We start from the raw sequence: 71721 nt of genomic DNA on the forward strand, positions 1-71721 counted from the left end.
AACCAGCTGCTTGGTGATAGCTCATACAGGACATTCATGATATTTTTGTTTTATAATTTGGTGTATTTATTTATTTTTCTAGTGCTGTCTAGAAAGGTGCCATGCCCTCCAGAAGGCCTCCGCATGGAGCTGTGCTCAGAACATGAAAGATATGGGCAGTTTCTTCAGACAGAGCTGGGCTCACTTTGTCAGGGAAGGCTGATCATCTCTAAGAGCTGGACTTTAAGTCTGGGCTTGCAGAGGAAGCAGGAAGTCATCTTGGATGTGCTTCATTTTTCCCAGAACAGTCTCCTGACCCTGCACAGCTTTGTCCATGGAGAGGAGGAGCTGGAAGGCGACAGCTCTGTTCTGAGGGACCTGGGCACTAAGATAAAGAACGATTGTAAACAAACTGCACTAACTTTAAAGCAGAAGCTGGTGAATCTTGGCGGTTTCACTGGTAAAATAGGTATTGCGATAAAGATAACGTACTTGGGTCATAGGGCAGTGTCTCTATATGATTCAAGCTCGATAATAAGTTACCCCAGAAAGTATCGTCTGACAACTGAGACAGTAAGGGACCTAGAGAAGTCACTTGATGAAATCTTAGGACCAGTGTACCAAGGTTAAACTGTAGTGATCAGTTTGCCTCTGAACTTTTAAACACATAGAATTAGATACTTTACTTTTCGAGGATTGTCCTAACTCATGTTTGAGACTGCCTGTCATAGAAAATGGACTTTGGTTCCATGATAGTTCACGTTTTGTAGGTGATAATATTCTCTCATTCTGTTAAAATATGGAAAATACGTCTTTGGATAACTAAACAAAAATAGAAATGAAATTCTGGGAAAGGGATTGGCCATTGAAGAAGGCAATGGTAAAATAGTGCTTTAAAAATGTGTCCCTAAGCCAAGGGATGTGATTGATGCTTTGAATTCCAGTTCTTAGAATAAGGCTGGTCATCTTAGTCTACACGGAGAGTTCCAGGACTGCAAGGGGTGTGAAGAAAGACCAGGCCTCAAAATAAATACTTAAGAAAATAATCAAAAGGCCAAAAATTGTCCCAATCTGCATAGCCATTCTTCTTGTTGAGGAAATGCATGGGGACTCTAATCATGGAAGACACTCTCCCTAGAGAAGATTGTGAAGGAAATGATGAAGAAGGCATTGTAGTGCAACATTTGGTCACAGTGTTGCTGCTCAGCTGTGTGTGCTATTGCTGTTAAATCTGCGGTTTGTGTGTCACAACCCTAAGAAGGACTTTTCACAGGTCCCAAATCACAGAGCCAAGGCGCAGGGTTTGCAGAAAGTAAATGAACACTGCTCACAGCAGCAAATAGTAAATATGGAGGTTTCCGGAAAGATCAAATATGCGTATAAAAATACAATTGTACATTGCGTCTTAAGAAAACAGTGTATCTGTTGATGTAAGGCTTCAAAAGGCCAACAAGTGTCAGGAATGAGGACATGCAAGTACTCTCTATGGGACTATAGCATGTGCCTCAGTTTCTCTTTATAACATTGTTCCCTTTTGAAGTCTTGATAATATGGTTTTAAGAAATCGATATTGTTCTTTTACGGTTCGAAGTACATTTGTTTTATATTCGAATTGTAGTATTGTCTGTGCTGTACATTAACACCTGTGAAGGTGTTTACAGCATTGAGTTTATATGCGAGTATTGTGCGTTTGAAATGTTGATGTTTCCTTCATAAAGGAAGTAATGTCCTTGTTGTACATCTTCAATTGTGAAGGATACAATTTCTCAACATTTGGCCCCTAGGGGTGATTATATATGCCGTGGTGCCTGTTGTGACTTCTGATGCTGCTCATCAAAGGGCAGGTTGACCATGATGAGAATTTGTATGACCGGGCTATGGGCTGGGTGCTCAGAGAAGCCAGTTATTCTAAGCCATGTTTTCTGTTTTCATCTATTTCTTAATCAATGCAATTTATTTTAAAAATCTAATTCATTTGTCATCTAATATTTTCTTAGATCTGTGTCTTTCTAAATGCAATTCTGCACGCATCTTTCTTTGATAAAGCTTCACTGTTATATCTGGGAAGTTATACTTACCAAAACTGGATGCCATCAAAATGTTCTGCCATTTTTTATGTTTCTAAAATAAATAATCATTTGAAAACATCACCAATGCCTTGTTATTCTCATTATTTTCCAGAATAATATTTCTAACCTGATGTTTTAGATGTTTTGATTACTTGGGGTTGTGGTTTTCAGAACTGTGCCTCAGAGCTTTGAAGGCCAAGGAAGTCAGAGGAGATGTTAGCAGGGCAGCAGGAGCACTGCCCTTGAGACAGCCAGCCCCAGGAACTGGCCTAGAAGACACCTTACCACTCTGCCACCACCTACAAACAGCCCTGAGTCTGAGCTCTATTGGAGACACTTGGAAAAGGAGGTAAGATCAAGGGTCAGTTCATGAGAGTATGTCAAGGGACAACACGGTTGTCTTGGAGACTGATGTACTGTCAAGTTTGTGGGAACTTATGGGAGGTTCTTTAGCAGAGAATTTAGTGAAAGCAGCTATCTTTCACTAAACCTCTGAGAGACAGGATGGGAGCTGGCTAATCTAGGAAACCAGGAAGCAGGAAACTGTGTAGAGGAGGCTGTACTGGTGTGGGGAGGAGAGGTGCCCTGGGAAAGGGTAATGGAGTAGTAGTGCTGACATGCTTGACTGAAGGGTCAGGGTGTCAGGCACATTAGAAAACCATCAACAAATGAATGAAGTATGGGGGACAGTGAGATGGCCCAGTGGGCGAAGGTCTCTGCTATGTCGCCCAAGGACCTGAGCTCCAATCCCAGGGATCAGTGCTGGAAAGAGAGGACTGACTCCTGTAAGCTGTTGTCTGACCCCACGTGGAGCTGTGGTCCATGATCACCCTCCACACATCTACACACATACATACATACATACATACATTTATGCATTCCTAATTTTTCAAAAGGTCCATTTTAGGATCTGGAGCGATGTCTCAGCAGTTAAAAGCACGGCTGCTCTTGCAGAGAACCCGAGTTCTATTGCCAGCACCCACATGGTAGCTCAGAACCATCTCTACCTCCAGTTCTGGGGGATCTGTTATACTCTTCTGTCTTGAGAGAGACTAAGGCAGGGTGTGGTCATATACACGCAGCAAACACTCATACACCTAGTGTCAAAATAAGTAAACCTATTTTGGTCTTCTTAAGATATTTCTCTAGATTGATTTTGACCTTGAACTTATCTGAAGCCCTGAAATTCTATTTCTAAAAAGAAAAATAATCCATTTTAAGTTGAATATAAGGAAGACTTCACACTAACTGGTACATAATGTATTAAATTGACCTAAATCTGACTGTTTTCCTAAAAGAAATCAGGGGTTATTTATGGTTGTTAGTGTAATGGATTTGCTGCAAGTCTCCAGGACTGCTGGGGACCAGAAAGCAGCCTGTCCCAGAGACCACATGGCAGGGAAGGTGGATGGTCCCTGGCAGCAACAAAGGGATAGGCAGGGGGTGGGAGACACAGAGATAGACACACCCTACAGAATGGAACTGGGATTTTATTTTTTATTATGGAGGGGAAGAAAAAAGGGAGAAGGAGAGAGAGAGACAGACAGACAGACAGACAGACAGACAGAGAATGCCTCTCAAAGAGAGGGGAGGGGGGCCAGAGGCTGAGGCTACAAGCAGGAAGGGAGTGGGCGTGGCTTGTCTCTTAAAGAGACAGAGCATTTCAGTTAGAGTCCCAGGTCTGATGCAAATTGTAAAATTAACTTTTGAGGTTGTCTGCAATGCCATCTACTTGCAATGAAAAATAACAATGCTGAAAACAGCCTGGTATTGGCATAGAAACAGACAGGAGGACCAAAGGAAACAAATAAAAGACACAGATATCAATCCACATACCTACAAACATCAATCTTTGACAAGAAAGGAAACAATATAAAATGGAAAAAGAAAGCATATTCAACAAATGGTGCTGGCATAACTGGATATCAACATGTAGAAGAATGAAAATAGAACCATATTTATCACCATGCACAAAACTCAAGTCCAGATGTTTCAAAGACCTCAAAGTAAAACCAACCACACTAAACCTCATAGAAGAGAAAGTGGGAAGAACACAATGGCACAGGAGACCCCTTCCTAAGTATAACCCCAGTAGCACAGACACTGAGAGAAACAATTAGTAAATGGACCTCCTGAAACTGAGAACCTTACGTGAAACAAAGGACATGGTCAACAAGACATACAGGCAGCCTACAGAATGGGAAAAGATCTTCACCAATTCCACATCGGATAGAGTTTGATCTCCAAAATATACAAAGAACTCAAGAAATTGGTCATCAAAAGAATAAATAATCCAATAAAAAAAATGGAGTACAGACCTAAACAGAGAACTCTCAACAGAGGAATCTAAAATGGCTGAAAGACACTTGAGGAAATGCTCAACATTCACTTAAGGAAATGCTCTGATCGTTATTCATCAGAGAAATGCAAATCAAAACAACTCTGAGATTCCATCTTATACCTGTCAGAATGGCCAAGATTAAAAACACTGGCAGCTTATGTTGGAGAGGATGTGGGGCAAAGGGAACACTCCTCCATTGCTGGTGGGAGTGCAAATTGATGCAGCTGCTTTGGAAATTAGTAGGGCAACTTCTCAGAAAACTAGGAAACAACCTACCTGAAGACCAAGCAATACCACTTTTGGGTATATACCCAAAGGATACTCAATCAAACCACAAAGACATATGCTCAACTATGTTCATGGTAAGCATTATTTGTCATAGCCAGAACATGGAAACACCTAAATGCCCCTCAATCAAGGAATGAAAAAGGAAAATGTGGTCCATTTACATAATCTATACTATACAGCAGAAAAAAACAATGACATCTTGAAATTTTTGGGCAAATGGATGGATCTAGAAAACATCATACTGAGTGAGATAACCCATACCCAGAAAGACAAATATCATATGGACTCACTTATAAGTGGCTTTTAGATATAAAGCAAATAAAAACTAACATACATTCACAATCCCAGAAAACCTAGACAACAAGCGGACCCTAAGAGAAACATGCATGGATCTAATCTACACGGAAAGTAGAAAAGGACAAGATCTCTTGAGTAAATTGGGAGTGTATGGATTATGGGAGACGGTAGAAGGGGAGAGGGAAGAAAGGGAGGGGAGTGAAGAAAAGTATTATAGCTCAATAAAAAATAATAAAGAAAAAAAGAAAAGCAGCAACGAAAACAAAGAAACAGAAGTGAGCACACTGATAGAATATTCATGTATTGATCATGCGTTTGTTGGAAGAGCACTTACAATCAGGAGATAGGAGGCTGATGAAGGAAGCTGAGCTGGGGAGACAATGGAAGCAGACCCCGGTGTCTTCAGTCTCTGGTTGCCTGGTGCTGCTCTGGCCTCACCTGATGCTTTCCCATTGCAAAACCTGACACACCAGCACCCATCTCTCTATCCCCCTCAGACTATAGGGCTGTGTACTGTCTAATCAGTATGGCTAAAGGGAAGGCAGCTTAAGAAAAAGATGTAAATGGGAAAAGAGGAGAAAAAAATGAAAGAGCAAACAGCACAGGCAAGGATTCCTGGAAGAAATGGTCAGAGACCAAAAAGGAGCTCAAGAGGGAAGAGAGGGTGGAAGGGCTTTTCTTGCACATGGGGAAGGTACAAGTAGAGAGGCCATGACTATAGATCATAAAGATGGTGAAATTACAAGACGGTGACTTCTTCCTCATCCTCCTGACCTGAGACAAAAGCCTGGCAGCTTCAAAGAAAGGCCTATTGGGTTTTTCCTCCTGCCAGGAGGACCCCACCACCACCTATGGACCAGTCCAACAAGACCAAAGCCAGACCAGAATGTGTTTTCCTCAGACTTACGGATCTATCAGCTGCACTGTCTTCGTTCAAACTGAACAGTCATAAAATGGGGGTGGAAGACCCTTAAGAGCCCCCAGACATCAAGGAGAGAAAGGACCTCAGCTTCCTGAGGCCCCCTCTGCTCTGCTCAGCGTCTTTTCTGTCTGTCTGTCTTACTCTGTATGTATGCTTCCCTACCCCTACTAAAAGCCTTCTACAGGCAGACTCTGTTGCTGTGGTCTGTTGTGTCTGAGATTTCACTCCACCACCCTCCCTGCTGTGCTCCATAGTTTTCCTGCCTTTAGTTCTTTAACTGGCAGAGAAAGCAAATCCCAGAAGGCCCCTCACCTGCAATACAAGTAGAGGCGCTCAGGGTGAACTGGCCATGGGGAGAGGGATCTGTGCCTCAGGTAGGAGACAGAAGCAGTTGAGACTTCAAGGCTCCTGGTGCCATATTAAATGTGTTTTCCTTTGCGAAGTGACAGGAACTTTTGGGACCTGAGGTAGGTGGCTACGGTTTGCCTCTTGAGCATCACTCAGACTTCCACTTCATAAAGGCCTGATCCATGGAGAGCGTACACCAGTAGCATAGTGGAGAGGCAAGCTTCTGGACCAGAGGCTGACCACTGCTTTGTCAACAAGCAGAGGCGGTAAAAAAAAAAAAAAATAATTTAGGACATGGTCCAGGCTGGCCTTGAACTTTCAAGAGCTGGATGCCAGGTGTCTGCCGCCTGCCCTGACTGATTTCTGTTAGCCATCTGTTGAGTCCGTCGCTGAGTAGTTTTCTGCTGCAAAGCCATGCTGTACAGTTTGCACTGTGAAAAGCTCACCGTGTTTGTGACGTCGAGGACTTGGTGAAAGATGATAGAAGGTCATGGGCAACAAATGAGAGGCTGCTGCAGTGCATATCAACCTGCCTGTTTCCCTCATAGCCAGAAGGAGCGGCTCCCAGCAGACTCCTCTCCTGTGCCATTTGCCCGGGTTCATCCTCCGTGTACTCAGACAAAACGTTTGGGCACAGGTGCTTTATGGCGTGCCCTGGTGTGGTTGGTGCTTTTACTGTTTTGAGACAGGCTCTCATTGTGTGTTCCCTGGTGGCCTGGAACTCTGGGTCCAAGTGATCATCATGTCTTTGCCTACCAAGTAGCTTGAATTCTAAAGACTTGTGCCCCTTTGTTTTTTTAATGAACTTTATCCCCGAGGTGTAGATATTGCTGGATTTTGTATCTTTTCTTTCTTTTTTACTTTTCCTCCCCAAGATCAGATTCATCTGTGTAACCTTCAGTGTCCTGGAACTCACTCCATAGACCAGACTGACCTAGAACTCACAGAAATCAGCTTGCTTCTGCCTTCTGAGTGCTGGAATTAGAGGCATGTGCCACCCCGCCCCCCCCCCCCAGGCTTTGTATTTCTTTTCCGACACAATGGTGTCTTCATAGCCATCCAGGAGAACAGGACCTGTCTAACTCATTCTGAAACTGAACTGGGTGTGACTTAACTAGTTTCACAGTAAGACGATAACAGCTCCTAGAATTTGACAACTTGGTTTGTTTTTTGTTCTTTCCTCTCATTTTAATATGAAGAATGAATAGGGCCAAACAGATTGCTCAGTGGATAAAGATTCTTAGAGTTGGACCTGATAAACTGAATTTGATGACTGAGGTCAGATTATTGAATAAGGAAAAAAAAAACACATGAAAAAATGTTGAAAATCCCAGCTCTTGGGAAATTGAAGCAGGATTCCCACAAATTCAAGACCAGCCTGCTGAACTATATAGTAAGCAAGCTCCATGCCAGCCTGAGCTACAGAGTGAGACTCTGTTTAAAAAAAATGTACTTTATTTAACACACACACACACACACACACACACCATGTGAAGAGCCTAGAAAATGGTTTGGAAGTTAAGAGCGCTTGCTGCTTTTCCAGAGAACCAGAATTCAGGTTCTGACGCCATTCTTAGCTTTTCTAGGTGTGCATGCACATGACTCACGCACACAGACACCATTTAGGTGTTCTTTGCAACGAACACTTGCAGGTAAAGACACATGGACAAAAGTGTTCACTAAGTGATTCACTGTGTCACACTACAGCTTCTGGCCTCCATGATGAGATTTTTCCTTTTTCTTTCTTTCTTTATTCTCTTAAAATTTATTTTATTCTATTTTGGGGTGGAGATGGCAAGGGCAGAGGGCAGATACAAAGGGACAGAGAAATGAATGGGATCAAGATGCATGGTCTGAAGGACACAAGGAAAATATATATTGGGAGGAAGGAGAAGAGAAGTAGCAAGAGATATAGAAATCTGAGGGGGAAGATATAAACTTAACTAAGTGTAATAACTCTTGCCTATAATTCCAGCACTTGGGAGGCTGAGGCAGGAATACCAATTATGACTTCTAGGCCAGGCTGGGCTACATATGTGAATTCAGTCTTGTCTGTGCTAGAGAAAGTGTCCTAAAAACAAACAGACCAACAGAAACCAAAGCCAACCAGAGCTGGGACTGAAGCTTACTCGGCAGAGTGATGGCAGAACCCTGCTTCATCTTCAGCACTGTGTAAACTGGGGTCACACCTGTGACCTCAGCCCTCGGGAAGAAGAGGCAAGAAGTTGGGACGTTCAAGGCCAGCCTCAGCTACGTGGGACTGTGTCTCATAACCACAAATAAGATCTTGGAGAGGGATGACTCAGTCCGTAAAGCACATTGCAAGCATGAGAATCTGAGCTTGAGCCCCAGCGCTCACGTAGAACTGGGCATGATAGTGTAAGCTTGTAGTCACGGTGCTGGGGAGGTCGAGACAGAAGAATCCGTGGGGCTCCCCAGCTAGACAGCTTGGCCCAACTAGTAAGCTTCAGGCAGATGAGCATTTCATCTCTCAAAAGAGCGGGGCAGCATTTCTAAGGATGATTCTAAGGTTTGTCCTCTCATTTCGACACATAGGCACACACACGCTGAAGGTCATCCTGGGATATGTACGTAGTTCAGCACTAGCCTGGGGTACATGTAATATATATGTATATGTGGAATAGTCTGTACATGGAGGAGGGGAACATCCGGCAGTTGGAATGGTTTCACGCTCTTGGGAAAGACGCAGGACAACACAGGACCCCACCATTCGCTGTATCAGCTGCTCCAGTCCCCAGTTCTGCTTTCTCACTGAAATCTGTCTAAGCAGGTCAGACTCTACTCAGAGCGGTGTCCCTGTGAGTGTGATCATTTCGTCCTCAGGTCCTTAATTAAAACCACATGCAGCTCCTTGGTAAAATAGTGCCTAGCCAGGAAATAGAGGCAGGAAGGTTGGGAGTTCCATGTGATCCTCAGCTACACAGCAAGTTGGAGGCCAGCCTGGGCTACACACATAAAATCCAGTCTCAAAAAATTAAAAATTAAATAAGACATAGCCAGGCCTGGTGATTCACACTTGTATTGCCAACTCCTCTGGGAGGCTGAGGCAAGAGAATTGAAAGATCTTGGTCCACTCAGAGAGTTCCAGGTTCTGGGTAACTGGTGAGAACCTACCTTTCAAAATAAAAGTTACCTTTACAAAAGGGCTTAGTTATATCTCAGTGGCATAGCACTTGCTGGTGAGGACCTTGGTCCAAATCACAGTATCAGGAAAGAAAAGGCTTAATATCAGATCTCCTTTAGGAATCCTGAATGTTCCAAACTCATTTCAATGCTATATTCTGCTGTCCTGAAACCCTTCAGGAATGGCTTATTAGAAGGATTTTGGGGATGCTTAAGGCTGGGTTCCCTTTACCAGGCTGTTGATAACGATGTGTAGCGATAGGCTAAGTCATTTAATCATAAGCCTGGGAGAGCAGATGCCCTGTGTAAGCTCGCTGACAGCCAGTGAGCATGAAGAAAGCTGGGAGGGCAGCAGAGGAGCTGGAACGTGGATGCTGTGGGCTCCAGCTCTTTGGAGACTGTGTCTCGGCTTTCACTGAAGAAGGCAGTAAGGTCATTCACAACACTCGGAGGCAAGGACTTTGTCTTCATTTGCTGGGTTGGACAGATAACCCATTTTATGGAAGTACAAAGTGAATCGCAGAGGCTTCTGTCTGTGTCAGGTGCAGGGCATGAGGGTAGCTCAGTCGACCCAGAGCTTCCTTCACTGTCCTGGCATATATTTGATTATAAAGTCTCCGTGAAGATACGAGTGTGAGGGCTTCAGGAGGCAGCCTGTAATGATTTGCAAGAAGGAGATGGTGGTGCAGAAGACAGGAGCGGGTGCTGTCCATCAGAATGAGCGTAGCCCAGCTGATCCCAGTCTTTCTGTATATGTGTCCCTGAGTCTGTCCCTCTCTCATTCCCGCATCACCCAGTTAGGCCAGTCCTTGAAGCCATGAAGAGTGTGGCATACACCTGGTTTAAATATTTTAAACAATCCAGTTCCACCCTTACTGTGTTTGAGTTTATGGCCTATCAGATTTTGTATGCATTTTCTGAATGCCCATATTATGAACGTTACACAGTTTTGTTTAGAGGTATTCTGCCTACATGTACGTATGTGCACCATGTGTGTGCCTGATGCCTAAAGAGATCAGAAGAGGGTGTTGGAACCCTTGGAACTGGAGTTACAGTTGTGGGCAACCATGTGGGTGCTAAGAATCAAATCCAGGTCCTTTGGAAGAGCAACAAGTACTCTGAACCACTGAGCATCTTTTTGGCACCTGCACAACTTTTAAATGGGATTTTCCTGTGTAAAGTTGGCTGCTTAGAACTTATTTTATAGACCGGGCTGCCCTTGAATGTGTGTCAGTCCTCCTGCCTTAGCCTCCAGCCTTAGCCTCCAAGTGCTGGATTTCAGGCATGTACTAGAGTCTATTGTTTTGTTTTGCCTTGTTATTTTTGAGATAATGCATCATGGAGCCCAGGCTGGTCTTGAATTCTTGATCCTCCTGCTTCTACATCCAAAGTCCAGGAGTGCAGGTGTGCTCCACAATGCCTCGTTGCACAAGGTATTTGGTGGGGAAGGCTTGATGACTTTTTTCTCAAGCTAAGGCTTGACACATAGGTTCTCAGGAAAATTGTATGGAATAGATAAATGACCAATAAATATAAATGTCAGTGTAGTAAGTAAGAGATACAGATTCTAGTTCTGCTTTCTCTGAATGACCTTAGGAGAATCACAGTCCTCTCTAAGCTTCAGATTCAACATCTGAAACTGGAAGAGACTCGTTCTGTGTTCTGTCTTCCTTCGGGAGCGCTGGGAAGAGCAGATTGGGTAATGTGTATAAAACTGATACTCTGTGTGTGTATACACATACATACATACACATAGATATATAGTTTTGTTTGCTTTTCTTTGAGACAGAGTTCTTCTGTGCAGCCCTGGGTGTCCTGGAACTCACTGTAGATCAGGCTGGCCTCATATTCATATATCCACCTGCCTCTGCCTCCCTGGTACTAGGATTAAAGGCATGTTCCACCACTCGGTGATACCTCCTATTTTTTTGATACAAGACAACTGTGGAGTCAGTTCTCTCCTTCCACCACGAAGGATCTGGGATCACCAGGCTTTCGGGCAAGTGTTTAATCCGCTGACTCATTTTCACGGCTCTGGTCTCAGACCCTCTTTGTAGCTGAGGATCACCTGACACCTCTCATCCTCCTGCTTCCACCTCTTGAATATGGAGGTTACAAGCTTATGTCACCAATTTATAGCCAATCATATTCATGGAAGAAGTTCAATCATTTGCTGCTATGAGGTTATCTTTAATTTTGCTCTAAGCTATTTAGCTCTCTTCAAGTCTTTGTTTGTTTGTTTGTTTGTTTTGAGACAAGATCTCCTATGTAACTTTGGGTGTCCTGGAACTCACTGTGTAGTCCAGACTAGCCTTGTACTTATAGAGATCCACCTGCCTCTGCCTCCCAAGTGCTGGGATTAAAGGCACCTGACCAAGTCTATTTCTTTTAATGTTCAGTTGAAATGATGCTGCTGATAGGAGCAAAACTCTAAAAATATTAATCCATCATCTACTATTAGAATAATCAGGATTATAGAAGTATTAATATAAGAACTGGAGAGGTGGCTCGATGATTAAAAGCACTGGCTGCTCTTCCAGAGGACACAGGTACAAGTCCCAGAACCCACATGATATGATGGCTCACAGTCATTTGTAAATCCAGTTTCAGGGATCTTACACACCATCTGATCTCCATTGGCAACAGGCATGAACTTGGCGCACATACATATGTGCAGGTAAAACCCATATTCATAAAATTAGAAAATACCAACCTAGCCCCAAGAGGACAAATAAGTTCACTTGACTGAGTACCCTGATAAGAAACAGTCTGTTGCTAGGTTGCAGGTACTGTTCTTAATTACTATTGTAACCTGTGCAGTTGATACAGATCAAAAGGAATAGCAGGTGTGTGTGTGTGTGTGTTGGTGATATTGCTGAGGATCAAACCCCTTTAATGCACCATCTTTGAGACCAATTCTCAGTGCTATAAATCTATAAAAATGGACACCTCGTTTGTTTAGTGCACAGGGAACGACTGTCGTATGGCTTATTTTGTTTGTTTTTGAGCAGTCTTACTGTGGTGCCAGACTGAGCCTTTGAACTAGATCCAGTGGGAGCCTTGTCTGCTCATGTTAGTGAGTGTTTGGGTGTCTTAGGGAAAGTGCCCATTTATCACTTTCCACTATCCCAAAGCTGAGTCTAACCTGGCTTGGCAATCTGGATTAATCAGTCTGGTGAATCAGCCCTGTGGTGACAGCTCAGACACCAAAAGGCACTATTTATAATCATGTCAGGAAACTCAAACATAAGGGGAAAGAAAGTTGCTCTGCCAAATCTTTAAACTGGGTTGAAGCACAGCAGATCCTAAACGCTGCTGTATCTGAGAGTTACTCAGGGTGGACACATGTTATAATGCTAAGGATCTTACAATTAGGAGGAACCTTCCTAAAGAAACATGCTTAACTAGCCGGGTGGCGAGTGGTAGTCCACACCTTTAATCTCAGCACTCAGGAGGCAGAGGCAGGAGGATCTCTGAGTTACAGGCCAGTCTGGTATATAGAGTACTCTTAAGGCCAACCAGAGCTACACATAGAAACCTTGTTTCAAAAAAAAAAACAAAAAAAATACAAAACAAACAAAAAAGGGGAATGTAAAGTTTACAGTATTAGATACAAACCTTGGCCAAGGTCCATGGGTCTTGAAGTATTAGTAACACACAATAAATCCACCTCTGCTTATAGAGCTTGTTCTTAAATTTTATCTTTATGTGTAGGTGGCTGCTTGTCTGTGTGTACACCATATGTGTACCCAAGGGGGCCAGAGGGCATTGTAACCCATGGGACTGGAGTTACAATGTAGTTGTGAGCCACCTTGTGTGGGTGTTAAGAACTGCTCTTAACTCTTAACCACCTCTCTAGCCCCCTTAGGGAACTTATTAAAAGTTTAAGAATAAGATAAGCATGTGTGTGTACATGTACATGCCCCAGTGTACTTGTGTGTGTGTGTGTGTGAGCACGTGTGTATGTGTACATGTCCTGCCCCAGTGTACTTGTGTGTATGTGTGTACATGTGCTTGCCCCAGTGTACTTGTGTGTGTGTGTGTGAGCACAAGTGTGTGTGTACATGTCCTGCCCCCAGTGTACTTGTGTGTGTGTGTGTGTGTGTGTGTGTGTGTGTGTGTGTGTGTGTACATGTCCTGCCCCAGTGTACTTGTGAACCTTCTTCGGTTTTCTCCTTCAACCCTGTGGGGTCTAAGGACAGTACCTAGGTCCTCAGGCTTGGTGGCAAACACCTTTCCCCGCTGAGCCATCTCACTTGCCCGCCCTGAGCGCTGGACTATTTGAATACCTCGCTCGAGGATGGACCCCAGGGTCTTGCACACATCCCACAGTCCTGAAGTTTAGAGGACAAATCCATTACTGTGGCATCCCTAAAGCTGACGAACGGCAACACCATTAAGAGTCCTAGGGAAAGAGACTGTACCATTTAAAAGGTAAAAGAACAAGAGGCAACTCCGAGGGTTTAAAATTCTTTCCTTGGTCACTTCTTCATGCCAGCTTCAGAGAGCACTACCATGAAGAGGCAAAACTTTCCAGATCATTCTTAGTCAGTCGAACAGTTTGTTAAACCAGGAAGTCTTGCTCAATTCTCTCTCTCTCTCTCTCTCTCTCTCTCTCTCTCTCTCTCTCTCTCTCTCTTAGCTTGGAGTTTCATTTGTTCAGCTGACATTTATCCCAATGACACACTTTCTGTTAAAATATAGATCAATGTTTTGTAAAATTTGCTACTTCTATAATTTGTTACCAATAGTTACTAATTCAAAAGTGAGTGGGCAAATTCTTGAAGAAGCTGCCCCCTAATGGTAATGAGGGGCCCCATTGTTCCTGTTGACCTATCTTAGAATCTTCCTGACTTAGCTTCCATCCAATAATTTGTTTCCCGGGGTGTGGCCATCTACCCTTTTCACTTTTTGCCCTCTGGCATCAAAATTCTCTTCTGCCCATGATGTTCTCTGCACCTATCCCGGCCTTCATCACGGGCTTGTATAAGGACTGGGAAAAGAACTCCGGGTCCTCTGAATTCTTGCACTAGGTTAGAACTCACCCTGTTCTTGTCAAATGGGTCTCCTGTCATCGCCACTGCACCTACGCCCAATGGTTGTATTGTGTTGGGAATTCTTCCAGTCGCCATGAATAGACAATGTGCACTGCCATGAAAGTCTTGCTGTGAAGTGGCAGAACTAGATAAATCTGTTTGCTTCACCTCAAAAGACTTGGGGCAACCCCAGGAAAGGTTGGAAGGCAATCTAACAAGTCAGGACTCACTGGCGCTTAACTCTTGAAGACAGCATGAGATTGCTGTCCTTTGTACACGGCCTTGTCCACCAAACTTTCTTTACTAACATTTCTCTTCAATATCCAGGACCCATCATCAACAGCTCCTTTCAGGTAGGCTGGGGAGCTAAGCAAAGGGCTGGGGATGGATTAGCTGCATTGGTTAGCCTGAACTAACCTGAAGGCAGTGGATGGGCTTGATTGTTGTAGAATATTACTGTAAGATGTGTTACATTTGTTTATGCTGTGGAACATTCGCTTAATAACGCAAAGGTGAATTGCATTCTTTTATGCTGCATTTCTTTAACTCTGTGAAGCTGTGTTTCTGTGCCTGTCTGAAACACCTGATGGCCTAGTAAAGAGCTGAACCGCCAATAGCAAGGCAGGAGCAAGGATAGGCGGGGCCGGCAGGCAGAGAGAATAAATAGAAGGAGAACTCTGGGAGACAAAAAAGAGCAAGAGAACACAGTGGGGCCTGTCATCCAGCCATCCAGCCATCCGGCCATCCGGCCATCCGGCCATCCGGCCATCCGGCCACCCGGCCACCCGGCCACCTAGCCACCCAGCCACCCACGGAGTAATAGTGAAGGTAACAAATACAGAAGTAAGACAAGTAAAACCCCAGAGGCAAAAGTTAGATGAGATAATTTAAAGTTAAGAAAAGCTGGCAAGAAACAAGCCAAGTTAAGGCCGGACATTTATAATTAAGAATAAGCCTCCGTGTGTGATTTATTTAGGAGCAGGGTGGTGGACCCCCCGAAAAGACCAAAAACAACCATCGATATATGATCAGACCGACCGACCTCATTAGTAACAGGATTAGCAATACTACAATCCATCCAGGCTGGGCCCCGCCCGCCCGCACGCGGTGGGGCTCCATCCCACGCAGACTCTGGGCTGGGCAGCCGGGTCCTCCCCTCAGCTCCACGGCCTCCAAGTCCCCTCCCTCTGGGCTCCGCATGGAGGGCTCTGGGGTTCGGGGCTGGCTGGCCGAGACCCCGGAACCCGGGAGGAGTGCCGCCCGGAGCCCTTCGGGAGGACCCGCGGTGTCCGCCCGCTGCTGGCTGCCACTCGCCGGGCTGAGTCTTGGCTTCCGACCACGGGCTCCGAGAGGGACAAGAGCACGTGGGAGGCGGGTGCTGAGGGCCGGGTCTGGTGGCTTGGAAAGTCTTGTTCCTCTCTTGTGGAGAGAGGTGTGGGGCGCAGAGGCGCAGGCTGCTGTGCCTCTCACTGTGCCTTTGTATGGGGAGAGCCCAGGCCGGGCAGGTGCTGCTGTCCCCTTGTCAGTTCCTGCTTACAGGATTTGAGGGTTTCTATGAGGGAAGGAAGTAGGAAAAGCTACTCGCCAGCTCTCAACTCTCCCCTTGGCGTTCCTCTGGATGGTTTGGGGCAGCTGTTGGAGATAGGACAGAAGGTGATAGGAAGCTAAAGATTGCAGAGGAAAATGGGCGTGGAGATTCTGCCCGCGTCTGGGCCGGTATTATTTTGGAACTGAGTATCCGGCAAGTGAACACTTGGAATCAGCTTTAAAACTCGGGGGTTCTATGTAGGCTTTGTGGGTTTTTCTAAAAGCATACAGGCGTATATGTGTTCAGGGGAAATAATTTTAGATGGATGTGTTGGGAGATTTATGACAAATCAAGAGACTTCAGAATTTCCTGATTCCATGTCTGCATAAAGTGTTTCAGAAACTTTCCAGTGTGCGGAATAAATCTCATGACCTGGCCTTTGCTCTCAGAAGCTGATCTCTCTTGACTTTTCTGTTTCATTTTCCCCCTCTAATCCTACAGTTGATGCTTGGAAATATGCTTTCCTTCGTTACATAGTTGACTCTCTTAGGGGGTGGGAATACTCTAATTTGTTGTTTCATGAATGAGGATGCCCTTGACATCTGTCTTGGATTTCTGTACCCATTTGACAAACACCTGTTGGGAAAGCATCGCTGTCTAAGAGTAGGGTCCGTTTTAGCAGTGCAGGTAGTAGGTGCCTGCTTGCTGCAAAGGAGCAAGTCTCTTCCCACTTCTTTGGCTTCTGCTTTATTTCTAAATACTACTTGAGCTTTAACAGGAGTGTTGGTGTGACCCCAGTAATAATTATCAAAACCTGTGGATCAGTGAAAGATGTCAATAGTAAAATACTAATTTCCGAAGCTGCCTGTGTTTATTAGTGTTGTAGAGGCTTTGCTTATGTTTTAGTAAAGTTGTATAGAAATACATCAGAGATAAGATTAAATTGGATTTTGAGATTTTGCTGTTGCAGTGGTGTTGGTAGGTTTTGTTTGGTTTGGTTTGGTTTTTGTTTGGTTTTCTCGAGACAGGGTTTCTCTGTGTAAGGACGAGTTAATCAGCCCAGCTGATTAACTGTAAAGATGGAATATACAGAGTCTGGATTCTATATATTTTTTCTTTGAATTTTTTGACTGCAGAGAGACATTTTGGGGGTTGCTAAGCTAAATCAACATATATATTTTAAAGGTATCTTAACTTCAAAATTTGAGTCTAAGGCTATGTTGCTTTGAAAAAGAGGTTCTGATTTTATTTCCACAGAAAATGAGAATCTGTGGATTCCTTCCAGACTAATGTGGTTTGATGGAACAAGGTCCCCTGAAAGGTCTCCATAAACTCTAAAAATACTTTGCCCAACAAACAACAGGAAGCAATTTGGAGAAAACTATACCCAAATTCTCAAAATGATTATTTATAAATGTTTGTTTTTGTTTCAAGGAGGCCACTTGGTCATTCTGGCCACTCAGCAGCACAGACCCCCGAAATAATCATATAGAAATTGTATTAATTAAATCACCATTTGACCTTTTAGCTCTAGATTCTTACTGACTAACTTTTACATAATAGTTTAACCCATCTCCATTAATCTGTGCATCACCACGAGGTAGTGACCTACCAGCAAAGTTTCAGCACATCTGTCTCTGGCAGAGGTTCCATGGCTTCTCCTTACTCCGTCTTTCTTTCTCCCAGCATTCAGTTTAGTTTTCCTCACCTATCTAAGTTCTGCCCTATCAACAGGCCAAGGCAGTTACTTTATTAACCAATGGCATTCTCAGCATATAGAGGGGAATCCCACATCACGTTTTCATTTAAAGGGGGTTGATTTTAAGTGATTAATGATCACAGTCAATTTTTTAAAAAAGAGGATATGATAATAGAGATGAATATTTTGCATTGGTATGGATGTTGGTCTATTGATAAATTTTTTTTGAAAGTAATTTTATTAAATTATAAAAGTTTCCATGTCCGCCCCTCTTCCCAGCACCCTCCCACTCCCCCCACTCCCTCTCCTCCTCCCTCTTCGTCCCTTAGGGCAGTCAGGGTTTCCTGCCCTGTGGGAAGTTCAAGTTCCTCCCCCCTCCCTCCAGGTCCAGGAAGGTGAGTATCCAAACAGACTGGATCCCCAAAATCCAGTATATGCAGAGGAAACAAGTCCCAGTGTCATAGTCAATGGCTTTTCAGAAAGACTTCGGGCCAGCCACATTCAGAGAATCCGGCCAAATTCTGAGAATCTGGTTAGATCACGTCCTCGTTCAGTCCCAGTCCAACTGGCCTTGGTAAACTCTCATTAGATCCGTCCCCTTGTATCAGTGGGTGATAGCATCCCTCGCAGTCCTGAAATCCTTTTTCATGTTCTTCCTCCTTCTGCTCCTCATTTGGACCTTGGGGGGCTCAGTCCAGTGCTCCAATGTGAGTCTCCGTCTGTATCGCCATCCATCGTCGGATGAAGGTTCCCTCTGATCTTGCCTTTCTTGCTCATGTTCTCTTTCCTTCTGCTCCTCATTTGGACCTTGGGGGGCTCAGTCCGGTGCTCCAATGTGGGTCTCTGTCTGTATTGATACAAATTTAAGGTCAACTTTCCAAGCCACCAGACTCGGCCCTCAGCACCCGCCTCCCACATGCTCTTGTCCCTCCCATTGGCAGCCCAGGGTCAGAAGCCAAAAGGGGTTGCAACCCACAGGTGAGAACCATTGCCAGACTTAAGTGACCATGTAACCACTAGACACGAAGGCAGAGTTGGGTGGCCAAGAGAGTAAAGACAGTCACGATTTTTTTCCTTCCTCCCTCTCCCTCCCTCTCCCTACCCTAGCATTGTCCTTAAATATGAATTAGCCCCTTTATATTTTAAGTAAATAATTTTATTCTACCAGTGAGAGCTATTTCTTCCAGCTTTTCTACCCTTATCATGGCTGAAGGAAAAATGGAGGTTACATGGACCCTCCAATGCTTATGACACTTTAAAAGTATAATTGTGGGGGGAGAATGTCTTTGTTAGGTTTCCTAAGATCAGATAGTATATATTTCAGATGTAAACCCTAAAATTTTGTAAACTTTACCTTAGGATATAGATTAAGAGAAATGACTTTGTTACTTGGTTAAGGTGGATTTTGACTCATAAAATTAGATTGTTTTCAGAAATTTAATAATAGAATTTCTGTATGTTGGGCTGACCTTGTTTGCGAATAGTTTACTACATTGGATTCTAGAAACAATGCAAAGATGAGTCAAAGCGTGGAGGTCACTGTAGGTCATGAGTGGGACAACACTATGTACCATAAAGGAGGCAGAGATACTGCTGTTAAGGTTCCTTTCTTGTCTTGTTTTTAGGCCCTCCAAGTGGGCCTTGGGGGGATAAGATTGGATCTTCTATTGTGCTCAAACTGCAGGCTTCTCAACTCTTCCCTGGAGGGGCAGCGGTAAGAAATCATTTGTTTTTTTTTTTTTGTTTTTTTTTTTGCTTGTTAAATTTTTGTGTATGTGATGTGTGATATGTATATATGTGTGTGTTCATATCTATATGGGCATATATGAGTGCAGAGTGGAGGCCCAGGTGTCAAAGGCCTTCCTTCACCACTCTCTATTTACTCTTTAATTTTTCTCATATTTTAGGAATATAATTTACATTCTATGTACAGATACTAAACTGAGATCTGGAATGATACTAGGATTTGATTTGGAGAAACTCTGGAAGACACATTTTGGCAGTGATAGGGGTAGTTTTCATATCTCAGAGTAGGCTAGAAGCATCCTCAGAGGCAGGCTTGTTAGATGAAATTAGACTTCATGCAGATGAATTAGACTTCAGCAGTGCCTAGGGAGTGACCTGGATCACTCTGATCTAGGAAAAGCCTTGATCTCAGGTCCTCAGATGTCTGCCTGCTGTTCATTTCTAAGGGTGCAGAGATAGGATCAGTAGCCACCTTTATCCCAAGCATGCTAAGGGATAAAGAAATATCGAGAAATGATTTATCCTTGCCAGTTCTTTAGATTGTCATGTGACTTTTTAAACTAATAATTAAAAGAACTACCCCTCCCCTTTTATGCACTCGCACATGGGGAGGGGAGGGCCCCACACACAGGGAGCAAACATGATAAAACCTTTTGAAATAGGAATGACTATTGTCTTGAGACTGAATACTGTAGATTTGAACCCTTTTTCCTCCAACTGTCCAGAGGATTGCCATATCTTTTCCAGACCTGCTGGGTCAAATAGTTTAAAAGGTTGAATTTGTTCTTGTTTGAATGGAGAGGCTGTAGTGTTCCCCTTGGAGCTGAATACAGAGACATTTAGGGACCATGGAATCATGACTCTGCAGAGACCAATAAAACCTCCTCTTCCATTTCCAGAGGCTCATACAGGATGAATTATGGTTAAGAGCACTGACTGCTCTTCCAGAATTATTTAATTCTGGAAGAATTTAATTCCCAGCAACACACAGTGGCTCACAACCATCTGAAATGAGATCTCTCATCTTCTGGACTGCGGGAATACATGCAGACAGAACCCTAAATACAATATATATATTTATTTAAAGTTTGAATTATTTCTCAGACCTCTGGCCCCAAAGCAGGCCTGAAAACATTGGAGGTCTTTTGCCTGTGTGTTGTGGTGAGAAATCTGTCATGCTTCTCCCTCTCCTTTTTCCTTTTCCTCTACTCCCACCCCACCTTAATCCTTGTCTTTTTGTAGCTAGATCTCTACCCACTCTCCTTGACTTTTTGAGTCTAAGGACCCGAAATGTTAGCCCATGCTATAGCTGAATACTGTTATCTCCATGGACTGATCAAGCTTTTATATTATTCTTCTACCCCAGCCAATCTGCCTTCAATCTTTGGTAAATACAGTAGCTTTAAAAGAAGGTATCATAGAGCCAAGTGTGTGGAACATTTCTGTAATCCCTGCACTGAGGATGCAAAGGCTGGAGGATTGCAAGTTCAAGACCAGTCTCCACTACAGTCAAGTATCAGACCAGTGTAGACTACACATCCTTTTTGAGAGTGGGCAGAAAATTGACATTAGCTCCCATAGGTGATCTCAGGTCATTATTGTCTATTGTAGGTCTTCGTGTGGATTGGCAAGAAAATGATTTTTCGAAACGCATCTTAAATGTTCCACAGGATCTGTATGAGAAAGGCTATGTGAAGGATGTGGATGATGGACTGGGGGTAAGTACTGACTCTAGGGGTGGGCAATTCTAGATACAAATATGGGGACTTGGGGTCTGATTCATGACATACACCCTTGCTAGCATGAGGGTTGTAAGGCCAGGACAAGTGTGGAGTGGGGAAGTGACCTTAAACAGTTTAGTTTTGAAGGGGACTGGTCACCTGCAGAGGATTTCTTGGGTGTTAATTGAGTTTTTTAAGGAGATACTGGTTTTTCCTCTCTGCCAGCTGTTAGTATGTGAGGGATGCCAGAAGCACTGTCACTTTCCCCTTGTGGATCAAGACAGAGAGGTGAGGCACGTAGATGTCAGCCCATCAGCTTTATTGTTGTAGAGGTATTTGCGCAAATGGCTTATGAGTATAGCAGCAGTGAGATTTATGGGATGAACGGGGAATTAGCTAGGCTCCTCCCTCACTCTCTCAACTGGCAGTGCTAAATAACCAGACTTCCCTCCACAGAGACAGCTTTTATCCTTCAACTTATTATATGACTGAGAACTCAGAAAGAGCATGTGTTCAGTGCTGTGAGCTGCTTTCAGAGGAAAAGGCTGAGCAAGTATGGCCCGATTTCTCTTTCCAAATTGGCCAGTCAGATAACTTTTCCCTGGCCTGGCCTCTTCAGAGGGTTTTCTTTTGCAGACATGACACACCGCAAGGTACTTTTCTCATCATAAACTCTAGGTCTGTGTGTTGTCTAATAATGTGACTGGAAGGGAGGACGGTTCAGGGAGAAGAGTCAATGAGAAAGATGGGGAGAGAAACAGCAGACAACCGAGGCACAGATTGGTGAAAGAAATGCCTACTGCCTGAAATGGAGCTCAAGTGGGAGATGCTGGCACTTTCTTTACACATGAACAGAGGTGGTTGATGTAATACCCAGGGTGAGAGGGATCCGTGCCCCAGGTAGGTGGCAGGAGCAGTTGAGACTTCAGCTCCACTGTTGATCACTGAGTAGAGTCAGAACTAATGATCTTGTCTCAAATTCCAAAGAGAAAGTCTTCCAACTTCCCAAGCTAAATGTGTTCTAATTGCTAATCCCCCTTCCTGACCCTGGCCTGCTAGACACTAAGATCTTGGCCCATTCCTCTGAGGTAATTCTCTTCACTTGCTTGTCTTCCACGTGCCAGGACTGAGGCTCTGCAGCGAACACAGCACAGCAGAATCTCTCCACTCTGAGTGCACACACATATGAGCACACGGCTCCCTGTCTGAGGACTGGGATGAATTTGCATGTGTACTGTATCTTCTCCTGCTTCTCTTCACAGAAGTGAGTGACAGGAAGCTTTCTGATGTACTTCTCTATTTCACTCTCTAGAAAAAGAAAAGTTCTCTTCTCTGCTTTAAAACCAACTATTTGCTTTTCTTTTTCATCTAAACCAATGAACAAATATCCTCCGTCAGTGTTGGCAAATCCTGACACAGCTTTATCGAGAATTTCTTTAACTCGCATTATGAAGTTATCTGTGTTGTATGATTTATATTCAACATTCTTGGATTCACTAAAGGAGAATTTTTCCATTTCTGTGAGTTCTGTCTGGTAAAAAAAAAGCCGCAGCCAGCTCTTGCATATGCAGTTCTTCTTGCACGTGGAGCTCTTCTTGCCCCTGGAGTTCTTTTTGTCCGCGGATGCAGAGGTCTCCTCGCACATCTTCCCCAGGCCTTTTGTCAGACAACATTGTTTTTATTGGAGATCTTAATCCAGGATCCTCCAAGTCTTTGAAGAATTGCAGGGCATTTCACAAGTCCATTTGAACACAGGAGGCCCCATTTCTCATGTACAAATTGGTTGCAATGGTGGTAGGCTTCAAACCAGAGTTACTCAGACTGCATGATTTCACAGAGATAAAAATGCAGCATCCTTCCTGTTTGAAGTGTAGATGGTTCTGTGCAAGTGGCAGAATACCCTTGAAAGAGGTCTCCAAATCTTCTCCTATTCCATGTTGGTTGTAATTATAGTCTTGACTTTCAATATGAGCCCTGACCTTACCTCCTTGGGAATTCAGCAGAGCACACACAGTCATTAAAATGTTTCTATGCTGTTGTTTCCTGCAACGATTCTACGTTTCCTCCATACCTTTTTGAATTTTTGCTCTTAATTTTCATCCAAACCAGTGAACAGATATCTTCCATCAGTGTTGGCAAATGCAGACACTGTACAAGGGAGAATATCTTTAGCTCATTGCAACAACTTGTTTCAAATAATTTACACACAACATTTTTGGATTCCGTAAAGGAGAATGCACCATTACTTTGGTTTAAAAGAAAAATCATCAACCAGCTCTTGCCCGTGGAGGAGTTGTTCTTGCCCATAGAGGAGTTGTTTTTGCCCGTGGAGGAGTTGTTCTTCCTGCCCGTGGAGGAGATGTTCTTCCTGCCCGTGGAGGAGATGTTCTTCCTGCCCGTGGAGGAGATGTTCTTCCTGCCTGTGGAGTCCTTCTTGCACATCTTCACTGGGCCTTTTGTCAAGCTACCTTGTTTTTATTCGAGATTTTATTCCGAGGTTGTCTATGTCTTTGAGGAATTGCAGAGTGGTACACAAGTCCATTTGAATACAAGAGGCTCCTTTTCTCAAGTATAGATTGGTTTAATGGTTGCAGGCTACAAATCAGAGACATCCGGACTGCACGATTTCAAAGAGAGGAAAAAGGTCCTTTCTGCTTGACATCCTGGTGGTTCTGAACAAGCAGCAGAAATGCCATGAAAAGAGGTCTCTAAATCTTCTATTCCATGGTATAGTCTTGATTTTCAATATGAGCCTGACCACACACAATCAAGAATTAAGCAGAGGACACACAACTCATAAAATACTTGAAATCTGTTGTATCATATGAGAAGCCTGCATTTCCTCCCTTGCTTCCTATCCATGAGCCAGCTCATGTTCATGGAGTTCTTCGTGCTCGTGGAGTTGTAGTTCCTGCCCACGGAGTTGTCGTTCCTGCTCCAGGAGACTTTCATGCACAACAGTTCTTTATATCTTTGAAGAATTGCAGCACAGTGCACAATTTGAACACAGGAGGCCCCTTTTCTCAAGGACAAATTGGCTTAATGGTTGCAGGATGCAAACCAGAGATATCCAGACTACATGATTTCACACAGATGAAAAAAGTCCTTTCTACTAGTCGTACTGGTGGTTCTGAACAAGCAGCAGAATGGCCTTGAAAGAGGTCCCCAAGTCTTCTCCTATTTTGTGCTTGGGGAGACTATACTCTTGATTTTCCTTTATGAGCCTTGACTACACCCCCTCAAGAATTCAGAGCACACACAACTCTTAAAATGCTTTTATTCTGTTGTATCATATGAGAATCCTTCATTTCCCTCCTACATTCAACTCAGGAGCCAGCCCTGCCTGTGGGGGCCGCCTTGGAAACCTTCTTGTACGTGGAGTTCTTGCAAATCTTCACCAGGCCTTTTATCAAGCAATCTTGTTTCTATTGGAGATCTTACTCCAGGGTTGTCTATGTTTTCAAAGAATTGCAGAGCAGTAATCGAGTCCATTTCAATGACGGGTCCCGATTTCTCATGTATGAAATTGGTTTAATGTTGGCCGGCTGCACACCAGAGATAATTCAGACTCCATGATTTCAGAGATGAAAAAGTCGCGTCCTTTCTGCTTGAAGCCTAGGTGGTTCAGCACAAGTGGCAAAATAGCCTTGAAAGAGGTGTCCAAATCTTCCCCTATTCCGTTTGTTGAGATTATATTCTTCATTTTCAATATGAGCTTCGTCTCCTCTAGAATTCAGCAGAGCATACACAAGTCTTCAGATTCTTGTATTCTGTTTTATTCTTTAGCAGGAAATGGATGGCATTCAGACAGATGCCTCTAGTTCTGCAGGCAGTGCAGGTTGGTAGGAAGGCATAGAATGGCGGGGCACAGCAGTGGCAGGAGCTGCATCCTGGGAAACAGATAACTCTGGAGCATTCTGTGCTAGGATGATGCTTTGCCTCTCACTTGGAAAAGCATGCTCTAGTTCTAGATTATAAAAAGAAAAAACCTTTCAGAGATCTCAGGTTCTTAGATCTCTTTAGTTCAGGGATGCAGTTCCTTCCTGCCTAATGGCAAATTTCCCCTAACTTCCCATAGAGTAGGGTCTCCAAGAAGATGGAGCACCCTTGGAGGGACTTGGAGTCCTGTACAAGTCTAGGCTGTGCATAACCTTTTCTCCCTGCCTCACTGGTCCCTACTTGACCCTCTCAACCCAACCCAAGCAGCCCGAGGGACTTTTTTCTCATCCCATGCTCCCAAAGCTTCCAAGCTCTCAGCAACTGTGAAGGAGGCTATGCAGGTGCCAAGGAGCTCAGGTTCCAGGAAAGAAGACAAAGCAACCTGGCTCTTTAGATCTCTGGGTTGCACTGGAAGCCCCACACCTCACTCCAGAGCCAACAGAGTGAATTCTGGGTAAAAAGCATGACTAAAGATGGGGAAAGAGAGGGCTAAAGATGTTGAGATGGAGGATGCTTGTTGTGTGATATGTTGTTTCATACAAATAAGTCTTGCCTGGAGATCAGAGGGCAGAGCTGGCCACTCATTTACCAAAATGGCCTGGAAGTGGGAGGCACATGCCTTTAATCCCAGCACTAGAGAGGTGGAGACAGGAAGTGATATGGCTGGGTGGAGAAAGGAATATAAGGCAGGAGGAGACAGGAGCCTGGCCCATTTGTTCTGAGGATTCATAGAGGTAAGAAGTCTCTCTAGTGGCTGCTGCTCTGCTTCTCTGATCTTTCAGCTTTCACCCTCAGTATCTGACTCCAGGTTTTCATTGTTAAGACTAATTTGAACTGCACCTCATATGGCGTTCTGATGTGGGTCTAAATTGCCACATAAAGCCTGAAAAAGCTTAAAAAGGATTCTAAACACAAGAATGAAGTCAAGCATGACTTCTTGGTAGCTATGTTTTCTCTGGTGCACTCTGTTTGTGGTGGGAGGAGGCATGACTCCTTTAAGAGATGTTATTTCTGACTTAGAGGCAAAAACAGGTGGCTTTTGAAGAGGTCCTACTACTAAACACTTAAATGGTGTTTGTCAGTATTTTATTGAGTATATTTACATCAATATTCATGAGTGAGATTTTGCCACACCTACTCCAGTGTCGTCTCTGTGACATGATATATGTCAATATGCCGAATGGGAGCTCTGTGTCCTATGGGACTAGACTTCCTGGAGGTCAATGGCAGATGACCCGGTATTGGCGGCCCTTGAGGCATAGACAGGTTTCTGGATTAGCTGGCTATGTGGGATATGGGCTTTGCACAATCTCTTTCATAATAATGATAGTCTTTATATATACAAGACAAGGATTGTCTCTTCAGGAACAGCTCTGGGATAGGGAAGCACAGTAGGGGAATGTATAAGACTACACAGAACCTTTGTCATACACAGGGTGTATGATGAGCAAGGGAATAGATGGATTAATGTTGATGGACAAAGACTGTTATATTATACTTTGAACTTTATGGATAGGCTTGCTAGATCCCAACCCCCATGGTGTCTGCTGCATTAGAAGGTACTAAAAAGTATATTTCAGCAGGTGCAGAGAGCTGATTAGGCATATTTGGTCACTAGATGCGATAAGAAAAGGGGGGGTTAGAAAGAGGAAGCACCATGATAGCGATAATGAGACAGAAACTTTCTATTCATAAGATGAAACTACTTGTCTGAGGTTTATGTTCCCAAGGACAAGATTTTCTCTTCTAAGGATGCTTATGTCTAATATCTGTCCCTGATAATATGCTTTTCTTCAATATCGCAGATGTGACTAAAAGAAGCTTTCATACTGTGCCAACCAATGATATATGACCTTCTGATTTGTTCTTTGTTTGAATACTATATAATGAAAACATGAATTCGGTAAAATCGCAGCAGATTCCAAACACTCTCTTGTGTGTTGTGTCTGTCTGTCATTTGCCGAACTTGTGCCTTCCTGTGTACCAAGACCCTGCTTCTCCCATGGTCTGAGTGACTCCCCGAGCCAGTCCGTGGCAGGTGGCACCCGAACAGGGACCTTGGACAGGTAATTCCTCTTTTCTTTTCAAGGTAACAAGTAGGCTCTTCCCAGGAATCTGCAGTTCCGCCGCTAAAGGATTATGGGTTAAGTGCAAGTAATCTTGAGGTAAACCATGGGGCTCACTAAGTCAAAGCAGGAAAGAAAGTTATACTCAGTATTTAAACATCTAATGGCAAGTAGAGGACTGAACGTATCAGAGCAGTCTTTGGGGGATTTCTTCACAGATATGCTCCTTAAACAATTGGCATGGGAAAATGCCAATGCTCTATGCCAGGACATTATAAGGCCCATCAGAAATACATGAACCATACAGGACTACATTAAAGCCTGTACAGACGCCTCACCAGACATAGTCCTAGGGATGGCCTATGCTGAAGCAATGAAGGGACAGAAGTTCAGCGTCTATGTTAAGCAAACCTATGGAGGAGGTCAAAGGAACCCTTCAGCTCCCACTTGTTATAAATGTGGGGAATAAGGTCATGTACAAAAGAATTGCCCTGGGGAAAGGAAGGAGGGCAAAAGAGGCCCTCCCCTAGGTAATTGTCCAAGATGTCAAAAAGGGAGACTTTGGAGAAATGAATGTAAATCCAAGTTCCTTAAGGATGGAATGCGCTTAGATAAGAATAAAAATTAAAATTAAAATAAAAAACTAGGCAAATATAAAACAAAAAGTCTGAGATCATGGACAGAGAAAAGTTAACAAAATTTTTTTTAAAAAAAGCATCAGCAGCTAAGGACACTCTCTGTGCCTCTTTTCTTTACTGAGCTAAATTCTTCACTGTGATAACACTCAAGGTCTCTTCTGCTGGCTAGCAGGTTCCCTTCTTAACCCTTTCCTGTCTTGATACAGTTTATAAGAAGTTTTCAATTATACCAACCTGTAACTTTTTAAAAAAAAACATTAATTTAAAACTGAATGTCAAAGATGCATTGTTTAAAAAATGCTTTTCTTTCCAATAAATAAATAAATATATGGGTTACAAATACTTATCACCTTTGATTAAGATACATATTTCTGCTTTTATTTTATGCAATGTTCTGCTGGATAAAAATCACAAAAAAAGACTTCGATAAAAATTTGCAATTGTCTGAAAAAAATTTAAAAAGTTTTTAATAGAGGTTTTTATATTGTCTAAAAAACAAAAACAAAAAACTAAAATAATAATAATAATAATAATAATAATAAAAGGGGTTTGTCTAAAAATGTCTGGCTTAACCAATAAAACAAAGATTGAGAAAGAGCCTAACCTAAAAATTACAAAAGGTATATAAAATGTCACAAAAGGTTATAAAAGGCCAAAAGATGTTTGCTGTAATTTCTTGTACTTAAATGTTTAATGGTTAAATCTGGCTTTAAAAAGCTTTGTTTGTCTTGCTCAAGGGTCATGTTTATTTCTTTAAAAAATATGTATGCTTGTTTTGTTAAAAAATTAATCTTTGGTAATTGTAAGTTTTGTACTTGTAATTTTTTGTCTGAACTCTGGTCATTAGATTCGGGTTCGCAAAAATTTGGATGTCTTTTTGATATAAATAATGTTAAAACTGTTTTATGCTGTTCTTTATTGATATACAAGAATGTCAGTTACCACCGGGAATAGCTGGGACTAGACTCCCAAAGAAAAAACAGTTATAAAGAAAACACCAAGGCCAGGTGATAAATCACCAAAAGCATCAATTATAATATAATAGGTTGTAAAGCATAAATGCTTATAAAATGTTTCATATTGTTAATATTTAGATTTTAGCCTCATTGTCTTTGCTAAAAATGATTAATTTAAAGGTTCAATCTGACAAAAATATGGTATATACTTCTGGTCTGTTAAAAATACAAGTTAATAATCAGTCATCCTCAAAGTACTAATATAAATATAGGGGTAAGCCTTATTTAGTCCCCTATATATGTTTTAAACCTTAAAACAAATAATTAAAAATAATAAAGTCTGTCTATTCAGAGATACTGGACAGCCCTAAATACTTCAAATATGGCATTTAAAATAATGTTTAAAAAGCTTATATCAGACAGAGACCCTGAGATCCTAACAGTGACCCAAGGTCTCCAAAGAAGACTATGGTACACCAGTGTCTCCACCTGGATAACAACGACGCTGACCCGCGGTGCAACCCCGGCTGCCAGGACCTGGTCCAGACTGTGGACAAATGGTAGGCCCTTGGAGAATTGATTACACAACTTCTGCCTAGACAAAATAAGGTCAGTCTTTTCCATGTCCTCTTCCACAGAAACCAATCACCTTGTGTGTCTGATAAAGCCTGCTGTTCTGATACTTCTGTCTCCATACTCTGGAGACCTGGGTATGACTGTATATGGGCTGGTCTGTGTCATTTTTGGGTTTTGTCTGTACTTAAGTATAATTTATTTATCCTTCTAAGATCTCTGATTGTATTAATGGCTAGGTCAGCTATAATATCAGTTTAAGAGCAAGAAGGATTTCCAGATCCTTCCACAAAGCTATAGTCAGCTTGTTAGCTCATTATATATATAAAGGTCGAAGAATATAAAAGTTCATAAACATTAAGGGTCTATGTTTAGATGGAATGTTCTCCAGATCTATTAAGTTCATTTGAGTCATCACATCTGTTAGTTCCCTTATTTCTCTGTTGATTTTCTATCTGACAAACCTGTTCGGTGGTGGGAGTGAGATGTTGAAGTCTCCCACTACTAATGTGTGGGGTTTGATGGGTGATTTAAGCTTTAGAAGTTTTTCTTTTACATATGAGGGCCCTTATATTTGTGGTAGAGATGTTTAGCATTGAGATTTCCTTTTGATGTATTTTTTCTGTGACTAATATGAAATGTCTTTCTTTTGTCTCTTTTGATTTAGTTTGAAGTCTATTTTGTTAGATAATAGAATAGCTACACCAGCTTCTTTCTTAGGTCTATTTGATTGGAAAATCTTTTCCCAACACTTTGAGACAGTCTGTCTTTAAGGTTGAGGTGTGTTTCTTGTATGCAGCAGAAGGATGGATTCTGTTTTCCTATCCAATCTGTTAACCTGTCTCTTTTTATAGGTGAGTGGAATTCATTTATATTAAGTGATATTAATGACCTGTGATTTCTAGTTCCTGTTATTTTAGTTTTCGTTATTGATGTTGTGTGCTTTTTTGGGATTTGCTGCTGAGAGATCATCTACTGTCTGTATTTTTATGGATGTAGCTAACTTCCTTGGGTTGGAGTTTTCCTTCTAGCACTTTGTATAGGGCTGGGTTTGTGGCTAGGTATTAAATCTGGTTCTGTCATGGAATATCTTGTTTTGTCCATCTATGGTGATTGAAAGTTTTCCTGGGTATAGTAGTCTGGGCTGACATCCGTGGTCTCTTAATGTCTGCATAACACTTGACCAGTACCTTCTGGTTTTTATTGTTTGTACTTGCTGTGGGAGCTCCTTTAGCTCCTTCAGCCAATAGCCTTCAGGATACCGGCCCACTTGGGGATGGTCTCTTATACTATAAATTCAGCGGTAAAGCTTGCACTCACTCTCTTGCTTCAGACTCTCTCTTCCAGCTGCTTGACTCTGTTCCTGTTCCCCATTTATGCAGAGGACTGTGATCTATGACAGTGATCTGTGAGTCTCCCCTAAATAAATAACTCTTTATTATAGATAATTCTGAATTAGTGTGGGATTATTTTGTGTCTTGCACTGTTATCTGGAGCCTGAACATAGGACCAGTCCACACTATTTGGGATTGGTCCACCAGCCATGTGGCACACATTGGGCACTGACTCTCCCACCTGCAGCTCTAGCCGGCCCTCAGATACAGCAGGCTGCTGCTGCTCAGAGCTCCCTGGCTAGTGACCCAATGCTGCCTCTCTGTGCATTACACGCCAGCCCACACACTGCTGCCTGTGATCCCTACAGTGCACACAGTCTGCATCTTGCACTGATGAAAAACTTTGGGTTTTCTTTTTCCTGGGCCCCAACTCTCGTTTGATCACCTTAATAACTACTCTTAATTTGTTAAACAAAGCATATTTTTCAGTACCTAAGTAAGCAGTGTGTGCTGTTCACTACTGCTAGCATCTCTAGGCCACATGGCTGCAACTGCGATACCATAAAGTATGCTGGCCGATAAAGATTATTACACCTATTCCAATTCATTATAATAGCTTTATGACAGGTAAGATCTGAAAAACTACAAAAATGACTAACAACCAGGAGTTCAATAATTATTTTGCTTATACTATGGAAGGTATTTTACAAGGCTGACATGATTTTCCTTCAACATCCCTTTATTTGAATCTAGGAATTAGCTTTGTTTTCAATATTATCTCATTAAAAAGTGGTTCATTACTACAGAGAGGGAGAGCATCAACTTGACAAAATTATCTGAAAGAATTTGTGCTGTTGAATCTAACTATTAAAATCTGTTTAAAAGTTATGAAACGTCCAAAGATGAGACATTATCTTTACTGTACAAGTTTCATACTTTGAAATCCTCAGTGAAGACATTAGAACAGAACACTGGACAGGAGGTTCAAACTTTTAAAAAGATTTGAAGAGATTGAGGAATTTATTGAAATTGATGAGCAGGGACAGAAGGTAAAAGGGCAGGATTTAGTCTCATCAGTATGTGCCAGACCCCTGGATGACTTATACAGAGTTTCAACTGCATATCCGGTAATTTCCTCGAAAAGACCATTTGGCACAAAGTACCCTAAGGTAGTTTGTCAAACAGTCAAAGAATATGCATGGGAACCCATATGTATGAGTGATTAAAAAGAAATAAAACAAGCAATAGTTTCTTATGGGCTGCATTCACCATTTATCAGGGAAATGGTGAAAATGTGGGCTTTAAGCACTAAGGCAATGCCACACGATTGGCTTCAGTTAATCTCAGCGGTCCTAGAAAATAGACCTCACCTGCTTTTAAAGTGTTATTGGAGAAGAGAGGCAAAAATTTTAGAGCAGTGAGGGAAAGCAAAAGGATTTGAGACTTCCCAAGATCAAATTCTTGGCAAGGGCCATTACTCTGATCCTCGGGACCAGGCTCGCTACAACGAACACACCTTGTCCCTATGTAGCACAGCGGCTTTAAATGCTTGGGACAGGATTCAGGAGCCAAGAAATATGATTGAGTCATATATTAGGGTTAAACAGGGCCAATACTTTGTAAATCAGCCACTGGAAATAATATGCAAACAATTTCCTAAGACTATAATTTACCATTACATGGATGATATTTTATTATCTGATTCAAATGCAGGTAATTTAGAAAAAATGTTTGAAGTAAATTTTTGCCTAACTGGCGATTATAAATTGCTCCTGAAAAAATACAAAGAGGAGATTCTGTCAGTTATCTAGGTTACAAAACAGGTTTACAAAAAATTAAAAACAAAAGGCACAAATTAGGAGAGACCAATTGTGGACTCTTAATGATGTTCAAAGACTGTTAGGCATTTTCTGTCTGACTGGCTGTTAGAATAACACCTGATCTAATAGATCATTTAAACAAAAATGTAGATGGTGGCAAAGACTTAAACAGTCCCAGAGAATTAACAGCTGAAGCAGAAAAAGTTGATGGTTGTTAAAGAGAAATTACAGGAGGTACATATAGACAGTGTGAATCCAATTCTTAATTGTATTCTAGTCATCTTGCCTTCCAGAATTTCCCCTATGGGAATTTTAATGCAAAGAGAAGATATTATCTTAGAATGGATATTTTACCACATAAATGAAGTAAAAAATTAAAAACATATGTGGAAAATGTCTCCAAATTAATTATAAAAAGGAAATTGAGACTTAATCAACTAGTAGGTATAGAACCAGCAGAGATTATAGTTCCATTTACTACTGATGAAATTACAAAATTATGGGAAGAAAATGAACCATGGCAAAGAGCTTGTGCTAATTTTTAAGGAGAAATTAATAACCATTATCCCAAAAATGATGCTTAACCTTATAAAGAGAACTACTTAGATAGTCATATTTACCATCCTCTTATGATCTAGTCATGCCTTTTCCAATACAAGACTTGTACTCCTTAGGATAGAATGTTTATTAAAACATTAGGATATGTTCCTTAATATTGTTTATGCTAATTGTAAATCTAACTTTATAATTGATATCTGCTCCTAGTGTACATAGTTTTGTATTGGGTTTAGAACTCTCATTTAAACAAAAGGGGGAGGTGCTGTGAGAACTCCTTCAGCTCCTTCAACCAATAGCCTTTGAAGATACCAGCCCACTTGGGTGTGGTCTCTTATACTATAAATACAGCTGTAAAGTTTGCACTCACTCTCTTACTTTTGGCTCTTGCTTCTGGCTGCTTGATTCTGTTCCTGTTCCCCATTTGTGCAGAGGATTGTGATCTAGGACAGTGATCTGAGTCTCCCCTAAATAAGTAACCCTTTGTTATACATAATTCTGTACTGCATCTTCTGCCATTTACTGCGAAGTCAGGTGTAATTCTGAAAGGTCTGCCTTTATTTGTTGTTTGGCCTTTATTCTTTACAGATATTGATATTCTTTCTTTATTCTTTGTTTAGTGTTTTGATTATTATGTGGTGAGGGGATTTTTTTTGATCCAGTCTATTTGGTGTTCTGTAAGCTTCGTGTATCTTCATATGTATATCTCTTTTTAGGTTAGGAAAGTTTTCTTCTATGATTTTGTCTAATATATTTTTTGTGTTTTTGAGTTGGACTTCTCATTGATATCACACTCCACTGTGAACACGCTCAGCCATGCCCATTTCCTCTCTATTCACAACAGCTAGGAAACAACCTAAATGACCTTCAAAACTGAATGAATAATGAAAAGGGACATGTATACAAAGGAATTCTACTCAGCTGCAAAGAAAAATGAAGCCATGAATTCTGTAGGTAAATGGATGGAACTAGATCATATGCCAAGTGAAGTAATCCAGACCCAGAAAGACAAATGCCACATGTTCTTTCTTGTCTGTGGTCTTTAGCTCAGAATCTTTAGATAAGAGTAACCACAGAAACCAGGGAAGTAAAAAGGGAGCAATTCCGGGGAGCTCTAGATTGGCACAGTGCTATGAAGCAGAAAACAGGGAAACTGGAGTGGGGCTTTAGCCAGAGAGGGGGAAGGTAAGCAATACAGAGGGGGCAAGAAATAACACTAAGAATGTTTCATAAGACATATAGACCCTATGATTTTATGCTTACCTAAAATTGCATGTAATATATGTGTGTACGTGTATACAAAGATATATAGTTTAAAGAAGTTACAACACTTGGGGTGATAATGCTCCCCAAAAGAGCCATGAACTAACAAAGCCTCCAGTACCATGTATGAGACACATGAGTTCTCTTTGACCTGTAGTCCAAGAGGACCCCCAAACACAACAACATAGGCTATTGCTGCTGCACTTGGTTGCCTCCCAGAATTTGGAAGGAAGACCCTATTGCTGAAGACGTCACACCCTTGTGACACAGGACTTGGAGGAAATGATCTGGAACTGGCCTCGGAACCTCCTCCTTGATGACTGGCTCTTGCAGTGTTAGAAGATTCTATGGACGCTGCCAAGGGAGAGATGCATTTGGTAGTCCGCTTCACTGGAAAGCCCATGAACCACAACAGTGACTGGCCTGGCAAGATGGCCACAATTGTGCTATAGTGGCACCTTTATTTTGGTTACCAAGGGCTGTCTGATTGGATTTAAGGGTTGCTCAACAGGAGCAGGAGGAATTCATGCCTAGTACTGTAAACCTAGCCAACTACACATGGCTAGAGGGGACATAAACCGGAGACGAGAGCTTCCTGCTGCTCCTTCCCTAAGCCAGTGTGACTTGTTTTCCCAGTAACTATCCTTCTACAGATAAGTGCAGCTCTCACCCCTCACCAAAGAAGCGTTTTTCTGCAACAGATGGAGACTGTTACCGGCACCCACACCGATCAAAATGCAGGTAATTTGTGAGTGGAGGTGCCAGTCCCATCTGATACATCTGCAACACAACTCCCTACATCTAAGGCTCAGGGAAGATCTTGGAAAAGTGGGGAGGAAAGTTTGTGAGAACCATGGGACCATGACCCCTGGCTGCTGCTAGACTGAATCTCCTCGACACAACAGGGGAGCTGCACCCATGAGCTCTCAACATGACCTGCGTAATGACGCTACCAGTTGACATGCTAGTGGGGACAGGGAACGTCTGCATAGTCCCAGCCCTAGGCAAAAAGCTGCAGGAGGTCAATGACTACTAAGACAGGGAGAATTGGGTGCTTGCAGAGATCAGCTCCCACAGACACCAAATCCCATAACTTTGGGAGTATCTTAATCCCAAGGTTAGCCCTGAACACATATACATGCAAGCAAAGAAAGCTAAATGAACTTAGCATGTTGTATATACACATGCACATAATACATATATAATATATATGTATAAACAATACATATATAAAAATAATAATAAATATTATTGTTATATGGGGCACACGCCTTTAATCCCAGCACACAGGAAGCAGAGCAGGCGAATCTCTGTGAGTTTGAGGCCAGCCTAGTCTACAAGAGCTAGGACAGGCTCCAAAGATACAGAGAAACCCTGTCTCAAAAAACAAACAAACAAACAAAAAATCCTGCTCATGAATTTGGGAAGGAGTTGAGGGAGGTAGATACCATGTTCATGCATGAAAATTTTAAAACAAAACCTATTTTAGAAAGAGAGCTATAGATATTTTGTTGGTGCTGTGACGTGGGCTTGGTCATGTCGCTTGTGCTGCACAATGACATTTCAGTAACTGCGCTGTGTGTAGAGGCTGACTGTGTGCTTTCGGCATCTTTGCTCTTTTGCCTTTATGCTGACGGCATACAAAGTGCCGGCCCTAGATGACCCATCAGCCACAGATGAACGAGAAACATGCGAAACCAACTTGAACTCAGCTCAGGGCCAAGTTCAAGGAATTACAACTAGGTCAAGGGATCCCAACGGACAGTAAATGTATTGATGAGAAATACATATTGATCCTTTACAACTGAGATTTCAAGGTTGTTTTGTAGCAACGACTGACAGATGCAGGCAGTTCTCCGTGTGACGACTCTTGGGCTGACCTATTCAGACCTTGTTTGCTGGACCTGGGATCTGAGGACCCGAAAGAACAGGGCAGACTACAGTCTAGTGCTGTAGACAACCTCACCTCAGTTTCAGTGCACTTTTATATGCAAATGTAACAAAACAATGGTTCAAGGAATGTTGAGTTCAAAAAACATGATCAGAAAAACATATAAATAAACACCAGTAAGCGCATACTAAATATTGACAGAGTAGCCCTTTCCCAGAACTTCCTCAGAAAAGATCAATTCAAAAACAATTGCTGGCTCGCACTATAGATTATATCTGGGAAACCATGAAGGCAAGGTGTAGAAGGCCATATCCAGATTCAGGGTACACTGACCAGATTGGGTTCTATAGCTATGTTCTGACATCCAACAAGAATAAACTTGCCTTATGAGTGTAAACGTTTAATACACGAGGCACAAAATCAGGTCCGTGAACAATCCAGGGAACAAAATGCACCTGAGGTAAAAGGTCCTCTGCCTTTTCTCCTGGAGCCTCCCTCATGGTTCCTCAAGGCCTTGTTCGCCATGCGTCATTCTTTTGACCGTATTCCGACATCCATTACAGCACAGTCTTCAAAGTGTCCTTCTCAGTGGCTTCACGCACCCTCGCTGCTCACAGAGTTTCGGCGATCACTCTGTTGGATGTGTCACTAGCAATTCCGCGCTATTAATATTAAGACAGGCAGACGAGTGGTGGTGTTGCACACCTTTAATCCCAGCACTCGGGAGGCAGAGGCAGGAGGATCTCTGTGAGTTCGAGGCCAGCCTGGTCTACAAGAACTAGTTCCAGGACAGGCTCCAAAGCTACACTGAGAAGCCCTGTCTTGAAAAACAAAAAACAAACAAAAATGAAGACAGACACATAGGCGTGCAGCCCCTTCTTTTACTGGTATATTTACAAATTCCCAGAAGTAGGATTTAGGGGGTGAGGTGCAGAAAAGAAACATCTTATTTATATTGCTGTGAAGGGCACAGAACACTCTGTCATCACACTTGTTAACTTAGGGTGTTGGCGGTGGTGTTGGCTTTTGTTCCCAGTGCTGAGGGTCAAAGCCAGAGCCTTGTATGTGCTAGACAAGCCTGTAACACTGAGCTACGTCCTTAGCCTTCCTTTTTTAAAAGGTTCATTTTTAAATTATGTGTATGTATATGCATATAGGTGTAGGTGCCCATGGAGGCCCCTGGAGCTAGAGTTATAGTTGGTTGTGAGTCACTGAGCATGGGGACTGGGAATTAAACTCAGGTCCTCTGGAAGAGCAATGCTCTCCTTTAACCACTGAGCCATCTCTTCAACCCCCACCCCCAAACAATGTCTTATTATGTCTGTGATTGTATACCTGTACCATTAACCTAGCAGACATATAGAATTCTTTTACTTAAATAAGGGGGGGGGACTGATATCAGCATCGATTACAAAAATGAGTACTCATGTCTCAGAAATAGTTGACTCTGCAAAGGAGCATGCGCGGTAGAGCCATGCCTAATCACTTGAATCCAGAACCTCAAAGAAATTACTTGGAGAATTGTAGTAGAAGCATGGATCACTTAACCTTGATATTGCATATGTACAGTTTCAGCGAAAAGAAAAGATGACCCCGTTCATGAATGGGACTTTTAAAAATAATTTTTAGTCAAGCATGGTAGCATACACCTTTAATACCAACCTCTCATGTGCTATGAACTCTAGCATGAAGCTATAACCCCAGACTGGGTTTTATTTTATATTTTGAGACCAGATCTCACTAAGTTACCCAGGTTGATGTTCAACCCGTCATCCTCCTGCCTCAGCCCCGAGAGTAGCTAGGATAACAGGCCTACACCACCAAGCCTAGCTTATTCTAAATCTTGTTTGAATGATTTAGGAAATGTGTAGTATATTTTCTATAAAAAGTGTATTATAGAGGAAAACACACACACACACAAATCAAAATACAAATACAAAACCCTCATCCTTCTTTTCACAACGCCCCCAATTGTTACTCAATTTTGCTCTTTCATTTCCAGTGCTAGCACACTGGCAGATATGCTTTTGCTGAGTTGTAATCATAGGCACACTCCTCTTGGTGCCTGTTGGGGCTGATGTTCCACAGCCCCTTCCCACTCTGCAGTCTCCCACACGGCAGACAAAGCATCTTCCAGGTCACAGCCTAGGCGCAGCAAGCAGACCTTGGTGCCTTTGAGCAGCGAGGGACGGCAAGGCAGGTTTCCTGCAGCCTGAGCTCAGGCCTGTGGGTTAGCACTTCACTTCATGAAGGACTTAAAACTAGGGCAAGGCAGGGGATGGGGGCTCCGGAACTCCAGGGGACTGGGCCACAGAGCAACATAAGATAGAAGCATTCTTCTCCCTTCATCTCCTCACGGGTCACTGTGAGAAGATGGTACAGGTGACAATTGTGTCCTCCGTGAAGAGTGGCAGTTCCCAGGTAAGGAATCCAGGAGGTCTGTAAGCAAAGGTTTCTAGACAGTGGTTGCATATGCTCCCCCAATTTATGCTGTTTGACATAATTATTTGAATTAAAGGCAACTGAAAAACTGCAGATGCAAGAGACAATCTAATTCTTTCCCCTTCTGCAAAGAGGAGAGGAAAACTTCCAAGGACACATTTCCTTTGCCCATTCATTCATCAGATGGGAGAAAGAGCCATTCACATCTCGGCTCCTGTGAGTAGCGCCACAGTGAACACAGATGGATAGAGTGTCTTCCAAAAACAAACGCACAAACCCCAGCATTTAGCATTTAATTATCCTAGAAATGTAGATGAAACTCGTGGTGCGATAGTACAATAAAATAGGATTTCGTATATGCCTTTTTTTTCAATTTGCTTTTTTCTCTCACATACATGGGGATTAAGATTAACTGAAACCTTTTGATCTTAGTTTTTTCATGGCAGGATTTCTCTGTGCAGCCCTGGAACTCACACACCATCTGGACGAGCACAGCTACATTAGTGACATTCTGCGTCAAAAAAACAACAGTGACAAGAAATTAATAACTAAACTGGAAGCCTCACAACAGTAAAACAAAATTCTCACGAGTTACAGGAAATACCCTAATATTCTCAGGTTGTATGAGGGGAAAGACACAAGCTATTCTTAGACCACAGATACTCCCCGAGGGGGTGCACCGTTTCTGGAGGTACTGCAATACCAGGTCGATGCGTGGAGTAGACGGAGCAAGCTCCTATTCCAACTCCTAGTTCCAAAAATCCATTTAATATATTGTCCTCGGATAGAGGACGTATCAGATATTAAACTGATAAGAACAGATACTACACTTGATCTTAGCCAAAAGGACGAGAAGCGATAACCACATCGTGCAGTAGTCTTGCCCCACTAACAGGAGAACCCACCTTTACTTCACGGTGACAAAGACGGTCGCTCCGACAAACACTCACCAGACACGAACTCTCTTGCTCTGTCGTGAACACGACTTTACTCCGTAGAAAGCTCGTGAAAATGCAAGGAAGGGCGAAAGTTTTTTTTTTTCCTTTCCGTTTTCGTTCCCAGAGTTCCCAGGATACTGGGTCGTGTCTTCATTTGCATGCCCCGCCCAACGCGCTTTCGGTCTGGGTGCTGCAGGACTGATGCCAGCGGTTCTCCCAGCATTTTCACAATTTCCGGACACAGACTTGACAACAACTACCAAAAAGAGGTTCCCTCCCTCGCCCCCACACTCCTCCTCTTATATCTAGTCCCTTATGCGTCGCGTCTCTCCCCGGGATGACTGATATTCCTGGCTGAGCAGAGGGGTCGGTGCCTAACTGCGTGTGGATCTAGGGAAGAGACTTTCTGATCTGCTCAAGGGTGGACTGAGCCTTGGATGGGTAATTTCGGCTCTTTTGCTGTAACTGTTGCTCTGGCTTGTTACGTGCCGCCTCCCCCTCCCCCCCCCCCCCGTTAATTCCTCCCCTATAAGTATTGTTTTCCACATGCAGTCTCTAGCAGATGAAGTCCAGACTGATCTGGAACTTTTGGTGATCCTCCCATGTCAGCTTGGCCCAACAGCCAGATTCATTTCTTTTATAGTTTGAGAGATAGGGTCTCCCTGTGTAGCTGTTGCTATTCCAGAATGTGCAATGTCGACCAGGCAGGTCTCAAACTCAGAGATCGACCTCGCCTTGTCACCCTGAAGGTGTGGCCCGCCATACCCGGCACAGTTCCTTATACCAAAACTTGATTGAGTATCCTTTGGGTTTATACCCAAAAGTGGTATTGCTTGGTCTTCAGGTAGGTTGTTTCCTAGTTTTCTGAGAAGTTGCCATACTAATTTCCAAAGCGACTGTGTCAGTTTGCACTCCCACCAGAAATGGAGGAGTGTTCCCTTTGCCCCACATCCTCTCCAACATAAGCTGTTAGTGTTTTCAATTTTGGCCATTCTGACAGGTATAAGATGGAATCTTAGAGTTGTTTTGATTTGCACTTTTCTGATGGCTAAAGATGTTGAGCATTTCCTCAAGTGTCTTTCAGCCATTTTAGATTCATCTGTTGAGCGTTCTCTGTTTAGGTTTGTATGCTCCCCTTTTCTTTAAAATTGGATTATTTGTTCTTTTGATGACCAATTTCTTGAGTTCTTTGTATATTTTGGAGATCAGACTTCTGTCTGATGTGGGGTTGGTGAAGATCTTTTCCCACTCTGTAGGCTGTCGTTTTGTATTGTTGACTGTGTCCTTTGCTTTACAGTAGGTTCTCCGTTTCAGGAGGTCCCGTTTATATTAACCCACTGTTTCTTTCAGTGTCTGTGCTGCTGGAGATATATTTAGGGAGTGGTCTCCTATGCCAATGTGTTCAAGTGTACTTCTCACTTTCTCTTCTTTGAGGTTTAGTGTGGTTGGTTTTATGTTGAGGTCTTTGATCCATCTGGACTTGAGTTTTGTGCATGGTGATAGATATGGATTTATTTTCATTCTTCTATATGTTGATATCCATGTATGACAGCACCATTTGTTGAATATGCTTTCTTTTTCCATTTTATATTGTTTCCTTCCTTGTCAAAGATTGATGTTTGTAGGTGTGTGAATTGATATCTGTGTCTTTTATTTGGTTCCATTGGCCCTCCTGTCTGTTTTTATGCCAATACCAGGCTGTTTTCAGCATTGTTATTTTTCACTGCAAGTAGATAGCATTGTAGACCACTCAGAAGTTAAATTTACAATTTGCATCAAACTTGGGACTCTAGCAACCATAAACAACCCCTGATTTCTTTTAGGAAAACAGTCAGATTTAAGTAGATTTAATACATTATGTACCAGTTAGTTGGAGATCTTCCTTATATTCAACTTAAAATGGATTATTTTTCTATTTTAGAAATAGAATTTCAGGGCTTCAGATAAGTTCAAGATCAAAATCAATTTAGAGAAATATCTTAAGAAGACCAAAATAGGTTTACTTATTTTGACACTAGGTGTATGAGTGTTTGCTGAATGTATATGACCACACCCTGCCTTAGTCTCTCTCAAGACAGAAGAGTATAACAGATCCCCCAGAACTGGAGGTAGGGATGGTTCTGGGCTACCATGTGGGTGCTGGCAATAGAACTCGGGTTCTCTGAAAGAGCAGCTGTGCTTTTAACTGCTGAGACATCACTCCAGACCCTAAAATGGACCTTTTAAAAAATTAGGAGTGGGGGTTGGAGAGATGGCTCAGAGGTTAAGAGCATTGCCTGCTTTTCCAAAGGTCCTGAGTTCAATTTCCAGCAACCACATGGTGACTCACAACCCTCTGTAATGGGGTCTGGTGCCCTCTTCTGGCCTGCAGGCATACACACAGACAGAATACTGTATACATAATAAATAAATAAACATTTTTAAAAAATTAAAAATTAGGCATGCATAAATGTATGTATGTATGTGTGTAGATGTGTGGAGGGTGGTCATGGACCACAGCTCCACGTGGGGTCAGACAACAGCTTACAGGAGTCAGTCCTCTCTTTCCAGCACTGATCCCTGGGATTGGAGCTCAGGTCCTCGGGCGACATAGCAGAGACCTTCGCCCACTGGGCCATCTCACTGTCCCCAACGCTTCATTCATGTGTTGATGGTTTTCTAATGTGCCTGACACCCTGACCCTTCAGTCAAGCATGTCAGCACTACTACTCCACTGCCCCTTCCCAGGGCACCTATCTACACGGTTTCCTGCTTCCTGGTTTCCTAGATTAGCCAGCTCCCATCCTGTCTCTCAGAGGTTTAGTGAAAGATAGCTGCTTTCACTAAATTCTCTGCTAAAGAACCTCCCATAAGTTCCCACAAACTTGACAGTACATCAGTCTCCAAGACAACCGTGTTGTCCCTTGACATATTCTCATGAACTGACCCTTGATCTTGCCTCCTTTTCCAAGTGTCTCCAATAGATCTCAGACTCAGGGCTGTTTGTGGGTGGTGGCAGAGTGGTAAGGTGTCTTCTAGGCCAGTTCCTGGGGCTGGCTGTCTCAGGGGCAGTGCTCTTGCTGCCCTGCTAACATCTCCTCTGACTTCCTTGGTCTTCAAAGCTCTGAGCCACAGTTCTGAAAACCACAACCCCAAGTAATCAACACATCTAAAACATCAGGTTAGAAATATTATTCTGGAAAAATAATGAGAATTATTAACAAGGCATTGGTGATGTTTTCAAATGATTATTTATTTTAGAAACATAAAAAATGGCAGAACTTTTTGATGGCATCCAAATTTTGGTAAGTATAACTTCCCAGATATAACAGTGAAGCTTTATCAAAGAAAGATGCATGCATAATTGTATTTAGAAAGACACAGATCTTAGAAAATATTAGATGACAAATGAATTAGATTTTTAAAATAAATTGCATTTATTAAGAAATAGATGAAAACAGAAAACATGGCTTAGAATGTCTGGCATCTCTGAGCACCCAGCCCATAGCCCGGTCATACAAATTCTCATCATGGTCAACCTGCCCTTTGATGAGCACCATCAGAAGTCACAACAGGCACCACGGCATATATAATCACCCCTAGGGGCCAAATGTTGAGAAATTGTATCCTTCACAAATGAAGATGTACCACAAGGACATTACTTCCTTTATGAAGGAAACACCAACATTTCAAATGCACAATACTCGCATATAAACTCAATGCTGTAAACACCTTCACAGGTGTTAATGTACAGCACAGATAAAACTACAATTCGAATATAAAACATATATACTTCGAACCGTAAAAGAATAATATCGGTTTTAAAACCATATTATCAAGACTTCAAAAGGGAACAATGTTATAAAGAGAAACTGAGGCACATGCTATAGTCCCATAGAGAGTACTTGCATGTCCTCATTCCTGACACTTGTTGGCCTTTTGAAGCCTTACATCAACAGATACACTGTTTTCTTAAGACGCAATGTACAATTGTATTTCTTTTATACATATCTTTGACCTTTTCAGGAACCTCCCGTATTTCCTACTTGCTGCTGTGAGCAGTGTCCATTTACTTTCTGCAAACCCTGCGCCTTGGCTCTGTGATTTGGGACATGTGAAAAGTCCTTCTTAGGGTTGTGACACACAAACCACAGATTTAACAGCAATAGCACACACAGCTGAGCAGCAACACTGTGACCAAATGTTGCCCTACAATGCCTTCTTCATCATTTCCTTCACAATCTTCTCTAGGGAGAGTGTCTTCCATGATTAGAGTCCCCATGCATTTCCTCAGCAAGAAGGATGGCTATGCAGATTGGGACAATTTTTGGCCTTTTGATTATTTTCTTAAGTATTTATTTTGAGGCCTGGTCTTTCCTCACACCCCTCGCAGTCCTGGAACTCTCCGTGTAGACTAAGATGACCAGCCTTATTCTAAGAACTGGAATTAAAAGCATCAGTCACATCCCTTGGCTTAGGGACACATTTTTTAAAGCACTATTTTACCATTGCCTTCTTCAATGGCCAATCCCTTTCCCAGAATTTCATTTTTATATTTGTTAAGTTATCCAAAGACATATTTTCCATATTTTAACAGAATGAAAGAATATTATCACCTACAAAACGTGAACTATCATGGCACCAAAGTCCATTTTCTATGACAGGCAGTCTCAAACATGAGTTAGGACAATCCTCGAAAAGTAAAGTATCTAATTCTATGTGTTTAAAAGTTCAGAGGCAGACTGATCACTACAGTTTAACCTTGATACACTGGTCCTAAGACTTCATCAAGTGACTTCTCTAGGTCCCTTACTGTCTCAGTTGTCAGACGATACTTTCTGGGGTAACTTATTATCGAGCTTGAATCATATAGAGACACTGCCCTATGACCCAAGTACGTTATCTTTATCGCAATACCTATTATACCAGTGAAACCGCCAAGATTCACCAGCTTCTGCTTTAAAGTTAGTGCAGTTTGTTTACAATCATTCTTTAACTTAGTGCCCAGGTCCCTCAGAACAGAACTGTCGCCTTCCAGCTCCTCCTCTCCCTGGACAAAGCTGTGCAGGGTCAGGAGACTGTCCTGGGAAATATGAAGCACATCCAAGATGACTTCCTGCTTCCTCTGCAAGCCCAGACTTAAAGCCAAGCTCTTAGAGATGATCAGCCTTCCCTGACGAAGTGAGCCCAGCTCTGTCTGAAGTAACTGCCCATATCTTTCATGTTCTGAGCACAGCTCCATGCGGAGGCCTTCTGGAGGGCATGGCACCTTTCTAGACAGCACTAGAAAAATAAATAAATACACCAAATTATAAAACAAAAATGTCATGAATGTCCTGTATGAGCTATCACCAAACAGCTGGTAAGTCCCACATTTTGCATCACAACCCAGAAGGTGAACACACAAGACACCAAACGATAATTCAAGAACAGAAGGGCAGCAGTGCAAGGGGGACTTAGAAACACAGTCTCTGCAAAGAGAGAGCTTTGGAAGCAGCTGAACACTCACATTCCCACCTTTTCCATAACATGGTGCAGCAGGAGCCTGCTCTGGTACTCAATGAATCGGAAGAGTCAGGGGAGCAAAGGACAGACCTAGTCCTGAAGACAGAAAAGTCAGGTATCAGGAAGCAACAAAGAGGTGATGAGACAGAAGGAAAGTGAGGAGAAACAGGACGTCTCCACAGAGCAAAGGAGGGAGCAGAGCACATTCCCAGAGCTCAAGGGATGGGGAGAGGACGCCTCAGAGGAGAACACAAGGTAGGCTAGACTTCTCTGTGAGCACAGACTGGCAATCACGGCCATAGGGTCAATTCATAGTTCTTGAAAACCTGTTTCCAGTACAGGAGTTTGAAGGGACACTGTCATCTTCTACCTGTCAGGTTGACATTGGAGAGGAAGTCCGTTTTGTCTGTCCTCCTTTGTCAAAGTGTTACATGTAGCCAGGTGCTAGTGTGTGTGTGTGTGTGTGTGTTCTGGTGCTGGCAGGGTGGTATGGGGTGGTTAATGTTTGAGACAAAGTTATTCTAGGGACCTGAAAGGGACCTGACAGCAAATCAATCCCAATGCAGAAAGCCTGGAGACAGATTTCAGCACAGAGACCTATTGAGGCGAGAAGGCCTGAACACAGTCACAGCAACCAACCTAGGAAGTCACATTACCACTACCTGGAAGGTGGGCACTCTGTTGCTGGGCTTCTGGAATGTCAGTAGCAAAGCAGCTACAGAAACATGGTGGTGGGCTGCTTGATTGAAGGGTCTGTTTATATTTTTGCTTGGAAAAACCTGAGAAGACAGAAAAGGTAATTTTAAATTTCTCACAGGTCATACTGTTCTCTAACTAGAGCAATGTGTTTTAAGAGTCCAAGTTGAACTGTGTTTTCCTAAGAGAAAAAGGGTTAGATATTGAGGTTAGATTTTGAGGTCAAATGCAATTTGCAAAATTCAGTTTTGATGATAGTGAAGTTCTCAACAGTACACTTACATAAAGCATAACTGCAAAAAGCGCACTAAGAGTTCCTGAATGTGTTAACAACTAAGTGGGTCTGCTTTACTTTGTACTAAGTGACATTTAGACAGACATCCCATAGACCATGCTGGTGCAAACCCACAATGTGGACCTTGTGCCCCAAGTGCCTCACCACGCCCAGTTTATGAGTTTACAAAGCAGAACGATTGAAACCAGGGCTTCACGGATGCTAGGCAACCACTCTGTCACCTCAGATATGTCCCCAGGTTTGGTTTCTTTTTAAAGCTGGTAAATCCAGAAGGAATGAAGGCTGGGAAAGAAGTGGGTTTGTGCAGAGATGGGGAAGCTGGCACTGGGAGAGTGCAGAAGTTTCTCGTGTTCATGTCAGCTGGGCATTCTTAGTCGAAGGGAGTTAAAAGGCCAGCATTTTTTCCTTCTGAGAAAAATTCAGGGCTCTATTTTGTATACAAATGTGAGGAGGAGGAAGTTTTAAGGCAGAGGCACAAATGACAATAAAGAGGTAAATAAAAACAAAGGAGCAGATAAGATGGTGAGGTTTCTGAACTGAACACAGGGTACCACAGGACCCGGGGTTATGGAGACAATCCATGGTGGGTGAGAGCATCAAAATGCCCAAACAAAGGGACATTCTCTTTGCTTTACTCGGTTTTTTAATGCATTTGTCACTGTTAGTGAAGGATGAGGGACACAGAAAGTTGACCCTGAGAAATGGGATCAGTGCAGTGGGAGCCTGGGGTGGGCTCCAGGAGCCTGCGCAGAAGGAGGGATTTGGACAGACAAGCTAGTTATAGTCTGAAAGAGGCAGGGAGAACTCGATAGGCAACTCTGGGTGGATGCGCAGAAATTCAGGGAACAGATAGGACAGCGTCCATGAGAGGCTCTGTTGATCGACTTTCTGATGGAAACGGGCACTCCAGTGAGGTTAGGGCTAGAGAAACTTTCAGGATTCTGTTACAAGAAGTTGGGCTGTGTTTTGCTCATGGCCTGAGTCTTGACAGGGATCTTAGCTTAACCTACTGTTGGAGGTGACAAGACCCTTGAGGGGAATTATGGGGCCTGGTCCCCTTTCGTCTTCCTGCTTTAGTCCTGGCCACTGGAGAAGCAGGCTGTGTCACACTTGGTCATTGTGAAGGAAATAGCTAATAGCATTACTGAAAGCAGCTAACATACTTTCTGTAGGGAATCTAAGTATGCTTTAGTCCTGGCCACTGGAGAAGCAGGCTGTGTCACATTTACTCATTGTGAAGGAAATAGCTCATAGCCTTACTGAAAGCAGCTAACATACTTTCTGTAGGGAATGTCCTAAGTGGACAGAAGAAACAGGAGGTTGTGAGCTCTGGATAGTATCTAGCAGAGATCAGTAAATGAGGAGTTAGATGTTGCCTAGGCCCCAGAAAGCAATCTTCTAACTCCCCCTGAGCAAATTAGAAAAGTGATTGTTACTCCCCCTTCCCAAACCTGATGTGGCTTCCATCTGGAGCTTGACCCATTCCTCTGAGGTAATTCTCTTCACTTCCGTGTCTTCCACGCGCCAGGACTCAGGCTCTGCAGCGAACACAGCACAGCAGAATCTCTCCACTCTGAGTGCACACACATATGAGCACACGGCTCCCTGTCTGAGGACTGGGATGAATTTGCATGTGTACTGTATCTTCTCCTGCTCCTCACAGAAGTGCCCGACAGGCAGCTCTCGGATGCACTCCTCTATTTCACTCTCTAGATTCTCAAGATCTCCTTTCTCTGCTTCAAAACCAATTATTTGTCCTTTTTCCAAATCTAAACCAATGAACAAATATCCCCCATCAGTGTTTGCAAATGCAGAAACAGTTTTAGGAAGAATCTCTAAAATCTTTTCTTTAGGGGACATTTTAACTTCTGCATGTTTGGATTTAGTGAAAGAGAATGTCTCCTCGTAGGTTAACTTTGCTCTGTTAAAAAATGTGGCAAGGCATTCATCAGAGTCATGTGATCCAGGCAAGCTCTGTCTTGAACGTGATCTCCCTTCAAAGTCTTTCTTGGGTTTGAGGAACTGCACTGTGTCAGGACCTTTCAGTTCATCTGAAGTTGACAAATTTCTCACATAAAAGTTGGTTTTCAAGGTGAGGACACACTGACCAGAGATATCTGGGATCCATGGTTTCACAAAAATTAAAAAGTACCCTTTGTTCTGCATGTAGTCTAGATATTTATGCGAAAATGAAAGCATTTTATGAAATGATTCTTCCAAATCAAGTCCTATTCCATCTCTGCTGAGGCTGTAATTTGAATTCTTAATGTGAGCCTTGACCACGCCCCCTCCAGAATTCAGCAGAGTGCACACAGCCTGTGAGATACTGTGGGCCTCGCTCCTTCTCAGCTGTGGATCTTTCAATTCTTTCTTTTTGGTTGTCTTCCTATTCTCCTCTCCCAGTGTGATTTCTCCTACAGACAGAACCAGTTCGGCATAGTCCGTCTCCTGGTCAATGCTGATGCTCATTTCCTGAGCACTTGCTCTCTTTCCCAGATGAAATCCTTTCCTGTAAAACAGACAGAGCCATTAGAGCAGGAGCCAACCAGTGAGAGCCAGCTCTGCTTTACAGAACAAACAGTACAAGCACCTGAGCTGCTCTGGATGAGTCAGTGTGAAGGTCGGACCTATGTTTTGTTTATGGGTTGTTTGACAAATTTTGAACTGACTACAGTAGCTTGTGAACTTGGTAAATTTTCACATTGGCTGTTGTGATTATATATAATCCTCTTCTCGTCATTTTAAACTAATAAACTTCTTTGTGTATATTCATCATTTATGGCCCTGTGTTATATAAGGGACATTTAGAAATTTTAGTCTATTTACTTTACTACTTTATGCATATGTGTTTTTTGCCTGCATGTATGTAGGTGCACCACAGGTATGCCAGGTGCCCATGGAGGTCAGAAAAGTGTGTTGGATTCCTCAGGATTGGAGTTGGTGATTGTGAGCCCCCATATGAGTGCTGGGAATCTGCCCCGTGTCCTCTGTAAGAACAAGGGCTCTTAAGCACTGAGCCAGCTCTCCAGCCCCTAGAGAAGGACATTTAACCTAGGTGAATGCTGCACACTGAGTATATTCTCCTGTCTGACCTTTCTTTGATGTCCCCTATGCCCACTTAAATAATTTCACCTCTTCTTTCATGTCTTATACACACCCGTGATTTTATGGATGTATAATCTATAAACTCTAGGAAATACAACCTAGAGGAAATGTCTGAGATTTGTCTCTCTAGCACTGACTTGATTCACTGAGTGTGAGCATGTCCCATGGTCTCCACTCCCCACAGAGGTTGGGATGACACTCAGGGCTTTGTATTTGTGAGGTGAGCATTCTCCATGTGGCACACCACAGCCCTTCCTTCCTCACTCTCCATCTCCCTCCTGGTGTGTTTTTTAAGCTCTTGGGTCTTGATTTTCTCTTTTCATTTTCTCGGGACTTTTGTTTCTAATCCTGTGAAGTCTTCTTTGTACCATTGCTTAGGAGCACTCTGTTCTGTCCTAGGACTCTGAGCTTCCGACTTTCCTTCTGGGCTGCTTCCTAATTTCTTCCCACCATGACAAATCAGTTAGTTCACATACCTTGAGTCTTTCAAGCGTCCTGACCTGGCAGGCTGTCTTCTCTGGAGAACATTTGCCGAGAGCTGATCAGAGGGCTCTGCGAGGGTCTGTGGATTCACACCTTTCACCGACATTGGGCTGTTGGCAGGCATTGCTCCTTTCAATAACTTCTCAACTGCTTTCTGACACTCTGCTTTCTGGGGACAAAAACCATGTTAGTTTTCATGATAGCAATGCACATAATATTGGACTCGTTCTTTTTTGTTTGTTTATTTGCCTGTGTTCAGTTCCTGAACACAGTGCCTGTGTTCATGTAGGTTATTTTATCACACTGTGAACACTGAGATTGCATTATTTACTAGAAAAACCTATTTCTCCTTGTGACATGACTCAGCTCTAGCACACACCTTTAACCCAAGAGTTTTCTGCTTGAATCTTGTTAATGGGAGTAAATAAAATGAACCATAGTTCAAGAGGTGAAGCAAGCAACCAGTTGATGAGGAAAAAATCCATAGACGGTGAGAGGGAGTCCAGAGGATGAAGGAAGAGAGAGACGCACAGGAAGTAGAAGGGAGGGACATTCATTTGGGGGAGTTTTAATTGACAGTAGAGGAGAAAACTCCTTTTTTGAGATGTTGATAGAAGAGGAAACAGTTGCCTCTCTAAGCTGGGAGGCTTTCACCCCAGCATCTGACTCTCAAGTCTGTATTGGTAAAATTGAATGATTAGTTAAAAACAACAGCTCCTTTTGAAATTACCTGGCTTAGTGGTTTCATTGGTTTTTTTCTTCAGTTTACAGGTTTGTTTTTCTGTCTACTCAGTCTAATATTGGGCATTTCCAATTATTTTAAAAAATTCAACTAGTGTAGTTTTGAAAATCCTGTTTGGTTCTTTCATATGCTATTTAATTAGTGAATTCATATTCCAAAGTGACCATCCTGGTCCCCGTCTTTCCTGAGAGTAGTTCTCAGAACCCCAGCCAGGGCAACTCCACTGTGCAATGGAGCTGCTCTTCCCTGCTCCACGTGACAGACGACAGGAGCACACAGCATCCGTCCACACCAGGACAGTCCTGCTGATGTCAGCAACTCCAACAGGACTGGACACCTGGCTTAGTGCTTTAGAGCACTGACTGCTCTTCCAGAGAACCCTTGCTCAGTTCCCACCATGCACAGATGATGTGGGATTCCCCTCTGTATGCTGTGAAGATGTTTTTATTACCATTGGTTAATTTAAAAAAAAAACAACCAAATCTGCTTTGGGCCTATGGCAGCACAGGAGGGAGCAAGGCTGGAATTCCAAGCAGAGATGGAGGAGAAAAGAAGGCAAAGTCAAGGAAATGCCAGGCAGCTGTCAAAAGAGACAGATGCTGGAGATTTATCCGGTATGCCACAGCCTTGTGGCAATACGCAGAATAATAGGAATGGGTTCCTTTAAGATGTAAGAGTTAATAAGAAGCCCAAGCTAACAGGCCAAGCAGTGTTTTCATTAATATAATTACTTAATATAATTTTCTGTGTGATTATTTTGGGTCTGAGCTGCTGGGAAATGAACTGAGCAGTCTCAGCCTACACATGTGGTACTTCATACATGTGGTGCCAACACATGCATGCAGGCAAAGCACCAATACACACAAAAATAGTTTAAAATTGTTTTAAACACAACTTTCCCTTGATGATCATATACTTGAATTACTACTACACTCAACCTCGGTCTGAAGAGCTTCCCTCTGCAGTGGTCAGTGGTTAATGCAGAGACTCATCACTGCTCAAATGTTGGGAAGAATTGGCTACTGAGTTCCCCTCCTTAAATGAAAAAAAAATATGGCCCGCCCTGTCAGTGCAGAAGACGGCACATGAAGAATGTCGGGGCTGAGAGCTGGAGCCGGAGGAACGGGTCGTGTTGAAGAGAACTTGCTGTTCTTCTAGAGGACTCAGGTTTGCTGCACTGCACTGAGTGGCAGCACATTAGCATCTGCAGCCCAGGACCAGGGATAAGGATCCTCTCCTGACCTCTGTGTACACACACACACACACACACACACACACACACACACATAACGATAAATAAATCCATTAAGATATTGTAAAAGCAGGAGGGTGAGGTGGAATATGGAGAAGTTCTGTCTCTGGACATGACGAGGCCTCTGTACTCATGAACTCCCCATAGTGTCAGCACAGGCACCAGACCAAGCCAACAAAGCCACACCATGTCCAACAGGTTTGACTGGACACGGTGGGCCACAGTTAATTAATTAATTAATTAGTAAGAGAGAGAAGATAAGGCAGGAAAGTGTTTGGAATGGAGAAAGGGAGGGGAGGTGCATAGGATCAGGATACATTGTTACACACATGAAATTATCCAATAATAAAGATATTCTATTAAAGACAGTACAATAAAAACCCACAGTAGTTGCTCTCCTGGGAATATGACCTAAAGAATCTAAGTCTCTAAGTCATCATGTAGTTACACACACACACACACTCTGTGTGTCACCTTCCTCTTCACAGCCGCCGAGTAGCTGACTCAAATAGCCTGTCAGCAGGCGAGTGGATGAGGAACACATGGCTGGCGATGCACAATCCAGCCGACTACATCCTCACTCTGTACTGAGGGTTTATTCAGCCATAGGGACGAATGAAGTGCATCGTTGCAGGAAAGTGGATGGAGCTGAGGAGTGTCATACAGAAAGTGATACAGAAAGACAGACATCACGTGTTTACTCTCACATGCAGAATGAAGCCCCTAAAAGGTATTAAAGTACAAGGGCCGGAAGAGGAACAGGAGGGGAGGGGGAGAACAGAGAATAAAGAGGGGTTCCCATGACCAAAGGACATCTCGTGGGTGACAACGTCAGAGTGAAGCCCCTTATTCAGTAAAAACGAATACCAATCAATAAGAAAGAGGCTCCTGTAGAGGGAAAACATCACCACCACCAACAAATCAATTTTCTCAGACTAACTTCCAGGCTGAGGTGTTTTGAACTGCAGCTGCTTTGCTGTACTGACGCTAGGGGGCACTCTCACACAAAACGACAGCGAAGACACCTTGGACAAGGGGAGCTGCAGAGATGTGGGAGGATAAGGTGGGGCACTTCAGTGTCTTGGCCAATGGCAAATCAATGCAACTCTCCTAGCCTGTCCCTGTTGTGAGCTAACCCCACTGAGCTCATCTGACTTCAGGGAACCGAGTTTGCCTGAGTCACTTGTGCTGTCCTTGCCAGCTCGGTGTGGATGCTCAGGATTCTTTTATGCCCTGTAGAGTTTTAGCTCTCTGAGCATGTTTGAGTGTGCTGTGTGTGTGTATTATAGCTGAAATTTTTGAATGTTTTTTTTCCCCGCTGTGTATGTCTGTGAATCACTAATATCCCTGGTGTCTTTAGCAGTCAGAAGATGACATTAGGACATCTGGCTTGGAGTTACAAATGGTTGTGAGCTGCCCTGTGGGTGCCAGGACCAGGTCTTCTAGAAGAGCAGCCAGTGCTCTGAATTGCTGAGCCATCTATCCTTGTCAGTCTTTCTTCATCCTTCCTTTCTTCATTTGCTAACGTAAATGCCGTGTATTCAGAGTACAGAATACCCATATGAAATATGTACATATTATGGGATGGTTAAATTAAGTTAATTAACTTGTGGATTGTTTGATACAAATATGATAAAACTGTCATTTTGTGTGAAGAACACTAAACACCTACTTCTAGAGTTAGGCCTGGTGGTGCATCCCATAATCCTGGTACCCAGGAGAACAAGGCAGAAACTGCACAACTTCAAAGTCAAGCTTGGAATGTAGAGTTCAACATCAGCCTGAGTAACTTAAGCGAAACTCCCTCTCCAAATAGAAAGTAATCAGAGGATTGGAACAGAACAGCTGCCCAGCATGTCCTCGGCCCTGCCTTCAACCCTCAGCACCACAAATACGAAGTCTAATTTTGGTGTCTTTCCAGGTAGAACACACTACTGTTTGCTGCAGGCACCCTGTACTGCACTTCTCCTCTTACATGACAGATAGTTGATAGCCTTTCAGCATGCGAGCCCCCTCCCTGCTCACTGCCACCCTAACTTCTCCTGTCATCTGAGTTTCTTTAGATTCCTTATGTAAGTGAATTCATACAGGATTTCCCTTTCTGTGCCTGGCTTATTATACAGAACATATTGTCATTAGGTTCTTCCATGTGTTTACAAGTGACTATATTTCCCTGCTTTTAAGGCTCCATCTCAGTCCGCTGTATGTGTACTACATATTCTCTGCTTCTCATCCATCCATGATTTCATATTTTGACTTTTTCAAAAATGCAGCAACAGCCAGGGACATGCAGCTGTCTCTCTGCCATAATGATCTCATTTCCCTGGACAAGCCTAGTGGTGTCTCTCACTAGTTGAGCTGCCACTGTGTTCTCCAAGTTACCCACTCTAATTCATACGCTCACCCACACTGTGCTGGGTTCTCTTTACTCCACATCTGTGACAACATTTCTGTTTCATCTTTCTGGTAACAGTCACTGCAGAATCAGGAGCTGGAGAGACAGGCTCCATCGTTAAGAGCACCTGCTGCTCTTGCAGAAGATTCAAGTTCCATACATGCACATAAAATAAATTAGTCTTATAAAAAGTAAGGATGCTGAAGGATAGCTCAGCAGTTAAAGCACTGGCTGCTCCCCCAGGGGACCTGGTTCAGTTCCTAGCACCCACATGATGACTTAACCTTCTATACCTCCAGTTCCAGGAAATCTGTCACCCTCTTTACTTCTACAGAGCAACAGGCACATACATGGTGTACCTACATACATGAAGACAATAAATAATAATTATTATAAAATAGTTATTTTTCTAGTATAAATATAATAATTAAAATAATAAATTGCCCAGTCATTGTGACAAGAATAAATCATATTTCACTGTTCTTCTTGTACCTCCTCAAAGATTATGACTTTAAATTTTTGTCAAGTATCTCTTTGGCATTTGTGAATCTGCGTTGAATGTTTCCCCTCGCCTCTATCCAGCTGTGGACTCCTGAACTGATGGGGTTCTGGGACGTCTCTTCTTTCAGCACCCTAGCTTTGGGGTCTGAAAATTATCTTTTTAGCTCATTTTTAGCTGAAGTGTATCTTTAGTGTGAGTTCCAATTTCATTCTTCTCTGTGTAGAGATCTTTCGTCAGTTTCTGGTTGTAGGGTTAGTGCTCTAAGAGGATGGGACTCTGGAGATCTACATAAACCCCTCTTCCTCTGCCTCACCAGCCAGACTTAGACCAAGCATAATTCAGCACCCTTAATTCTTCCCTTTCCCCAAATAGAGGAAAGCATTTGCTCTCACCAAACTCCTGCAGGATTCAGGTCCCCAGAAGTCTGTGCGTTGGGAGAAGAGGTTGTGGAGATGCCAAGGATCCAAAGATCCTAGAAGAAACAGAAACTATTCAGGGTTTACAGGAAACGTTGTGTTGTTGAATCATCAACTCTTACTCATCGCGGAATAGACAGGACCTGCTCTTGGGGTGAGGACAGAAAGAGAAATATAATGAGTCTGCAGGATGCTGGCGTGAACCTGCCTCACCCTACCTTGTGCTGGAATCTAGTTGCTTGAAGTCCTTTTTGCTCAAGGGAGGGAATTTCACGTTGTGCAGCCTCCTCCAGAGCAGGAGCCCTGCAAGGACGAGAGTTCCTTCAGTGCCGAATGTGGCTTCTCCTGGATAAATACTTAACCTTCATGAGTTCTGGTTTTGTTTCCTTGTTGTTATTGTTTGTTTCATACTTCCATAGAGGAAATAAAGCAGTTTTGTTCCTTTGTCTTCTTTCTCTCTCGGCCCAGAGTTACCCAAATTCTGTTCCCCAACCTTGTTCCCACCTCAGCCTCCAAAGTACCCATGATCATGGGCACACCCATCACTCTGTTGTCATTTCTAGGGCAGAGTTCAATCTGTCAGCATTTGACTTAAGCGTCTGCACCTATGATATTCTTCTTAGCATAACTGTTGAAACATGCTGGTGTTAATTTTTCATAACTTCATGAAAGGAGGGGGGAGTGCTGGGCCGAAGCTCAATGGCAGAGGTCTGCCCTGATGTGTGGACCGTTCTGGATAGAACACCGTGCAGCACATCCATTATCCTACAGCTGAAGGAAGTACCATTTCACCGACATGATGAGCTTTCTTTCCCTCATGGGCAAGTTCATCATGGTTTGCCATCCTGGCAAAAATTAAAGCAGAAAGTTTGGAATTTTGTTTTGCTCTGCAGTCATGTTTCATTTACAATTAGTTTGTAAAATAATGATTAGCAGCTTCTGTCAAAACCCTGAAAACTGTAGCTTTTTAAAATGAGTCATTTGATTCACGTATGTATGTGTACCACACTTGTGACTGGTGCTCAGGGAGTTCTGAAGAGAGATCCCTGGAACTGTAATTAGGGATGTTGGTGAGCCACCATGCTGGGAACTAAACCCAGGTCCTCTACAAGAGCAGCAAGTGCTCTGAACCTCTACACCATCCCAGTGCCTGTAAATTGCTCCTAAATTCATATTCATGTTAATGCATCAGTCCTTCTTACTATCACGACAGCTGAGATTGGAGATGGGTTCCAGACGGTTAGAGCAATATATATGAGGATCAGACACCATCATAAATGAGGCATGAGGATAGTAATCATATCTACTGATTTTTATTTATAATTCATTTTTATTTATGTATTTTGAGATGGGATCTTTCTATGTCCACTTGGCTGACCTCGACCCATCAGACTGGCCTTTAACTCACAGAGATCCACCTGCCCATGCATCCTGAGAGCTGGAATTAAAGGCATGAGTCAACCCTCCTGGCCACAGCTATTGAATTTCATTAGGCCCAAGGGTTCTCTCATAAATATCCTCAAATCTACATGTAGATGTGGTGCAGGGATATAAAGATTATACTGGGAGCTGGGAATCCTGAGAAGATACACAAAATAATTAAATCACAGAAAACAAAAGTAGAATCCTGAAGTAAAACAGCCTTGTGGGAAAGAAGTTTGTTTTGACTCCAGGAATCCAATTCAGAATAAACCATGAGGATGCATCTGAATCGTGACTTGTTTTACAAGAAGGTAATATCATCTAAGACTGCAAAAACTATATAGGAACACTAAAGAAGTTTCTGGAAGCTGAATTACTAGGTCAAGTGATAAAACTGCTTATATATTTTATATTCACCATTGGGGTTTCCCCAACAACAATTTCCTCTTGGGCAGGTGTGTGGATGCACACACAGCACCTGATAGGACACAGGCCTAGGATTCCGTATCTATTATAAACCATCATGTTCCTCTATGTTCTCCAAGTACCCAGAACAAGGAGGAAAACACTGTTCCAAGATGAGTTCAGACTGGCCATACATTCAGATAGGTCCCAGCTAAGGAAAACATTGAACACACTGCTGAAAGTTCATAGTCAGGCTAAAGAAAGAAGTTTGGTCTCCCAAGAAATGAACAGCGAGGAAGCCAGATGTGTGTGATCACTCAAATGTAGACTGAATGCCTAACCATGATGTTCATGTGATGTAACTGAGCTAGAAACTCGCAGGAAGTTGTGTGTTCTCACTCTGATGAGCATTCTGGTTCACGGGATAGCTACTTAGTGTGTGTTAGCGCCAGTCAGTACCAATTTCTACACAGGAGAGCAGCCCCAGATGTGAGTCACTTTGCCCAGTGCCCTACCAGAGATCCTCATCTCCATCTAAAAGGCTGCAAGGAGCCAAGCATGCTGTTGGCCTTGGGAGCCTGCTGTGGGCATCCTGAGCTTGAGGCAGGCAGTACACACACTGTGTTCTGGCCAGTTCTGGCCAGCCTAGGGTATACACCAAGACCCTGTCTGCCTCCCTCCCCTCTAAAATACTAAAACAAAACCATAACCAAACTACACTGGGTCTAAAGCTATTGTATTGCCGAGAAAGATACAGTTTCCTTTCTGCCCAGTTAGTAGTTGCAGCCCCACCCTGTTCTCTGCTCTGCTGAGCAGTCTCAGTTCCTCATTCCTTACCAGCCCCTCCTGTCCTGCACCCTCCTTACCAGGTCCAGTCCTAAGCCAGCACCCCTAGATCACCATCCATAATGAAGGAGGCGGAAATCATATCTCACACCAAAGGGCAAAATGACAGTGACCCTAAGATTATTAAAACCCGAGGGTGATACCATGCAGTCACATTTAGAGGAGCTGTGGGCTAGCCTGGGGCAATGACCATCTCAGTTCTAGGGCCCATCTATGAAAACTGACTATGGTTCATATTCATTACCTTCAGGCACACGACTGTGATTCTGTCTTTCAAAACCAAGGCAGATGCCAGAGTTCACCAATTCCCAAGAGTGACATAAAGCTCACTCAAGTCCTGGACCCCTGGGTCTAATTTACCAGATTTCCTTCTGACATTGTAGCATTGAGTTTGGGGACATTCTCTCAGAAAGGAACTGGGATTCAGGGTGTCCAGTCAACTGTCTTTGGAAGTAAAGAGGATGACATTCAGATGTCCTTCCTTTCCCACAAATGCAGGTTGGTAGGAAAGCAGAGAAAGGGTGGCCAGGAGAGGAAGGACCTGCTTTCTGTGGAACAGCAGCAAATACCTAAGCCTTGACCATGCTGTCTCTTTCTCTTCTGGGTTGGCACTGTGCATTTCCCTTGGAAAAGCAAAGTTCCCATCTTCTAAATTACAAAGTTCCATAGGGGCTGATTTCTTCCTGGCTCTAGAGTGCTGCTCCTCCCCTTCCGGGAACCATATTTTCTTACCTTGCAACAGGGTCAGGTCTCCAGAAGAACAGGGAACCCTCAAGAGACTCTAGAGAGTCACAAAAGCCTGTTATACACAGCCCCTTCATGACCTCCCTATTCCTGCCTCACTAGTCAGTCACAGAACAAGCATAGTAGGTTCTCTCAGCAACTTAAAGCCCCCCTTCCTCTCTAAGAGAGGAAGACATTTGCTCTCACCTCAGCTCCGGTGACTCCCAAGTCCTCAGCAGCCTGTGCTTTGACAGAAGAGTCTATGAAGATGCCAAGGAGTCAAGATTCCTACAAGGAAACCATGTTGGGTTTACCTGAGAGGGATGGGTTGTGCTGGCAACTCCCCCACTCCACATCCCCCAGGTGTCAGTACGCTGACAGGCCCTGACATTGGGTGGGAAAAGGAAGAGACAGTGGGGTCAAGGATGCTGCAATGGACCTGGCTCACTTACTCAGCGTCCTGGAAGCTGAGTTCACTGACTCTCAGAGCTCTGGTAGGCTTCCAGTTGTTTCTCTTGTCCAGAGATGAACGAGGTATACATTGGGTGGCTAAAAACCCCCCTTGACAGTCTCCTAGAGAGCAACTGGCTTATATATAGCCAAGGTGTGGTTGCTTGATGCCCTGAAGTGGACTGGTTTTTATGAATTAAACTGTGCTGTACGCTGGAACTTTGAGCCTTGCGTCACTCCAGGAAGTATGATGGGGAACTTCCCCGCTCTGTGTAATCCTCACTCAAAATGGACGAAGACAAGAACAAGAACAAACAAAATGCGAACACACGTGAAAGTGCGGAGAACACAGGGACCAGATGGAAGGAGAAGGGCAAAGGGAGGGTAGAGGTTCAGGGGAATTTGTTCCTATCTAGTAAATACTGGCATGAAAAACATTCTAATTTAATTTAGAAAAGAAATGGGCTGTTTGTGGTGTCTTAGCAGGAGCACCAGCCTTCCATCTTTAGCAGCCAGCCCTGAGCAGCCTAAGCCCCAGAGCCACAAAGGGCAGGTGCTGGAGGGCTGGGAGGAGGAGAGCAGTGAGTGTCCTGGGGAGAAGGAAGGGGCCTGCAGAGGGCTGCTGTTAGCCCTTGGGCACCTGGCAGGAGCCTTCAGACAGAAACTTGGCCAGCCCAGCATCCTATGGCCACTAAGACACCACATTGTCTGTGTGCCCTGTGCCACTCCTTCCCCCCTTTTAAGAGACAAGCTCCAGAAGTTACCTCTCTCTTCTTCCCCTTGCTCCTCTGAAGAGGCAGGCAGGCCTTTGCATCCCTTGCTCTCTGTCTCTCTGTCTTTCTGCCTGTCTCTCTGACTGTCACCCTGTTTCTCTGCCCCCATTCATGTCGTCCCCTCACCACCTCCCTCGTCTCTTCTGCCACACCTGTCCCCAGAGGTTGGTCTCTCCTCTTTTCCCCACTTTCCCCCATTCCTTTTCTCCTAATAAAAGCCCCTCCACGTGAGCTCCATCGCATGGTGTCTTTCTCACGCCACTTTTAAAATTCTAACATTGGCATCGTGTGAAGCTTGACAGACTATCCTGGCATTTCCAATCACCTACTAGCAATCTAGGCATGTCCAGAACATGCTGTAAAAGTGGCAACCCCAGTCACCAAGCAAAAACTGCCTTTCATCTCAACTGTTGCCAAGACCCTCTTCAGAGTGTAGGCAACAGGACACTGGGGAATCTACTGCCTTGAGTTGTCACCTAGACAAAGGCAGGCTGGTCCTCCATCAAATTCCTAGTCCCTGTTGGACCGTCTGCGACCTAGCAGGCCTAGACCTAACAGCAGAAGACTGATGTTGCCCTGAGACCTCTGTCCTCAACTAGCATGGAGGACCCTGGGGAGTAGCTGTCTAGGTAGCCAGCAAGTGAGCATCTCTCATTTTCAATCGCTAAACTCAGGTAAACATTACACTTCTCAGAACACTGATGCCCTTTGATCACTAGTAGCTTTGTCAGTTTAACAGCAGCAACCAAGGCTTCAGCTGCCTCCTCAGGTCTCTGTGTGAAATTCAGGTCACAGGCCTCACTTTCCTAGAGTTAATACTAAATCCGGGCACAGTTCTCCTTGCTCCGAGACTCAAGAAAAGAGAAATCTCAAAACATATTTCCATGTAACCTTTACCATTCCTTTATTTAAAAGAGCTCACTTTGCACTGACTGCCCGCAGTGCTCAGCCCCCTGTGTCTCCTAGTGAATTAGATAGAAAGATGGTGTTTGCGGTGTGAAGTTTATGTGAGGGTAAGACAGCTTAAGATGTGTGGATCTCAGAGTGTTTCAGGGTCTAAGAAAGTGACTTAAGGTGTGTGAATGCGTGTTATGAAGGTCTGAGGATGAAAGGCTTAAGTGCCAGTGAAGAGAAAGTGATTTGAGACTTTTGAAGAATGAAACACGTTTCTCTCTCTCATTTTGCTACTGTGATATTAAGACTACAAAAGTTAACCGTCTTCACAGTAATTGATGGGATTCTGATAAGCTAGTAACCTAGCGCTGGTGAAGAACTACACACCATACTACCACCATGTCACCATAGCCACAAGCTCAGGACTTTAATTCCCTTAGTTGGTTCTAACTATAGGCTTAAAAGGTCCTTTGCATTGTGCTACAAACATCTGTCGCAGTTTCCTGGGCAGAAGAAAGGGCGTTAATGCTTTCAGTGAAAATCATGTCTGGTGTGAGTGTGAGTGTGAGTGTGAGTGTGCTGCCGTTTCTAACATGTGTAAAAGTTATCTTTCCCACACTCACAGAGTTCTCGTAGGTTCCAGGGGGTCGGCTGGGATCCACCTGAACATCTCAGATTCAATCCAGATAAGTACGATCCCCACTTTCCCTGGTCTTGTGATGACCCCTCCCTCAATTACCAGGGCCTGAGGAATTTTTTTCTCTCTAAACTTAACTTTTATCTTCTGCCCTGCCAATGTCTTGCCGTGATCAAACAGTGCCAGAGAGTTCCATAGAACCTGGGCAGAAGTGAAACAACCATCTACTCCACCACACCATTGCCAGCACCCCAGTTTCTTAAGTTCCCAAGATTTTGACACCCACATGTCAGCAGGAAACAGTCTTGAGAACTTGGTGCCCTCATTTCCTGTCCCCACTTGCCATCCCTAACTCACTTTTTATAATAAGCAAAGGTAGGAATGTTAGCATCCAGGCACATGCATTCATTGTCCTTTCCCTGAGGACCTGGCAGGATGCACTCAGGCAGTACCCTGAATAGTCGAGCGTTCTGTGCCCGCATAGCCTCTGCGCATGTACTAGGTGCCCCCTTTAAGAGACAAGCTCCACTCATTCCCTCTCTCTCCTTCCTGCTGCTCCTCTGAAGATGCAGGCAGGCATTGGCCCTTCTCTCTTGCTCTCTCTCTAACTCTCTTTGCCTCTCACTCTCTGCCTGTCTCTGTCTCTCCATCTTTCTCTGCCTCTCTCTTCTCTTCCACCACTCCTGTCTCCAGAGGCCAGTCTCCCCCTTTCTTCCCTCCCCCTTACCTTGGTCCCAATAAAAACCCCCATGTGAGCTCTGTCACATGGCGCCTTTCTCTCATGTGCCACTTTTTAAACTGAAACAGCTGCTGTACCAGTGCAGGCAGAGGGCATCCCCCCCCTCTTAGCCCTGCAAGAAAAGACTCCAGTGGCCCTAAGGAGTTTAGAGCCTCCTAATGCTTTCTTTTCTTTTCTTTTCTTTTCTTTTCTTTTCTTTTCTTTTCTTTTCTTCTTTCTTTCTTTTTTTATTTATTTTTACTTTTTTATTTTATTTATTTTTTTTAGCTCTTTACTCTCAATGAGTAATCTCAGGAAAACACAAGCAATTTTAGTTTTTTTATTTTTAGGGTTTTGTTTTATTTTGTTTGTTTGTTTTGAGGGTGGTGTATGCGTAGTTTACAAAGATTGGGCATACCCATTCCCTTTAAGCTCTGTCACTTCCAGTGCCCAGAGACCTCAGGTTTGAATACACAGGGGACAAAATGCCCAGACCTCTAGGGACTCTGTGGGGGTGCATTGCTTGGTCTCTAAAGTTCAACCCAAGCCCCAATCCTGCCTCAATTCCCTGCTGGTGCAAGTGCAGCCTAGACTCTCACTGTCAGGACAGGTAGGGGCTGCCTGCGTGAGAAACTGAGTGAGTGTGCTCCAGGCCACTGCTGTGGCAGAGCGGGGAGAGTCACCAACTCCTCACTTGCTGAATTCTTCCTAATTATATGTGAATCTGTTTCCCATCTCCAAGAAAATTTGAACAAACAACTTGCCTGGGGGAGTTAAAAAAACCCATATTGTTGGAGTTTTGAAAGAGTAGAAGACTCCAGAAGCCCTGATTAGTTCAAGCGTCAGACACTGGCAGATGCAGGCCTAAGGCTTAAGAAGGACCCAGCTCCATTTTGCCTCTGTGAGAGAACGCAGTTCCAGGCAAAGGCTGAGGTTGGCTTCCTTTCAATTTCCCCACCTTTCTTAGGTTTTGTTTCTTAGAAAACGAAAGCACAGTTCTCTGTTCTCCTCTGCATCCACCCTACTAACCTGAGTAAGCAAAGTCTACTTCCTGTTGGGCAATATTCATCACTTTACAAGTTGGCTTGAGACTGAAGAAGCTGTATTAGAAAACACCAAATCCCTTGCAGAACAAAGAGGGGAAAGGCATTTCCAAAATATATAAGTTGGATTAATACAGCAGCATTTACAATCAAATATCTTCTAAGAGGCCCTACCACCAAACACTTAAATGGTGTTTATGAGCAGGTGGCAGCATGCTTCTTGGTGTTGGCATGGACCTAGGAACTCCATGGAGTTGTGGCAGTAAGTGTAGATCCCACCAGGACCTCCACCATGAAGCTAGACTCTCAAAAAGCTAAGGAATTGGGTGGGTCCAGCTGCCAAATTAAACACACAGAGGATTATATTAATTTTAACTGGTTTGGCCTATTAGCTCAGGATTATTAATAGCTAGCTCTTAAAATTGAAATTAACCCTTAAGTCTTGTCTTGTTTAGTCTTGGTACCTTTTCTCAGTGAGGTATTCTCATCTTGCTTCCACCGCATCTGGGTGGTGACTGCGTCTCTGCTTTTCCTCATTTCCGAGTTCTCTTAGTCTGGTTTCCTTGCCTATACTTTCTTCCTGACTACTGGCCAATCAGTGTTCTATTAAAACCAATGTGAATGACAAATCTTTTTTTAATATTTATTTATTTACTTATTATGTATATAATATTCTGTCTGTGTATATGTCTGCAGGCCAGAAGAGGGCACCAGACCTCATTACAGATGGTTGTGAGCCACCATGTGGTTGCCAGGAATTGAACTCAGGACCTTTGGAAGAGCAGGTAATGCTCTTAACCACTGAGCCATCTCTCCAGCCCCCTGAATGACAAATCTTTACAGTGTACAAAAGCACTATCACACAGCACTCCTCTCTGTATAGACCTCTAGACCCCTGTGGTTAACTAGTGGCTAGCTCTGCCCTCTGACTCCAAGCAAGATTCATTTGTTAGAACACAAACAAAATATCACACAGCAATAAACTGTGTCCATTGGTTTCTCTTGTGGTCAGACAGGGTCTCAGGTAGCCCTGGCTGTCCTTGGACTGTCTGTGTTACCAGCAAGGACATGGAACTCCTGTTCCTTCTGCAACCCTTTCCCACCATGTGTGTCCAGGTCTGGCTGGTTTTCATTTCAGTTTTTTTATTTTATCATTAATGCCTTTTAGTTAGTTAATGCTCAAAATAAAGGAAATCTTCTGCAGCTTTCGTACATGGATAGATTTGTACCTTGTTCATTACCCTCCCTCGTATCTGTCTCCTCCCCTACTAGTCTCCTAATTAACTTCCTTCTTCCTTCATATCATACATGCCAATCTACATTCATAGATGAGAGACCCGTGTGTTTCTTTCCCCTTCTTGTTAGTCTCTTCTCCCTCACCCTATCTTCCCCTTTCCTGTGTGTCTTTTTGCCTGTGTGTGTACATGCATGGGAATGTGGAAGTGTTATGTGAATGTGTGTGTGTGCGCACATGCGTGTGTGTATGTGCACATGCATGTGTCTCTCTTTGTGTTTGTATGTTTCACGTTAAGCATGCATTCAACCACTGTACTTTGCAGCGCCATCTCTTGAGTAATTTTATCTTTGCCTTCATACACACTTCAATTTAATGTCTACACTTGCCAGATTTGGTTTACTATTTTGTAAGTGTTTCAGTTCCCCAAGTTTTCAGCTTCATCATTGTCCAAATGAATCAGCAAGGAACATTGCTGGGTTCTCCAGCAGACAGGGCTAAGACAGAGCCAGTCCCACTGATCTCTCCCTGGGGCTGAGCAGGATGGTGAGGGTCAAATAACCCGGACCCAAACCCCCCCTCCCTGTCGGCCACCTAGGAGAAACACACACTGAGCTGGGAGTCTGTCAAAGCAGGATCTCACTTTATTGCATCAGGGCAGGAACTTAAAAAGGGCTGAGGTAGTGGACAGAAGTCTTGGGATGAGGTGAGGTGGAGTGAGAAATAAGGGCCAATAATATCCTGGCACGTCAGAGGTGGCTGGGCAGAGATGGGCCTAGATCAGGCTGTCTGAGTCACTCCTCTCCAAACTCAAGTTAGGCTTAGGAAGTTACACTGGGCCTCATGAGGCCCAACAGAACATGTCAAAAACTTTCTGCTCAGGGTAGGGATGGAGCTCAGAGGTAGAAGATTTATCTAGTATGTGTGAAGCCTGGTGTCATTAACCAAACGCATATGCACACACACAAGGAGAGGGAGAGAGATAGAGAGACGGAGACAGAAATACAGATAGACAGACAAAGACCGAGAGATCTGGTTCTTTCCTGTGACTTCGTGAGTTTGGTTTGGGTGTGATCTGCAGCCTCCCCTGGAATAGCCTCTGTGTGCCTTCTGTCCCTTTCATTACGTTGTCACAGGGGAAAATTGTTTGTCTTTCATCTTGTTTTCTATCTCCAGAGCTTAGATTTGTAACCACTGAGAACATTCTCTCTGGTCTCCAGCAGCCAGTGAGAGCATGTGCTGACCCGTGGAGTGGCCAAATGACTTCAAGACATGAAGAGAAAGCAGATGTCTCCTAGTCTGAGTGCCAGGGTTAGAGGGTGTGTCTTCCGGAGCCGTCCCGTCCACACTGGCGTTTCACCTTCACCTTCACTGTCTAGATATGAGTGTGAATCTCTTGTCCCCGTGTTTTCTTCCCCCACGTATCACAGGCCAGTGAGTCTGTGACTCTTGGAGGAACTTCACATCCCTTAGAACAGCGGATCTCAAGCTCTGGTTGTCGACCTCTTTGGAGGTTGAGCAATGCTTTGAAAGAGTTCACTTAAGACCATCGTAGAACAAAGATATTTATATTATAATTCATAGCAGTAGCAAAACTACACTTATGAACTAGCAAGGTTATGGGCACACATCTTTAATCCTAGCACTTGAGAGGCAGAGGCAGATGGATCTCTATGAATTCAAGGCTAGCCTGGTTTATAGAGTGACTTCCAGAACAGTTAGGACTATTACACAAAGAAACACTGTCTCAAAAAAAAAACCAAAAAAAAAAAGGCAAGAAATATAATTTTATAGTTGGGGGTCACCACAACATGAGGAACTGTATTAAAGGGTTATAGTGTTAGAAAGATTGAGAATCACTGCATTAAAAGATTTCTATATGCACACTATCCTGATAGCTAGTGATAATGGCCTTTATTCTCAATGTCTGTCTGTCTGTCTCTGCTAGACTTTCTGTCTCTCTACACCCGCCTTCACCTCCTCTGTTTAAAAAATTCTTTCTTATTCTTTGCCTTAACAGGCTTCAGGGTCACAGCAATTCTCCTGCCTCACGTTTCTGAGTGTTGAGATTCAAGCATGAACCAGCTTGCGGTGCACAGTTTCAGCTTTGTTCACTAATTCTGGGAGAGAACTTCCTGAGTCTTGTCAGGGCAATTTCCACAACTGTACACCCTTGTGGGTGCTCCTCACATCTGTGGTTAAACTTTCAAAAGTTGTTTTGTGGGTTATAGAGATGGTTCAGCAGTCAGAAGCACTGACTGCTCTTCCAGTGACGCCGCAGTATTAAGAGCCACATGGGTAACTGGGGATCCAGCAGGAACTTCAGCTGAGCTTCTACTGAAACTCTCAGGGTCATGGAGGGTACTAGAACACTTAAGTGGATAGTCAAGGAGATGAACTGACTGATTCTCTGGGTGGCTCCAGCAATTTTGCTTCTTCTTGTTAGTTTTGCTTTGTTTTGTTTGCTTTCTTTATTTCCTTACTGGAAAACACTTCTTGAGCAACTCAGAACTATTGAACACATCAGGTAAGCTCTCTACCTGCCCCATTCCTCCTGGGTTGCTGACTATTTCTCTCTCTCTTTTAGTCACAGCGGTCTGGGAGGCTGAGGTAAGAGGATTGCTGCACGTTGGAGGCCATTCAGGGCTACACAGTGAGTTTAAGGCTAGCCTGACCTACACGGTAAGCCATTGTCTGAAAATGCTTTAAAATACCGCTTCCAGTTCTGTGAAATGCCAGTTCTGTGTTGGAGCCCGTGTGGCTCCAACATAAGTATCTATTTTCCCTAATTGGACTGGTATGGAGGCATAAGGAATAACCAGGTGGAACTTACACCATTATTACAGAAAAAGGCATCTCAGGCTTCCTCCTCCTGAAGCTCTCCCGTTTATTTTCCAGCCAGCTTTTATATCAACACATAAACTGAGCGGGGAAAATACATCAGCTTCAGTCATGTAGGCAACCAGGTGAATGGCCTTTTGTCAAGTCCTCATCTACCTGTCTGCTGAGTATGCTAGCTGTCAGGTAGGCTTGAATTAGCATCTCTATAAGGCATCCTCTAAATTACAAAGAAAGGGAGCAGCCAACATCCTGACCTTTGTCAGGCAGAGAAGGCCTGTCTACAGGGCTATGTGATCTTTTCGGATCAGCCCAATGGCTTCAGAGCCTGGCTGCTATACCAATAAGAAATATGGGCCTACAATCCATTCTCTTATTAATTTTACTAACTCCTGTGCTTTTGCAACAGGACAGATGGATTATGCCTGGCCTGTGCAAAGTCCTCTTCATTTACCCAAATTTTCTCGTTTTTGGAACAGGCATTCATATATGCGAGCCCCTGTTTTAGGCATTTGGGGAGAAGAGGCTTCAAAACCATCATTGATGCTGATCTCTGTAAAGAAAAGAGATTAATGGAGAGAAATATACTTTTTAGGCCCTGTGTATGAGCCATATCTTTTGTCAGGATATATCATAATGCTTTATGAATAATTATGCTCCCAAAGTCTATAGTCTCCTATTTTAAAGGAGAGTAGAATCGCCTGAGTTGAAAATGTTTCTTCCGCTGGTACAGAACATCACTTAGCTCTCAGCATTCTCAGCATATGCATCAACTCTCAACATTTACCATCATAACCTCTTTTTTAGCAATTTCCAATCGCAACCATTTATAATCATGATTTTTTCACATTATCGGTTAATACCGACCTTTTAATTTTTTATATCATAATTTTATATCTAGCCGGTCAATACCAGCGCTCCAATTATTTATAATTTCATATTTAGCCGGTCAATACCAGCTTTCAGTCATCATAATTTTATATCTAGTTGGTCAATACCAACTCTTTAATCATCATAATTTCATATTTAGTTGGTCAGTACCAACTCTCTAATTATTCATCATTTTATATTTAGTTGGTCATTACCAACCCTTTCATATTCTTTTTTTAACCATAATTCTATATTCTTTTTGGTCATTACCGATGTATTTAGCACCATTGGTCATTACCAGATCTTTTCCATCACCTTATATGTAGCTTTAAATATCAGGTCATTATCGTTAAGAGTATAATACCATTTGCTGTTATTAAATCCCATTTTCAGTCACTGTGCAGCTGTTAAACCCTTAGTCTGTCCCCTTGTTAAGTGAAGAGGGGTTTTTGTCATTCTTTATTGAGTCTTTCTTTCCCTGAGGGGAAAGCTTAGGTCCTAGTTCTTAGGTTTAATATTTTATTTAAAATGCGTTCTGTGTCTCATAAACCGAGAACACTTAAATGTTCAGTTTGTATCTTCATTCTAAAGCAACAGGTTCTATACCACAGCCAGCTGCAGACATCGCAGTCAGCTCATCTCAGCAGGATCTCTTTGTCTGAAGTCTCCCTGCTGCGGTGCAGGTTGGCAGGTGCAGGTCAGGATCAGGCTGGGTTACCGATTCCTCGTGGAGCTCTTTTCATTTAGTTTCTTCTGCTGGGCGGGTGTCAGCTAAGCTGTCCTCAGGTCCGTTGTCCCCTTTAAGTATTTCATTTAAAGGCCCGAGGTCTCCTGTAGGAAACCTTAAATAAGGCCTTGTATATTTCCTAACAACCTCTGAAAGTCATTAAGAGTTTTTTAAGTCATTCTTCCTAATTTTTATCTTCTGAGGCTTAATTTCTTTGGGGTTTAACACATGACCTAGATATTAAAAAGGTGGGTGCCTCTGTACTTTCTCAAGAGCAACAATTAACCCTGCATGGCTTAGGCTCTGTTGCAACAATCCATCATCAGACGAACCAAATCGGTCTTCTCCTCTCTTTTTTTTTTAAGACCTCAACATAAAATCAATAATATTTAACCTCATAGAAGAAAATTTTAGAATTAACATTTGAATGTGCTGGTACAATTCTAATATAGCCTTAGTGGCATATATATTGAGAGAAACAATAAGATCTCTTGAACTGAGAAGCTTTCGTATAGCAAAGGACATAGTCAACAAGACATAATAGCCTATAGAATAGGAAAATATCTTTATTAATCATTAATCCATTTTAAAAACATAAGGACTCCAGAAATTAGTCATTAAAAGAACAATTAATCCAATCAAAATATATGTTATAGACCTAAACTGAAAACTCTCAATAGATGAACTTAAAATGACTGAAAGACATTTAAAAAAATGTTCAAATATAATATCCTTAGCCATTGGAGAAATGTAAATCAAATAACTCTGAGACTCCATCTTATCCCTGTAAAAATGACCAAGATAAAAAATATTGCTCATAACTTATGCTAAAGAAAAATTCTTCCATTGTTTGTGGAAGTGTAAACTGGTACAGCCATTTTGGATCCTAGTATGTCGAATTCTCAGAAAATTAGGCAATAAACTATCTCAAAACTCAGCTATATCTCTTTTGGGCCTATATATAAAAGATGTTCAACCATATCATAAGGACATGTGCTCAATCATGTTTATAGCAGAATCATTTTATCATACATAGAATCTGAAAACAACCCAAATGTATCCTGATAAATGAGATAACCATAAATATCTTAAATATCTTTTAGTAACTCTAATTATGTAAATTGAAAATCCTGTATAATAAGGATTTTAAATCTTTGAAGAAATTTAAGCCATCCAATAATGGAAAGATCTTCTAATCTCTTGTAAAGACAGCACCAATATAGCAAAATTGACAATATTATTGAAAGCAATCTACAAATTTAATGTAAATGCCCATTAAACTTATAACAAAATTGTTAGACTTCGAAAAAAAAAATCCTCCATTTTATGAGAAAAGACAAAAACTCAGGATAGCCTAAACAATCTTAAAATCCTGTACAATCAAGGAACTTTTAAATATATTATAATCTTTGACTTTAAACTTCATTACAGAGCCATAGTATTGAAATCAATCCATCTTGGATACGAATTCACCTGCCTACAAACAGCAGACTTTTGACACAGAAGCAAAATTGTGAAATGGAAAAGAAGAATTTTTAACCTGCTTATCTCAGAGGCTACCTTAATTTAAACCTGTCTTTTTTCTTTCAGCGGAAGCTGTGCTGCATGGCAGGTTAGGACACAGGCTCATTTTGTCCGTTAGACTGCCTTTCCCAACTCAGGCAGGCGGATTTTTAACTATCCTTTTTATTTTAACTTGTAAATCATAAAATTAGGAGAATTTTTGAATCCTCTCCTCTGTTCTATAGACTGTGTGAGATTAAATTTGTTCTCTATATTTACTCTTGCTCCTGCTTGTCTATTACCCGCAGGTGAGTTGGATTAGCTGGCTACTGTGAGCATGTGGCTATTCAATCTCAGCAGTAATTTGGTGATTTCGGGGCCAAGAGTCATTTTTTTTTTATCTTTCCTACTCATTTAACAAGCAATAAAAGTTGCAATTTTGTATCTATCATATTTGCAGATTTTCAATAACTCTGCCATTGTTTCTGCTCTATTTTCATTTCCTTTAGTTATCAACATATATAGCTGAATATTTTTTCTTATCCCATATTTTTATATTTATAAGTTTTTACTCCCGATTTAAATTTTGTTTTGCTTTTTTATTTTTCTTTTAATTCCAATCTCTATCTCTGAGGGCTCAATACTCATATATCCACTGATTTTTTTTTTTTTTGTGTGTGTGTGTGTGTGTGAGTTTGTCGTGCCTGGTCCCTTCCTCCTTGCTTTTTGGGGTGCGTGAATCAGCCTCGCCTTCTCCTCCATCCTTTGTCTGGTCTCCCTTGGGCTTTAGCGGTCAGCATTCATGGTCTCTCTCGTTCTGTCCCTTTTTCCGGCTTCTCATAGATTTTAGCGGTCAGTACCATTTTGTCTTTTGTCTCGGAGGTTCAGTAGTCAGCACCACATTGCTGGGCACCATTTCTGGACATAACAAGGTTGCTGTGCTCATAAATTCACAGCAGCTGTGAGCATCTGCACACGACCCACACAAGATCCAGCCAGAGAATAATTGCAGTGTGGATGGGGAGGTAGTCATGAGAATGCATCCTAGAGAAGCTGTTGGCAACTGATGGCTGCTGGAGAGGCGGATGTAGGTACAAAAAGTCTTTTTTCCTTCTCCTGGTGATTCGCAGGGCCGTGTGACCTCTGGCTCCCTGGAGATTCTGCTCTAGCACTGGCTTGAGGGGATAACTTAGCAAGAACCTGGCTCTCTTTGTTATGGTGATTCCACCTGTATTCAAGGTTTTAGTAGTGGGCTCCATAGCCTGCCTCCCACAGCTGATTCTGCCAGAGGCGTCAGGGGCCTTTAATCTTCTCCTCCTGCTCCTGGATGGGAGGAGGCCTTACCCTTTTGTTCCTGCTTGCCCACTTCTATAAATACCTGACTTGAGTTTAATAAAGTTGCCATTTACTCTGGTAAATGAGCAAAGGTCTCTTTTTGTGTGTGTCTCTTTTAACCCTCAGGACAATCGTCCATTCTCGTGGGCCCGAGTTCGGGAAAGTTCGGGAAAGTCTGGATTCGGTGTGGGTATCCACAGAAAAGTGTGGGGTCTTACAGATGGCGTCCTTGGGTCGGCTTTGAAGAAAAATTGAAGAATCGCGTCCTGCCGTCAGTGGATCCACCACGAGAACCCCAATAGAGGTGAGGGCCCCCCCACGATCCGGAATCTGGCCAGTTTTGTAATGTGCAATTGTGCACATATGATAAGGGGGTGAATAGTTTGAATAGTTTGATTTT

At 43.0% G+C, this 71721-nt stretch overlaps 2 protein-coding genes, 1 non-coding gene and 1 pseudogene across 6 annotated transcripts in view; 1 reads left to right on the top strand and 3 right to left on the bottom strand.

Annotated features, from left to right (window-relative positions):
* LOC148120862 (schlafen family member 2-like) overlaps window positions 1-2129 on the top strand; it is a 12669-nt gene extending 10540 nt beyond the window's left edge. For both annotated transcript variants that reach the window (XM_087910202.1, XM_087910203.1), the window contains one exon: window positions 83-2129. In XM_087910202.1, the coding sequence (XP_087766328.1) occupies window positions 83-609 (527 nt within the window). In that variant the 3' untranslated portion in view covers window positions 610-2129. The remainder of the gene's footprint in view (window positions 1-82) is intronic.
* A 19884-nt stretch (window positions 2130-22013) lies between these two features.
* On the bottom strand, window positions 22014-23068 carry LOC148120863 (schlafen family member 1-like; annotated as a pseudogene).
* A 16196-nt stretch (window positions 23069-39264) lies between these two features.
* Window positions 39265-39455, bottom strand: LOC148120864 (U2 spliceosomal RNA). Its single transcript, XR_015738953.1, has one exon. It is a non-coding gene; the product is annotated as a U2 spliceosomal RNA (small nuclear RNA).
* Window positions 39456-42827: 3372 nt separating this feature from the next.
* LOC148120865 (schlafen family member 2-like) lies at window positions 42828-58877 on the bottom strand. Of its 3 annotated transcripts, XM_087910207.1 has the most exons (8): window positions 58752-58877; window positions 58507-58587; window positions 55122-55206; window positions 54880-54959; window positions 49590-49765; window positions 47460-48517; window positions 45680-45796; window positions 42828-44795 (listed from the first exon to the last, which is right to left on the bottom strand). In XM_087910207.1, exons 5-8 carry the CDS (start codon window positions 49718-49720, stop codon window positions 44269-44271), a joined length of 1833 nt encoding a protein of 610 aa, XP_087766333.1. In that variant the 5' UTR covers window positions 49721-49765; window positions 54880-54959; window positions 55122-55206; window positions 58507-58587; window positions 58752-58877; the 3' UTR covers window positions 42828-44268. The 3 variants fall into 3 exon arrangements, with proteins under 3 accessions (XP_087766333.1, XP_087766334.1, XP_087766332.1); XM_087910208.1 differs by lacking the exon at window positions 55122-55206; XM_087910206.1 differs by lacking the exons at window positions 58507-58587; window positions 58752-58877 and having other exon boundaries at window positions 55122-55484.
* Window positions 58878-71721: the final 12844 nt, after the last annotated feature.

The sequence above is a fragment of the Myodes glareolus genome, chromosome 9, assembly GCF_982192425.1.
Source record: "Myodes glareolus chromosome 9, mMyoGla1.1, whole genome shotgun sequence".
NCBI lineage: Eukaryota > Metazoa > Chordata > Mammalia > Rodentia > Cricetidae > Myodes > Myodes glareolus.

Coding starts and splice junctions, on each gene's coding strand:
- LOC148120865 (XM_087910208.1), bottom strand. CDS start 49,720: ATGCCTGCCAACAGCCCAATGTCGGTGAAAGGTGTGAATCCACAGACC. Junction 48,518..49,589: donor GGACGCTTGAAAGACTCAAG/GTATGTGAACTA, acceptor TCTGTTTTACAG/GAAAGGATTTCATCTGGGAA. Junction 44,796..45,679: donor ACAGAGTGCCCACCTTCCAG/GTAGTGGTAATG, acceptor TTATTTTTCTAG/TGCTGTCTAGAAAGGTGCCA.